At 40.5% G+C, this 72,089-nt stretch overlaps 1 protein-coding gene across 2 annotated transcripts; it reads left to right on the top strand.

The window, feature by feature from the left end:
- The first annotated feature begins 13,988 nt into the window (after positions 1 to 13,988).
- LOC121319516 (uncharacterized protein KIAA0930 homolog) lies at positions 13,989 to 68,761 on the top strand. 2 transcript variants are annotated; one of them, XM_041257018.1, is made up of 11 exons: positions 14,345 to 14,426; positions 37,989 to 38,243; positions 38,785 to 38,933; positions 50,100 to 50,204; positions 52,394 to 52,471; positions 54,498 to 54,599; positions 55,692 to 55,832; positions 59,160 to 59,348; positions 59,975 to 60,140; positions 63,445 to 63,600; positions 66,847 to 68,761. In XM_041257018.1, the coding sequence occupies exons 3-11, from the start codon at positions 38,823 to 38,825 to the stop codon at positions 66,885 to 66,887; spliced, it is 1,089 nt and encodes a 362-aa protein (XP_041112952.1). In that variant the 5' UTR covers positions 14,345 to 14,426; positions 37,989 to 38,243; positions 38,785 to 38,822; the 3' UTR covers positions 66,888 to 68,761. The 2 variants fall into 2 exon arrangements, with proteins under 2 accessions (XP_041112951.1, XP_041112952.1); XM_041257017.1 differs by lacking the exon at positions 37,989 to 38,243 and having other exon boundaries at positions 13,989 to 14,426.
- The last annotated feature ends 3,328 nt before the right edge of the window (positions 68,762 to 72,089 follow it).

Genomic DNA, 72,089 nt, shown 5'->3' with positions numbered 1-72,089 from the left:
GTTACCTTCTTTTGACTGGAAGTTTAATTGAAAAGCATTTTATAATAGAACCATTATGTGACATAAAGCTGTGCAGTGTTTATTGGTTAAATCTTTCCCTTAGAATTGTTAGAAATGGTTAAATAGGTGCTAATCAACTTTTAAAGAATGTTTTGCTTTTATGAATAAAATTAAGTCTGTTTTGATACAGGACTGTTCTGTTTTGAAAGAAACCAACAGCATTTTAAATGACTGTGAATATAATTGTGCAGGCAAGAACGCAGGCACACAGGCATGCAGGCGCTCAGTCAAGGCCAGCTTAAGTCGTATCAGCTGAGGTATAATTGCAGCTGCTACAGATACAGTAGTTAGCAAACAGCTGGCAGGTGATAGTACTGCAGTGTCCCACAACCCTCTTCAAGTCCATTTGAAATACACAGGTGATTAAAAAAAAAAAGAAGAAACACCTGCCATAGTTATCATATTTAAAAACTAGCTTAATTTCTGCAAGTAGCGAGTGACGGAAGGAAGATACTAAATGGCTGGCAGATTAGATAGCATGGCCTACCTTTGTGGTTTAACCAAACTGTGAAACTGGTATCACCACACCACACCTAAAAGTATTTGGAAGAATCTTTGTGCACACCAACTAATGCTTGGGGTAAATAACCCCAGACATGAAGCACAACTAAAGTCAAAGTAGTATAAGTACACTAGGCTTTGGACAGAACAAGCTCATTGATTTCCCTAGCTGAGTTCTAAATAGCAGTAGAGAAGAACTTATGTATTTGGGTGGTACAGAACGAGAACAGCCCCACCAGGAGAAAGACACTGGGGTTGCAACCATATTGTAATGTGAGTGGCATCTTTAAAAAACTTCAGTCTTCAGTAATTTTTTATCAGTATGAGAACAAGAATATGAGTCTGGATTAAAGTAGGGTCATTGCACATCAAATGGACCAGTGGTTCCCACTTCACCTTCTCAGGTTCTTCTGATATTGCATATGGATGACATGGAAGTGTTTTAGGAAGAATCCCAAAATATTAGCTCTCAATTCATAGTCTTTTTGAAGTTATGAGACTTTAATGGTGTGATGGATGAAAATGAGCACTGAAAAGAGGCCATGTGTGAGAGGTCAGATCTTTCAAAGTATTAAAGTTATCTTCTTGATACTTGCTGCACACACTGAACTGCTCTTCTAGTTTCAATAGTGGACTTCATGGATGGCAATGGGAAAAAAGCGCAGTACAGCACTTCTCTAGCTGTGAACAGAATAGGCATTGAGTGTAGAAAATGGTTTAGAAATACACTAGCAACCGCTGGGGTGGTGTGTTAAACCATTTTGTTCCATTTAATCCTTATCAAAGTGCCTCATAGTACAAGTATAACAAAGTGTAATAAAGCATGGGAAAGCATGGAAAAGCATAGGTAAGCACTGTAAAGCACAGTAAGGTATGGTCAAATATATTAAAAAACAAGCAATATTCAACTAACCTTTACAAGGGTTCCAAATAGTAAAAGTATAGCAAAGGGTAATAATAAACCACCTTGAAAGCATCGTAAAGCATTGATAAGTATTGTAAAGCCCATAGAGGTATGGTAAAGCATATTAATAGCACAACATATCATTTTAAACTATGAGAAAAGTATGAGGAAACTGCAAAATCGTTGTGTAAATTTAGTGTGGCAAACTTTTATAAGGGAAACACAACTAAACATTAGAGTTTCATTATAAAGGCAGTGACTGTCTGAGATAGCTTAGCCTTAATTTGGATGAGTCCACTCACTTTAGCCTGCTTCCTTGCATGTTTTAAACTGATCCAGTGATGTTTTCACTCCCAAAAGATGTAATCAGAGCTGAAATACTTCTGAAATTTATCAGTTTGATTCCCATTGATATAATTAGTTCTGATGAAATCTACTTCCTACGCCGAAATTAGACTCCCTCTAAAAGCTCAACTGCAGCTCTCCACCTTTTGGAATTATTTCGGTCCAAATATTGATTACTGACAAGTTATGGTTGCGCTCTGCATTATCATCTAGTTTCACACCTTCGATTAGCGTTAATCTTGGTCTGTTATACCAAAGGTAACATTATAGACCAAGACAAGAGCTAATCTGTGAAACCTGCTGTAATTGTCTCTTAAATTACTCAGTATTATCCTTAATTTAGCTGTGTGTCAAACTTTGATATTTCAGGAACTCTGACACTGTAGTTAACTTAGTATGTTTGAAGCCTGGGGCTTCACGAGACAATCAGAATAAAAAAAAAAAAAGCTTTAGTTTCAAAGCTTTGCTCCAGCTTGGCATTGAAAGTATGCGTTGCTGTCATGATTGTAAAACATTGCAGGTTTAAAATCTCCTCTCACATCCTTTCAGTTGCAGAAGTGAAGCTCACTCTGGATGATGGATTTGAAAAAGCACTTTTGGATCTGGTCTCAGGGGGGCAGCAGAAACGTGAAGATGATTTCCATTACATGAGAGTAGATGTTAAAACTTCATGCTGATTTGAACTCGGCTCTCGCCAAGATAAGCACCAACTAAGACGTAGCTTTGCATTAAACTAATGTGATCCATCTGCATCTCCATCCACTTGAGTTGTTTTCCATCTGATGATGTAGATATCTTTCTGTCTGGTGTTGTTTGCTGAAATGTAATGCTGGCTCCAGGGATCAGCTCATTTTGCCTCCCCAGCGCATCAACACACACAATGGCTGCGATGCTGGCTCCGAGGATCAACCCAGTGCGGTCTCCCCAGCTCATCAGCATTACAACCGTCTGGATTGAGTTAAGTAGGGTACATCTCTGGGGTCTTCAAGTGGGCACCTTCCATCCTCGGTGTTTCGTTGACTAGCCCACGACACCTCAAGAGGGCTCGGCAGTGATTCTGGCGTCCCAGCATCACCCCTCCATCCCCCACTCAGCTCAACCCAGCTTACTTACCTGTACATCAGCGTTGCTTTCTTTCTATTGTGCTTGAGATTCCATCCAGAATCTTTCTGTCTCAACCACAACCAGTTGCTGCTCCTTTCTGCTGCTTCAGATAAATTCTTTAATGTGCGACGCAACTCTTGGCCACTGAACCCAACATCTCTGAGAAACCAGGTTGTAGAGTGTGCCACAAATCCTCGACAACACACCTCCACTGGGTAAACTTGGACTCTCCATCCTCGCTGTTCCACTTCAGCAGCTAGTTGAGCATACCAAAGTTTCTTCCTCTCATACGCCTCAAGGTGAGTGAGGGTTAAATTGGATGTCTTATGATTCTAGTCTCTTATAGAACTTTGCAAAAGCATTAGCAAAGTACAGTGAAAGTATGGTAAAGCATAGAAAAAATATGCATATAAACTATGGAAAATGCATAGTATAACCACGGAAAAACTGCAAAATTACTGGTAAACTTTGATGACTATACCTGGTATTATTTAAATACACAAACTATATTAAACATTAAGGTGAGCAGACTGTTGGCGTAATGGCTTAATAAAATTCAGAACTGTTTTTCTTACCTCTAATTAGTATTACAAATGCAGCATGACTACCTGTTCTGTTTTGGAGTTGATCATTTTGTTTTTTACTTCAGAGCCAGTTTCACCTGCCACGAAAGTTAACACTTTGCAGGGGGGTTGCATTAGATTTTTTATTTTCGTATCCTATTGGCTTATTAAAACAAAATATAAAATCCGGATTTCACATCATAAGTTGTTAACGGGAAGCTGGTTTGGCCAGAGTTACTCTGGATGCAAGCTGCGTTTTTAGTTTATAGATATAAAAATTTAAAAAGCCAATACATTAGCAGTAGAAATTATTCCAATGATTGAAAACCTGTTTTTGTATATGCAAAATATCTACAGCTGCTTTTCAATGAAGCTGATAAAAGGCAGCTGTTTACATTTTCCCAGAGGGCATTTATGGTAATGGTACATTTACAATATAAAATTACGCTTTTGACCAATTTTTAAGTGCAGCTGCTATAAAGGCTTGGCTCATAATGGTGGGAGTAGGGAAAGCATTCATTCAGGTACAATGCATATATGGCAATTTTAAAATCAAGATTAAAAACCTATATGTTTGACAAGGCATTTCATTCTTCAAATCTTCAAATACTTCTATTGGACATTTCAAATTGGAGACAAAATCGGGAGTAAAATAATTGGCACACTATATTAAAATAATAAAAACAATATAATAATGATCATTGAACAAGTTTAAACATTTAAAAGTTGCCATATTAGGAACTATTGTAACCCATCAGAAAAAACATTATGAGAAGTCTTCCATCACTTACTGCGTCATGTATAAGAGTGTTTACAGCATTTCATTGTATATGGAAAGACTGGAAAAATATTGAATATGAAATAAACTTGTCTCATAGAGGTGGGAGGTAGGGAGGGCATTCAGGTACCATGTATATGTGGCAAATTTTAAATCAAGATTCAAAACCTATATGTTTGACAAGGCATTTCAGTATATTATCTGTACAGCGCTTTGAGGTGTTTCACGGCAGGCGCTTTATAAATCCCTATTGTATTGCAGTTGCTAGTAAGAGGATGTGAGTACTATTCATGAGTTAAACACTTTCAAGCGGCCCAGGCTGGAACAGCAGGCGCTCAGTGGAGTTGTAAACTGCACCTCTCACTTTAGCTGTGTGTTTTTTTATGATTTAACAGGCTTTGCAGATGACAGCGATGAAAGCCAGGGGAAGAAGAGAGAGTTGGGTGAGAAGCTAGACTCAAGCAGAGACCCTACTGCTACTAAAACCCTTCGCATCGGGGCGAAAATGAAGCTTTTGATGTTATACTCTGTTTAATGTGCTAGAGGATGACAGGATTCAAAACAGGCAGGTTAAAGTGAGTAAAAAACTATAGGTGTTCAAAGAAACATAAGCTTCTAAGAGTGGCTCACCTGGTGAAAGCAAAGCTGGGTTCTGTGCTGGGTGAGTTATACAGCACTGGTTTACATCCTGGCTATATAAAGTGGCCAGTCTTCGCTGGGGATTCCGAAGGGAGCGTCGCATTGACTAAGGAGCTTTAGTGGGTTAGGGAGGCAACCCTGCTGACCAGAAGCCCAGTGGACTCAAAAGCGGACACCCGCAGGGCTGGTCTTTGTCCTCCATAGGCCGATTGTTCACTGAAATTCACTCTCGAGTTCCTGGGTGTAAAAGAGCAAGCTGGCTCAGCCATGGGATTGGAGGACTCCCACTAAACCTTTAGTTCTGTGTGGGGAATTGCTGTGGTGAGGGGGAAAATTATTGGTCATTTCAAATTGGACACAAAATCAGAGGTAAAATAATTTGCACACTAAATAAAAATAATAAAAACATTATAAGTCTTCCATCACTTACTGCATTGTGTATAAGAGTGTTTACAGCATTTCATTGTATATGGAAAGACTGAAGAAATACTGAATATGAAATAAATTGGCCTACCGTACACTGTGTACTTATTATACCTATATTTGGCCTGTGTAATGAATTGGCATCTCAAACTAGTGAATTGCATAGTAAGACAAGGGCTGGATGCACACTGCAAAAAAGATGAACATCTTGCCGTTTAGCCACAGAGCAAGCTCTGTAGTGGATAGGTAAGTACGGGTCTTATGTTGATGTCAGTATTATTAACTGATCACCTGCTAGGAGGAGATTCATTACAAATGCATATATCTTTTTTAAACGTTTACACTTTAAATGTATTCAGTGTTTTCTTTTCCATAGATGAAAGTGATTTCCTGGGGGGAGGGGGTGAACTGGATGGACTGGTGGATGATCTAGAACAGAAGCGTGAAATGGGTGAGTGTCCAAGCCAATCCCACAGCCAGGAACAAGCAGGCTGTGAGAGTGAGGATCCTAAAGGCTCATTAAAACAAAATAGCAAATCTGGATTTGGCATCATAAGTTGTTAACAGGAAGTTGGTTTGGCCGGAGTTACTTTGAATGTAAGCTGCGGTTTTAAGGTACATGCAAAATATCTAAAGCTGTTTTTCAATAAAGTTGCACTGAAATAAAAAATTATAATTTTTTTGCTACACATATTCGGGTGGCACAGTAGGTAATTTCTGAAGACCTGCAGGTTTCAAAGTACAAAATAGAGCAGTCCTCTCTTCCATGTCTGTCTGCCGGTATAGGAGTCCCCCAAAGGGGGGACATTATTAAAGTTTTTCAGTTCTTAGAAGGAGTTGAAATAGTTAACTTAACCAATACTTCAAGCACAGTACAGAAATGAGAAATAGGATAAGCATGGCCATAACAGAGGACCTTTATGAGAAAGGACAAGCAATAGATCAAATTGTCTTTACTGCAAGGAATGCAGCTGTGAAACTTGAAATGTGTAGTACAATAATAATAAAAAAGCCATGTGAATGCCATGTGAATTGGTATTACACCAAACCATGCATCATAAAAAAAAAAATAATAATATAAAAAAAATGCTATGCAGAATAAAATGCAGATACGCAAACAACATACTTTTGTAAAATAGCACGTTTGTAAAATAGCGTAACAATGGACTTTATAAAAAAAGTGCTTATCAGCAAAACGGAAAACCGCAGTGTGGCAGGCTGGTGAGTGGATAGAGGCCCAGAGACAGACTGCAGTTCAAACAAATATACTTTTATTATAAATAAACACAAAATAAACGTGCACAAGGGCAAAATAAAGGGATTTAAACACAAATAAAGCAATACAAAAACAAAACTTGCAAAATTAAGGTTTCCAGGCTGGGCAATGCCTTCACTGGATTCACAAATACAAAACCCCACAAACACCAACCTGCTTCCTCAGCTCCCTCTTCCCAAATGAGAAGCAGAGCCCTCCTTTTATGTCAGGTGGCTGGGCGCTGATTGATCGTTAATTAACCTAATCAACTAATCAACCCCAGCCACCTGAACATAATAAACCCAGGCAGGTAGGGGAAATTAACCCCACCCCTGCCAATTTCTAAATGTCAGAGCTTTGCTCTGCCACACGCAGACTTTCACAAAAGAGAGAGTGTGCAGTTTTGTCATGTACCTACAAAAAAATGAGAAACCCAAACTGACTACAGGTCGAAGGACTTGCTACGGAACACAGGATACATATGGACACTGAACACATGCAAAATGGGCTCATTTTGTAAAGAGACTCAGAAAAGACGTAGAGGGAGAGACTTAGGCAGAGACGAGCATCCCTCCACGTGCTCATGGACGGGGGTCTCCATTCAAATAGGGAAAAGACTCATGAGCAAACACGCCATGAGTTCAATAGATTCATTTTCATTTTGGAGTGAATCTCACACACACACACAAACACACACACACACACACACACACACACACACACACACACACATAGGAAGGTACATTTTAAATAGGGATGCACACACAATCATGAATACAGACCATACATTTTAGGTAGCGACACACATACACATAGGTAGGTAACATACACAGATCCTGAGGGATCGACAGCGTGTTGAACCTCAGACTAAGAACTTTTCCTGGGAGAACTCGGCCATCTTCAAGCATCCTTGTCAATTCTTCTGATTTGTAAATACGGCCGAGCACTCCCATGTAGCTTGTTGTTATAATTAAATTGTAATGCTTTGTGTTGTTTCTCTTACTGTTCATTTAAAGAAGGCCTAGTAATTAATGCATTGGTATTTCTGAGAACGGTTTGAATGCAAATACATCTAAATGTGTGTAACTCTTTTATAAGGTTAAATTTTGAACAGGCAAATATTCTTATGTTTGTTATTTAATAATTGGGGACCAATCTAGTAACTTACTGGTCATTGTGATTCATTGTTCGCTTAAAAAGTATATTTGCATTTAATAAGTATTTTGGAATACAGTGTGATTATAAGAGAGGTTTGTCTAAGAATGATGCATTTTTGATCGCTATAATAATTTTTTGTAATCACTATAACCATTTTTAACTTATAATCGCATTATTATTACCACACTTGTAAACTTAACACAATTTAATAGCAAAGAATCTGATTTTAAACCAATACCTAGATTCGAGTCGTTCTTTTTGTAAATACTTTTTCCAAGAAGCAATCTCATCCCGTCTATCTAAACCAGCAGAAGCAGGTGAGATAAAACGTATAATTTCGCACCTCACATTTTACATCATTTACACATTTAAGCAGATTTGCTTCACATTGTTTTATGTTTTTCATTACTGTTAAGTTAAATTGATCTGTTTTGAACTGACATAGGCATAGATAAAATCCTTCCCCTCACTCTGACATTAGCCTGGCCCTGAGACTTTAAAGTGCCAGCACGCCTGGGTCAGTGAGAGTTTCATCATCCTAGCATTTTGCAAACAGACACGCTTGGTGTGACATCACGTCTACTGTACAAGTTGCGCCGTAGTACGTAAGCACAACCTAGCTATCAGTGGATTGCATATGTATTGGTTAGCATTTGGTTGCGTAGCAACACAAGAAAGTCACTGTCTGACAGGCTGACAAGTGAATAGAGGCCCAGAGACAGACTGCAGGTCAAAAATAATACTTTTATTAACAAATAAACACAAAATAAAAGGGCACAAGGGCCAAAACAAAGTTTTAAACACAAAAAACAAAAACACAAAGCAAAACTTACAAAATAAAGGTTTCCAGGCTGGGTGATGCCTTCACTAGACCAGAAAATACAAAAAACCAAAACAGCAAACCAAAAAGCAGCAAGCACAACTATCAGCTTGCGTCATCATCTCCCTCCTCTCTTTAGTGGGAAGCTGAGGCCTCCTTTTATGTCAGGTGGCTGGGTGCTGATTGATCGTTAATTACTTCAATCAATCCCCAGCCACCTGAGCACAATAAACCCAGGCAGGTAGAGGAATTTAACTCCATCCCTGCCAATCTATACAGGACAGAGCTCTGCTCTGCCACACACCTCCCCCACGTACAAAGTACAATCGGACAACTCCCCCCCTTCCACCAAGAGTTCCATTATGTCCATTGGGTGAGGTGTTTCGGTGGTAGTGGTGGGTGGGGTTGATGTCGGAGCCCCTAAGCCTACTTTGGTTGAGGGGGCCCTGGACCTCCAAAGAAGTAAAGCGACGCTGTCAGGGGACCTGGACCCTCCAGTAGATGCAGTGCTGGCGGGCAGGCAGCACCCCTGGATAGTGTGGGTGTGGCATCCTCGGACGGTGTGGGTCCCCTTAGCAGCATCTGACCCTCAGGCATCATCAGACCCTCCAGCAGCAGAGGTAGGAACGGACGGCCTCGGTCCCTCTGGTGGCAGCGGTGGGAACGACGGCCTGGCTCCCTCTGGTGGCGGCAGGGGGAACGGCGGCCCGGCTCCCTCTGGTGGTGGCGGCGGCAGCCCGAATCCCTCTGGTGGCGGAGGCGGGAACTGTGGCCCAGTTCCCTCTGCTGGCAGAGGTGGGAACGGCATCCCTGCTCCCTTGGAACAGCAGGCGGGACCAGCGGACCCTCTGGAACAGCAGACGAGGACTGCAGCCACTCTGGTAGTAGCAGTTCCAGCTCCTCCGGCGGCAAAGGCTGCAGCCCCTCCACCACCAGCGTTGGTGGCTGTGGCCATTCTAGTGGCCTCTGAGGCAGGGCTGGTACCTCCTGCCGTAAGGATCGGGTGCGCCTTCGCTGGGCTACTCTTAGCAGCACATGTAGAGGCTGCTGTGGAGCATCAGCCTTCTCCCCTTCTGGCTCCCTGGTCCATGGCTCCTCCCCTCTGGGCTCTGGTAGTGACTGCTCCTCCCCTCTAGACTCTGGCAGCAATGGCTCCTCCCGCTCTGGCTCTCGGGACGTCAAATTTCTCCCCTTTTGGCTCTCGGGACGGTATCTCCTCCCTCTCTGGCTCTCAGGACGGTAGCTCCTCCCTCTCTGGCTCTCGGGACGGCAGCTCCTCCCTCTCTGGCTCTCGGGACGGCAGCTCCTCCCTCTCTGGCTCTCGGGACGGCAGCTCCTCCCTCTCTGGCTCTCGGGACGGCAGCTCCTCCCTCTCTGGCTCTCGGGACGGCAGCTCCTCCCTCTCTGGCTCTCGGGACGGCAGCTCCTCCCTCTCTGGCTCTCGGGACGGCAGCTTCTCCCTCTCTGGCTCTTGGGACGGCAGCTACTCCCTCTCTGGCTCTTGGGATGGTAGCTCCTCCCTCTCTGGCTCTTGGGCCGGCAGCTCCTCCCTCTCTGGCTCTTGGGACGGCAGCTACTCCCTCTCTGGCTCTCGGGACGGCAGCTCCTCCCTCTCTGGCTCTTGGGACGGTAGATCCTCCCTCTCTGGCTCTCGGGACAGCAGCTTCTCCCTCTCTGGCTCTCGGGACGGCAGCTATTCCCTCTCTGGCTCTTGTAACGGCAGCTCCACCCTCTCTGTTTGAATGACTGGGGTCCCCCCCATGTCTACCGCCAGGTAATTGAGGACCATGCGGGCAACCTCTGGGAAGGATGCCGGGTGATGTTGTTGCTCCCATTCTTCCCACCTCCCCCATATCAACACTACAGAGTGTTGATAGCTACGGGGAGGTCGTGGAAGAGGTCCGCCTCAGGGTGCACCAGCCAGTCCCATATCTCCAGGGACAGTGGTGAAGGTGTTGGTGCTGGAGGCAGTGGCTCTAATCAATAATACTGACATGAGACTCAGGCAAGATCAATCTTAAGAGTGTAACTTACTGTGTGAATAAATTTGTAGGGTTGAAGAACCAAACAAATCAGCCAACTTCCAGAACAAAGACGCACGAGGGAATCTGTGACCTGTCTCAGTGAAGTGAAAGAGAAAATGGCGATATGCTACTGTGAGGAAAACCCTCTTCAGCAGGAGGTGGGAGGGACTTCCTTCTCACAGCAGGGCCCTAATACGGTAACTTTTTTATATATGCTCAGTGTTTGACAGTCAGAGAGGGCTCTTCCTATTCGGTAACGATTGTCATTCCAGTGAAAAGGAACTGCAAAATTACCATGCAAAAATACCATGGTAAACTTGTATAAGGGATTCATCACACATAACATTTAACAATTCCAATGAAATCTAAAGAAACTTCCAGAAAAACGAAAGGGCTTGATTCTCAGAGCTATTGCAACAGCCCCTTTTGAACCTTTATCATTTTTTTATTTTCTCAGAGCTCTTTCCTCCAAATCATCATTATCACATTTTCTTCAGAAACTAGAAACCCACCCAATAGTTTCACCAAACCACCATTAAATAGCTTAAACATTTAAATTTAGGGGCTTGTAGTGGTCTGACGGGATTTCTGAAGTGGCTTCATATTGTGCTGTTGAGAATTCAGAGTAAACAACATTTACAATCCAGCCCTAACTGGTCAATTTATCAGACATTATAGGACATGCCTAACCTTGGTTAGCGCATAAAAGTTTAGCATAACAAAAGCACAGCAAAGCTTGGTAAAGTATAGATAAATATAGGGGCCAGGGTAACGCTGATCTTCTCCTTCGTTTGGGTTAAACGAGTGGAGAGAGAGAAGGACTGAGAGAGGAGCTCTCAGAGTGGATTGTGTTGGTGTTTTGTATTGTTGTGTCTGTCCGTGTAACTGTCTGTTTTTGTATTCAGCACTAGACAGTTAACGCACGTCTCCGGAGCTGTCGAAAGGAGAGCACTATCCGGAGCACCACTGCACTGAGCACCTGCACGTTTTCGATCACCCAGGACTGGTGACCGTACCGTTGTTTTTGTTCAGGACTGCCCTTGTTTTCATTATCCCCGTGCTTTACACATTGTTGTGTATTGCCGGGGATTTATTATTTTTGATGGTCGCCAGACCTGGAAAAGAGCAATAAAGCACTTATTCACTGAATCACTGTTGTCTGTTCATCACTCCTGCACCGCATCACCGCGACATCTGTTCCCCTTACCAACCACTTTGCCACAAGTCTCCAGCAAAGAGTGTCAACTTTGTACATGCAAACCTGCACTCCTCTGATGTATGACCCCATCACACATTGTTTAACCATGTGAGCCCCTCAGGAAATGTTAAATTGTAGAAAACATATGCTTTGGTTGGTTTATACAGTATTTCCTATACAGGACATTTCAGCTACAGGTCCATACATTTCTTCCATCCTTAAAAAACCTTCCTCACATCACGGCCCTACTTATTATTTGTTTATTTAGCAGGCACCTTTATCCAAGGCGACTTGTTCGGATGGGAAAAAAACCCCAAAAAAGGTAATTTTTTTTTTTTTATAGGACTATAAGTAGGACCTCAAGTTTCTGAACTTCTGCAACATATTAATTTATATAATTACATGAATCACAAAAATACATCTTCTGATTAAATTAGTTATAAATGTAATGGTACTTTGTACCAATGTATATGAGCTTTACCAAGAGGTTAATATCTCTTACATGGAACTGTGATGGGCTACCAGTATTTAACTAATCTTCATACAGTAGCCAATTAAGTCTACAATTAACACCCTGCCACCCAACGTAACACAAAAACACATTTGTGTCTCCTGCAGTCAAAATCACCTCGACCTTCCCTTTACTCTGCACTTGTTATTTTGTATCTATGTGCCAAAAGAGTATGTTAAGTGTGTTCTATGCTTGAAAAATATGGTAACTATATTAATGAGCAGACATTTCAGAATTAGAATGATTGCGCCAAAATGTTCTATTTTCTAGGAAAGCAGCACAGCTGGGGATGGGGAGTTTGTTGCAGGATAACTTTACTCAGACTACTTGTTCAGTAAATACCTTGGTATCCCTCGATAGAAAATCGACTCCTCTTTAAAAATATGCAAGATATTTTAATGAACAGTCCCTCCCACAAGTGCTGATCCACTTACTACCAATGCGGAGTGACCAGGTATGACATTCTCTCTTCATTTTACCCTCATAGAAAGATGTCTGGCGAAGGACTGCCGAGGACCCCACTACATTGAATATTGTACCAATCACCACTTAGGAAAAACATTTTCTGGGTAAAATAGAGAACCAATGCTCCACCCAGTCATTCAGCATTGTTAGTAAATGAATCATATTTAGAGAACCACTGAACTTGTGAGACGGATTGCTCATTAAAATCAATAGCAATTTTAAAAGAGGAGTCCATTTTCTATTGAGGGATAGCAAGATATTTAGTAAGCAAGTAGTCTGAGTGAAGTTATCCGACAACAAACTCCCCATTCCCAGCTATGCTGCTTTCCTAGAAAAAGTAGGACATTTCAGGGTAGCATTCTACTTGTGGGATGTCCTGCTCATTAAAATATTTAGTACATTTTTAAAGAAGAGACAATTATATATTCAGAGATATTTAGTAAGTATTGGATCTGAGTAAGGAAAAATGGGCAATACAATCCTCACCACTAGTCTTGCTGTAAATCCTATTAAATCACATTAGAACTTTAAAATCATTCCTATATGTTTTTTTGTTGTTGTTGTTGTTTGTTTGTTTAAATCCAATTAAATCCTATATAAACCTTTGAAATCTAATAGTATTTAAAGCGAAGATATTATTTTTTGCACAGGGTAAAAAAATGTATTAAATGAACTCTTTTTAAACTTAACGCTTTCCCCTTTTCAGTAATAGAGAAACTATTGAATACAAGTAGGATGACAACTGTTTTCCCTGGAATTAAACAAAAACAGCATTAAAACCTTATAAAAAAATATCTTCGTTTAAACAATTGCGTATAAACTCATAAACCCTGCCTTTAAACAGATTGTAATTGTGTAATGAATTGCAAACATGACTACTAGCTTTTTTTTTTTTTTTATCATTTACCTTAATTGACCATACATGACAACTGTGTTGCTGTTTTTGTTTGTTTGTTTTGTTTTTAATGTCTTGCATTTACTGTGCTTAACATATTATACTCATAAGGACCCGCCTGAGGCAAACTTAGCAAGTCGTGGTAACGCAGGCTAGTTAAAAAAAAAAAAAAAGTCTATTTTATTAAACACTGGAATGTAAAGACCAAATTAATTATTATTAACAATATTAAGAATTTAATGACGCCTGGGGAGTCTTTTATTTAGACATCACGGCTCTGTCCCTTTAAATTTTAAGTTGTCAGGCTGTGTTGCAGGAAGTGTGAGGGGTGTTCCCGATTTTTTTCCCCCCTCAGATGATCTCATAGCAAAGTAGACGGAAGAGAGATCCTCGGTTACACGTTCTCGCCTTGGAAAAACCCGTAAGTAAGAACTGCCATCTCGTTTCAAGCGAGTGGCTGGGAGGAAGGTGAGTAAATAAAGGGAGCTTGACAAGCAAACGCAAAATACAAAACGACAGCCGACGGTCCGCGCACGGGGGAATCTCCTACCCCCCCATTCCTTCCCTTCCCCCAGTCTTTCCCAGTGGCAGAAGGGTGGGTTTTCTTAAAGCGGGACTGACATGAACTCAGTGTGGGGATGGCATCCGTTAAGAGTAAGACAAGTGCTGGAGCTGAACCCGAGGAGGAGAATGGAGAGTTGGACCAATCTTTGCATCAAATGCTCAGAGCGATAGCGGATGAGAAGAACAAGCTGAGTATCAGCCATGAGATCAGTGAATTAGGTAAGTCAAGTTTGGATTTGTATGTTTTAAATAAAACCACTAGTACTGCAACCTATAAAAAGCTACGGATTGCGTGAGACTGTCTAGCCTCTTACTAGGGTTTTGTGCTAATCTTTCGGACGAAACAGATGCCATAATGACTTAGTCGGTGTCATTTTTAAGCAGGGGACGTGTGTCGAATGTCCACAAAGACTTACCAGACAAGCATTTCAACAAACGTCCTTCCTACGGAGTTTAGTGTTCGTGACAATACTATTTATTTTAGGTAACGTGGTTAGTGTACGTTGTTATTTGTATGTAAATTTTTGTGTACATCACGGTCATACGACTACCTCACAACCGTAATGAAGAATACAGGACAGCTTTTCCCTGCTGTAGTCTGCTTGCCCCAAAGAGCCATATCGACTGGTACAGTCTGATAACCAAATTAGAGTGGGTGAAAATGCATACTATATTACTGTAAACTGCTGCTAAACGATCTAGCTCCTAGGTTTCTGCAGCATGTTATCAGAATGCTTTGTCTTTTACAAACATGTCAATAAAACAGTATCTGCATGTTGCTTGAATGCAATATTAGAAGTAACATATACAAGCAAAAAGTACTACTCTCTAAATACTACCTGTGCCTTGGAAGGTTAGAGCAGATTGAAACTGACTTAGCTAAGGCTACTGTGATGTCAAGATTTATTAAGGGTCATTTTGTATAGAGGCGTTGGACAAAAAAAAAGGAAACACCTTCTGTTGCACACACTGTTTATGTAGTGTTCATAGACATGGGTTAAATCATTATGCAAATAGTTCCAGCTGACCTGTAATTAATGCTGTAATATTTAAAAGGTGCATCTCCCTGCTGCACATCGGCATCCATTCCAGGTTTTACTGCAAGCTTGATTATCCAGTGTGTATAGGTAACAAGCTGAGGTGTGTCTTATTAAACTTGTAGTAAAACCAGTATTGGATCAAACTGCTATGTAATAACGACCGTCACCATTTCTTCCAGGCAATTTAAATGACCCCTAACATTCATCCCAGATTCTTATTGTAATTTGCTCTACAGTCTTTAATTGACAATCTGTGGTTCTTTCCATGAACAATCTAGCACAGTAGAAATAATAGTTTAGGGTATTAATCGTAGGCAAAGTCACAAGGCAGCCCTTGCAGTGCTGTATCAAAAGATAGAGGTTATGATATGTACAAAGAAAACTGGTTGTGATGGTGATGGGCTAATTTCAAATGATAAAATGATAATTTATGTGGAACTATTTTGTTAAAAGACAAAACTTTAAATGAGGTAGGAAGATTACATTCATACAAACTATAAATCGCATTCATGTATTAGTCAAGAACCATGAGGTGGACAACAATTAGCTATGATGTAGTGTTGGTCCTCTCTGACAATATGTTATATGATGCAAGTACATGATTCCCCCTCCCGTTAGTGGTGTAGCCAACGTGTTGCAGTCTGTTTGAGTGTGCTGTTCTTTTGTGGAGACAGGTCAGGAAGGTAGCTGCCTGATGTCTGAAGTGGAAGCTTCAGAAAGGGTTGTCGAGCACTGGTCTCTTATTCTCCGAGCTTCAAGAACAGACTTTCATTTTTCAAAGAGCATAGGCCCCAAAAACAGCTCCAAATTTCTGTGGTACTGTACAGCTTTGTACAAGATTCAGTTTACTACAAAAAGACATATTTATTTTGATATGCTTCTAATTGTAAGTTGACTGTAGTGGTTACTTCAGACAGGCTGATTTGCTGGCTGAGCCCAGAGCATTCAGGATAGCTTGATATGCTGGGCAGTTCCTCCTGAGGGTTCTTGAGTTGATCTTATCAACATCAAAGCTAGTATCATTTAGATATTTTTTTCACTGTATTCAGATCTTCCTCACAGACATCTTTGTTATGGCCAATGATGATTCTTTGCAAGCACAGTACAAACAGCTTTTTAAACACCATGTTTTGTTCAGGAAAATGTCCTCAAAGGATATCAGCTGGAAGAATCATTTTTGTAATTTTCAAATTTTTCAAATTTAAGTAATATTCTTTAATGTCGAATTAGTTGGAAAACAATTTGACATTATAACAAGTATAATTTGTACCTTATTTCTGTAATAAAAAAAAAAAAAAAAACTCTATACAGTAATAACCTATGAAAAGAAAGGTGAGAGTTTCTGTAGAAAGTGTGTTTTTATTTCAGATGTAATTTATGACCGCAAGATCTTTTTGATAGTCGTTTATATATTCTGTAATATGACTAAATATGAACAGGGTCATTTGTTGTCACTAAAGTGCTTCGCAACCAGTGCTTCTTCAAATATACTGTTACACATGTACTATGGTGCAATAATTGTGCCCACACTACTGTATCTGAGTCCTGGTTAATACTCAAGCAAGACACCTTGCTAAAGGTTCTCACCAGTGCCCTGTAGAAAACAATACAGTCATCTGACAGTTGAGCCAATTCAAATATCAACAACGTTACACTTTAGTGCCTTTTAAAGACCAGGTCCTCTCAAAACGCTAAACTAATTTCAGCAGAGCAAAATAAAACTAAAACTGATAGTTTTAAAATGAATAAGAATCGTCATTCGTTGTTGGTCAGATATTTATAATCAATTCACAACCTTAAGGCAGTGTACCAGGAAATGCCTTTTTCAAACAGATGTTTTTTAAAGGCGATTTAAAGACCGGGACAGGGGGCAGGGTGATTTCCTAGACTTAGTTAACACTCTTGCAGCAGCATTTTAAACACTCTGAACATGTGATAAAACTTTCAGGTAGGCCTGCAAAGAGCACACTGCAGTTATCGGACCTCGAAGAAACAAAAGTATGAATCAAGGCAACGATAGTTATTCAGCTCCAAGTCCCTTTTAACTGCTGACCTTCAACTCCATTGACCTTCAGAGCTACCATGGGGTCATACAGGCGCGGCTACTGTAATTCTGAATTAAAATCACTGCAGACATTCTGTGTTCTGTGTTTCCGAGGACAGTCTTTTAAGATCATGGCATATTGCAATTTCAGTATTGTAAAGTAATAAGTCATGTGTTTGTTAACCAGCACTCTTCAGTGGTGTATCTGGGCACTAAAAACTGGAAAATCCTCATAATGCCTGGCAAGGTCATGCTTTGTGACTAATTCACAGATTATACAGGTGAGTTACAATCTGACCCACTGTGCAATTCACTGGCTCAGGCCCTTGCTTAAAATGATGGTGTTGGGGGGGGTTACCCAATCACTGACCTGTTATCAGTGTTCGTATAGGACATGTACCTGCAATGTTTGCCCTGTTACCTAACAGTTTGAATAAAACCTTTTGATGTATCAGTTAAGCACTCTTATGGCTGGCTTCACAGACCCTGATTAGCATTAATCTTAGACTACCTAATCTTACTTTAGGTAAAGTAATCTAAGAGTAGGGATAATCAGGGTCTGGGAATCCAGCCATTGGTCTTTTAACAAGCACAATTTGTCATTATTGGTAATATTATGTGCATAATAAAGGCTTCAATACCATGAAGGGGTTAGGATAAACCACAAGAACCCCAAGATGAGATTACAACCTTAAATGTCCAGTTTTAAAATAGCAACAGATGGTAAGAAAAAAAAAACCTATAGAGATATATACTAGGCTAAATTCTAGTGCCTTTGTAGTATCTCCCTACCCTCCAGCCCGTGTGTGCTAGCCTGGTGAGCCACCACCCACAGCGCTGAAGACTGTGCTCTTGGCCAATGCAGAGTCACATGTTTCTTTGTATATCTCTTGTATCACATCTGTTCACACTCCAGTTTCAACGGCTGCCTCTGGTGCAGTAGGGCTAAAAACAAGCAACCAACAGTGCCTAAGTCAAAGACCACAAGACTGATGTCACAGTGGTGAAGTTCCCCATCCTTGTACCAAGCTGCTGCTGCTTCCTTTTTTTTTTTTTTTGTGTAGAGCAGTAGCCTAGTTTACTCTTTGCTGTCACCATTGTAGAAACACATTTTTGGGGGAGGATAAAATATCAAATGCAGTCATTCTGCATTAGTAGGAAATGGATCATTGAGGAAGAGGTTGTATATTAATGTATTTGAAGATTGCTGTTATTGGGCTGTTTTGCTTAAAGGTGAATCTTAAGCATACCCAGTGGCTCTTCCAGTAAAAGCTTGGAGTGCCAGGGGAATCATTCCAGTGTGGTTGCCGATCTTGACTGGGGGGACACATTTGTTCAGCTATGGATAGTTCACCAGAACAGGCTTCAGCAGCCCCAAGTGGTCAGGCACTGCACCTTCAAGCTGAGACTTCCCAGGCTGGTACTTAGGCTCCAGGGTTCAGTAGCTTGGTAACGGGCAGATCTTAAAGTGAAAGGGGAAACACATAGTTATACAGTATTGCAGAGCCCTTTATATGGCTGATTATAAGACAGTGTCGGTCACGGCTCCCATTTGCCTCATAATGCCATTCCACTAGTGCTTGCAATCTTGGAGAAACACAAATGGTAGTCTCTTAACTATGACTCCCAACAACAGCCCTATCCATGCTGACATTGCACAGTTCTGGTTCAGTTCCTGGTGTACTGCTGCAGTCTGCTGTTTATTTGGGTTGTAAGTGATATGTCCATCCCTTTGAGGTGCTGTGGGAGATAGCAGTGGGCTTATAGGAATGTGTTTCATTGTTGCATTCTCTAATACAACTCTGAAACCTGCTTCATGTTGAGATGCAATGAATCCAATCTCACTGCAAACATATTTAAATTAACACAGCAATCTGTTTGATCAAGGATTATACCTTTAGCAAAACTTACAGGTTTAGCATATCTGTATCTCTCACCACCGACTTGGATACAGACAGCTGACACGCCAGTGCATATTGCATATCACCATATTTTAGATCTTGAACCTCCCATTGTGATGAAACCTGGTAGAGACACGCTTTAGCACAAGCTGGTGTATCAAGAGTCTGCTGTATGTTTTTATGTGCATAATGTATGTCTGTGTCACAGTTACATTTTAATAATAGAGTCAACTCAAAGTTAAGTAGCTTTGCCATCCTTACTGAAGTACAGTATAACAGTTTTTATTACATTTCACATATACATATATTTGTATTTTTTTTTTTTTAAGAGTATATTCACCATGGTAGAAACCTGCAGTGTTAATTTTTTTTGTGTGTATGTGCCCTGCAGATGTCAAAGCATCCACATTACGGGGTTAATGTCACAGGACAGGGTTGCTTTCATCTTCAAAAAGAACAGCTAATTTACTGCAGAGCTTGCAAAGAAAATAAAACCCACACAGCCAGAAGCCATTAACTCACAAAACCGATGAACACAATAATTTTGTTGCAGATCAAAAAAAAAAAAAAAAAAAAAAAGAGCAGACTTACGAAAAGATTAACCGCAGCAGATTTACAACATTTGTGCTCAAAATGTTGTTTTTTTTTCACTTGTTTTGATTTCGTTTTTTGATTTAGTATATATAGATTTTCAAGTACCACTGCTGCTTTCTTGTACCTTGTCATGCCAGATCCTGTATTTGACCTTCAGCACAGGAAGTGACAGGGTACCAGGAAGCAGGGGTTTGCATGTTTGAACCACTGTTTTAAAGTTAGAGCAGCATGGTACTTTTGCACATCCCCCAAATATAAGTAAACAACAAGGATTTTCATTACAATAAGGGAGGGTGTTTATAATGTTGCTAATGACAATAATGTAAGAGACACAAACTGGTATTTGGTTACCACTTCATTAACTTTGTTTTAAAATATATCGGGAATGCCAAGAGGACTGGACAACCATCTTTTTTTTTTTTTTTTTTTTTTTTAAATTAATTTCAGTCGAAAAGCTGTGGGACCTGAAGTATTTTTTTCTGAGAGGAGTACAAATTGAAATGTTATAAAACGAACAAGAAACAACTTAGCTGCAGCAGAAAGAAGCAATTGAATTTTGAAAAACATTATTCTTCTCTAAAGAGAGTGAGGATCGTAAAGATATTTTTCTGTCCCACGGCTGACTTTCTGCAAAACATGTTTCCCTCAATTGATGGCTGACATCCTGCCCTGCAAATAAAAATCCATAATTTGATGCTTGTCTCCAACTTCTTTCTCTAACACTGTACTAGAAAGTTGGCTGGGCAGCTTTAACAGTGGTTCTATGGGGGAGAAAACCAGACTCACTGGGCTGAGGTTTCAGGAGGTCCTCTGTGAATAACAGAACTGGAGAATGTAGCAAACAGATGCAAGGAGTTTCACTTAAGTGTCAAATTGGAACTAATTGTGAGAAATATCTTCTTTAATAATTGCTAGTGCTGAAGACGCGCCGATTGCTTACATAGCTTTTTCTGACTACGCTACCCTGGCAGTTATTACAGCACATTAAACCCGTCACAGCAAGCACATCTGACCCGTGAGGGCTCGGTACGGTACTGGTATGAGTGGTTCTCCAGTGGCTATTTGTCGAGCCGAGCAAGAACCAAAACGTGAAACTCCAGCCTCAAAAGACATCTGAATCCGGCAGCAAGCCAAGCCGAACCAGGGGCGGGGTTAAGAATTGTCGTCATTACGTTGCATCAGTCAGTACACTCCAGAAAGAAAAACAACAAGCATGGTGGGCAGCGAGTGTGATGAGAGAAAAGTACAGCCTTGGGGTGTTGAGGAAGTGCAGGCTCTAGTTTCTCTGTGGGCAGACAGAAGTGTTCAAGAAGATCTGGAGTCGTGCGTCAGAAATTAGAAAGTTTATGGACATAAACCGCGAGAACAGTACACTTAACGCACACTCAAAAACACAAAATTCTACTAAATTTCTCATCCTTGACATTTATTATATTAATTTAAAGAAACAAAAATGCAAAAATAAAACAATTCTAAACTTATTTACAAAAATATAGTCAAACAAAATACTGTACAGCTGTACCATACTTACAACTACGCCTCTCGTTGCACTCGCAGTTATCCTTAAACTGGATATCTTTGGCAAATCATATTTTTAAAATCTTTTTTCCCCTTCAACAGAACTAATTGAACTTTAGTAAGTTGATATTATCAGTAAAATTTGTGTATTTTAAAGACATTCCTAATATTAATAATTAACGTTTCTAACTGATCTGTTTCGATTGAGGCACTTTGTAAATTACAGATTAACGCAAATTCACGAGGTCTTAAAGTAAGCAGTAACACTTGACACATATGCAGTAGTTATGGAATTACCACACACCCTGGAAGCGTTGTGAGGCTCAGGCATTGCCAAATTTGCCCATGACATTTTATAAAGTTACTTGCAAATTCCTGTATCCAGGAGCCACTATTTATCTTTGTCAGTACGGCTCAAAACTGTGAGGGGAGGTAAGGTATTCCGGTACCACAGTCCCTGTTTATGGAATTCTCTGTAAAAACATATCGGGGTCTTTTAAATTAAGATTAAAAACCTATATGTTTTAAGGTGTTTCTTGGAAGGTGCTTTATAAATCCCTATTGTATTGTATATTGTGCTGTAGTGTGCTGACATCATTCCATTCAATACACATCCACTCACACACACTTTCATTTGTAGATCTAGGGAAGTGCTTATCAAACTATGACAAAATCTGATTAGAATGTTCTTTAGCGCAGGTTATTGAGAGTCAATCTGGAGGGATATCGATGCATTTAATTTTTTTTGTATGCGCACATAATGGACCTACTGTAGGTCTTGGAGATCCACCTTGTAGTGTTACTGAGGCCTCTAATTTTGTACTAACAGCCATAGCAGGGGATGTGTGTCCACATACAGTTTTTTTTTTTTATTGTGGAAATCCGATTAGCAAGTTGGCATCCTTGAGATACATTGTCTCCGTCTCGCTGGGTAAATTAACAGGTCTGAAAATGTGTTTTTTTTTCTCTCTCTCGCTCTCTCTGTCTGTCAGTGTTAGATTTGCAAGAAGTGTCTGATCCAGTCATGGACAGGTAACAAAGCTTCAGGCTGGAGGGGAAGTCCTACAAAATATCCACCAAAGCCAGTCTCAACCTAGCAGGATAATTAAAAGACGTACTGGCATCCCACATACAGTATGCTTTAAGTGCTCATCTGGGTCTGTTGTCTACAGTCACTGGTGATTAGGGATGTGTTTTTTGTACTCTGAAACTTACAGTACTTGAAATATGGCCATGATTAGCTTTTAGAGTAGGTCGCCACAGATTTATAGCCCCAAAGGAGCCCTCCAAGAGAAAGGGTGGCCTCTCCAGTCTAGGGCAGGCTTGAGGCATTGATACTGAACTGCTCTCTCACCCCCTAAGTGAAAGGGTGGTCCTTCCAGTCCAGGGCAGATTTGAAACATGGAGACCTAATCTGTTCCATCACCCCTTAAGGATGGTCCTTCAAATTCAGCGCAGGCTTGAGATATCTACTCACAGGGCAATGTGGGGACACTGTGACTGTCCTGTAAATAATTCAAGAGAACTTCCCGTCTTCAGAACTTACAAGAAAATAATAACAGCAATGGAGTGTGATCAAAGCAGAAGCATTGTTACATAGCAAGGGGTTGCTTTTCTTGTTGATGTAAATGAACAGTACAATGGGCTCTCTAGCGGGAGAGAAGATGAATTGTGCTGCTACTGACTATTCAGTTATTCACTGGAGGCTGTGGAGCTATATGAATCAGAGGTGCAGTAGGTGCTGCCGTGAGGGGGACCCTGCCCCCACCCCATTGTGTGAGGGCAGCTGCAGCTCCATCAGCAGGTAATGATTACCAAGCACAGAGATAAAGGGTGTCGGAGCTTGAAATGCATTCACCTTAAAGGGAACAGACCCTCAACGGATTACAATTCTGTATCTGGTGGGAAGTGACTTGGCAAGCCCTCCTTGACAGGCATTTTGCATTTGGCAGTCTGTGCTGTGCAGACGTGTCCATCAGAAAGACCGCATCCCGCTAGAAATCAGCTGAAGTGCTGCAGGACTATGGGCTTTGTCAGCATCGTTGATACCAGGCTTGTGGGGGCAATTCTTGAAGCCAGTTTAATTCACTAACAGTGATTTCAATTGAAGTCAGTTGTTGCCACTGTGAGAAGCTGCTTTGAATACAGTACTTTCAATTGCAGTGTGATCAAGGATGGGATGGAACTGAATAAAAGGGAATGGGAATTTAATTTTAAAAAGGAATTGGAAATGGTATTGGGATTGACCCCGACCCTGATTACTGCAGTAGCATCGATTTTTTTTGTGTGCTTTCTTAATCCATGTGTGCCAGTAGCTGGTTACCGCCGTTAGAGTTGTATAGTCTGCAAGCATCACTGCGTCACAGGTTTACGTGGAGTTGCACATGAAGCGTCTCTTTGCTGCAGTGACGAGTGGTTTCTGTTTGAGGCAAAGTAGAATGTGGAAAAATATGCTGTAATGTTCTAAGGTGCAACCGTGTAAAATTAGAAGCTTTATTTTCCTCTCTTAAAAGTACTAACTTTGCCTCTTTTATGAAAGGGATAACAAAAAAAAATGCTATTAACCTAGCAATAAACAACTCAAAACCATCTTTTTTTAGATGGTTTCTTTTTTTTTTTTTTAATAATATTGCTGATGTATATTTCCTTTCCTAAAAGGGATGCACAGGGCTCATTGAAATTGGAAAGCTGTAATACCCTGTGATGTAGAGTGCAGATACTACAAGTTTACCCTCAGTTCAGGTTCATATATACCTGTATAAATAACAAGAATATGTACTAACAGTGCTAGCACATACCCGATTTATAAATATGTTTGATTTTGTAGAAAAAAAAACACCACCACATTTTGTTTAAAGTGCATTTACAAATAGGGATGTCAGTATTCGCTGAGATGCAGTGTAAGTCGTTACTGACTGCAGATAGATAACATTGTTTTCATTGTTTTGTTGTGCTGATAAGAAGTGAATATTGTCTGTAGGTATGATGCACTGCAGGGTCAGTTGTAGAACCCTGCGGTCTAATTCCAGAACACACTGTACTGTTCTTTCCATCTGTGCGGTCTATTTCCAGAACACACTGTGTTGTTCTTTCCATCTACTCGACATCAACATCAGCGTGTGTTTTATATTGATAAACAACAGCATCATCTTTATTTAGTTTCTTTTGGTATATTCATTTATTGCAACAGACTTTATAGTTCTCTAATAATAATCAGAACTTCTCTTTTTAAAGTTTGGTAGCTAAACTGCCAAGACGGCAGTTGCTTTTTTTCTCTTCCCGATTTTTATGTTTTTAGTTACTATTGTAGTATTTTTATTAAACTCTGTTGATTTTGATTATATATATTATATATATATATATATATATATATATATATATTATATTAGTATTTTTTATATATATATATTATATATATATATATATATATATATATATATATATATATATATATATATATATATTTTTTTTTTTACTTGCAATATTTGTAGGTTCTCTGCTTTTAAAACAAATATCACCCTCTAACTACAAAATGCTCAATTGTGCTAAAATAAGAAATACTAAGATCGATGACAAACTAGAAATCTTTTCAAGGTTAAGGATAAATGTAAAATGCAAGCCTGTTCCTTATTTTAGGGAACTGTTCCACATTTGAACAATGGTTTTAGTGTTCCTCAGGTGTTTTTCTCCATTCAGATCCCAGAGAAAGCGCTCAACTCCTCATCCCTGTAGCTGGTTACAGCATCCCCCAAAACAATATATTTAATATAAACAATATTCATGACAATTACACAGAGCTAGGAAACCGCTACTCCTGTGATGTTCTGAGATAGTGTGACTCGGTGATTGACTGAGCTGGAAAAGGTTAGGGGGTGAAACCAAAACCAATTACAGTAAAACCTCCTTTTTCCGAACATCTATTTTCTGAATGTCTCCATTTAAAGACCACCTGGCCCCAATTAGTTTGGAACAGAGGTTTTACTGTATTATGGAAAGTGTTCACCTCTAAGCACACACTCAGGGTTTAGAAACAGGACAAGAAACAGGAACACAGGTTTCTGGGATAGGATTGGCAAAAGTGGAGGGACTTTCCTCGGTTGCAGTAAGGGGAATACCCACAGTCATTTTCTTTTGGGGATTTCACACACTGTAAAACCTGCTGTGTCAGTTTACTGTTTTTTTTCATTTAGGCTTGTTGTTCTGGAATTCGTGCTATATTGGGTAAATAAATGTCCTTAAAGAGCATAAACTGGTCATTGACTGAAATTGTGTTAGTTATCTGAATAACTGAAGCAATGATGGATTGATTTTAAATTGACAAGATTGGTAATCGTTTCATCAGCTCAACAGTACAACACAAACAGATACAGCGTTTCAACACCTTACACACGTTTTGAGGTGCGCAGTATGTATTTTGTGTAGGTATGTGTTAATGCTCCGTGAACTGGTTATTTAGACTGAGCTCTCCACAGAAATCAGGCACTGACAATCAGGTGAGAGTCATTGGTGTTGATTGGGTTATTTGAGATGATTGCTGCTGTTAGACTGTGGATAAAACAATCCACGCAAATCCAAGCAGCTGTTTCTTCACTCTGAATGACACTCACCTGTGGAGAGCTTGATCCAAGTAATCAAACAATTGGTTTGTGCAGCAGTTCTCGTCTGTACGGAGGCTTGTACCTTCCTGATGTGGTCAACTACCAGATTGTAACGCTGTTTAATCACGGTTCAAATGCTTTAGTAGGAATGTAACTGAAGTGACAGTGTGGCATGTGACTGAACATATACAGTATAGCTACCTCCATCTCTGCCATTCTCTTTCATTGAATCACCGATTCATCATATGCTCTCCATCTCAAATTTGATGCACTCTGCATCCTAACATCCCCCTTCTTTTGCTGTATTCACTGCAGTGGTGGTGGGGGGGATGTCAGTTGCTTGGTAGCCTACATGTTAGACTTGCCTCCGATCCTGAAATGTCACCTCACTGACTCCTACAGTCTCTTGGCCCATCATGTCCAGAGCTAACCCAAGTCCCAGCCTCTGCCTTTAGAGTAGGGTTTCCTGTGCCTGGGCTTCACTTCAAACAGTTCTGGTTCCCTTTGAAGTGCTGTGCCCTTCATGTCATCATCCCTTTACTGTAGACAAGAGATAACTGAGTCAGTGTATGTATTAAAGTTATTGAATGTACACTTATTAGGACCTGTCTGCCTGATTGGATTGGGCCTCGCCCTGATAATCAGTGTTTGGGATGAACTTGAACAATGCATTCGTCAGCACGATCCTCTGCATACCTCTGCACCAATTGCATGAAATATTAATGACTGACTGGATGAAGATCCCTTGAGGCACCTTCCAACACCTTGTGGAGTCTATGCCATGTTGTATCAAGGCTGTCTGCCAGGGTGAAAGGGTCTGAACATTGCCATCCACCCCAGAATAGACAAGCAGGCAGAGGCAGGCCCAGCGGCAGGGGACGACTGCAGGCCAGAGGTAACTGGTTCTCTGGCTGGAGACCGAGACCAGGGCCTAAGAAAGACCCACCCCCTCCCAAGCCCAAGGGAGACTGCCCCAGAGGGGCCCCGGCTGCCACCAAACCCCCCCCCCCCCACAACCGGACTGACCAACGGCAACGACCCATGGCAAGGCTGCACCCAGGACTCCTGGGTGCTATGGACAATGAGACACGGATACGCTTTACAATTCTCAGAGGCTTCGTCCTCTCATGAAAAGTATGGTCCCCAAGTGGGATCTAGAATTGGTACTGCGGGCCCTTATGGGTCCCCCATTTGAGCCCATGGCGTCAGCAGAACTGCGCCCTGTTTCGTTAAGTGGCGTTTTTAATAGCCATTATGTTTGCCAGACGAGTAAGTGAGCTTCGTGCGTTGTCCATTTATGACACATGCCTGGCTTCCACTAGAAGTGACTGATGGGTAATTGTCACAAAGATGGCCGGAGTCTGTGGTGTCGGACCAGAAACAGGAAAATAAACAGAGAGGTGGAGTCTGGGGGAGCTGAGCGAATGGTTTCGCTCAGCATTTAATAAATAAACAGAACAGACAGAAAAGAAACGGTTGTAACAATACAAAAACAGGACATGGCACATTCGCCAAAATAAATAGACAAACAAAACGGACTAAACAAAACACGGTGAGCAGATATTTTACAATTATTATTATTATTATTATTATTATTATTATTATTATTATTATTTTTACCTCCGTCTCCAATCCTGTTCTCCACTCACCGAACACCCAACCCCAAGTGGGTGAAAACCTGCTGCTTTTATGCAGCTGTACCGTGACTCGACTGCTAATCAATCATTCAGTTGGAGTCTCAGTACAACTGCACGTGAATTAATAAAGTGCAATTCCCCGTGCTCACATATTACATTTTACTTGCATGTGAAGTGCTGTGCAATCCTCGTGCCTAAATACAAATATACATTTTAAGCACTCGTGTTACACAGACCCGTTTATATCCCGTGTACCAATGACTATACACCAACATTTACCACACTACACGCAACATATAACAGACAATATACACAGGGGCGGGCACTTTGTCAAAGTAACATTAAGAACAAATCCATCCTTTTTGCCAAAGGTGGAATCTCCGTTCCATATTAACCAACCAGACTTTCAGACCTCCCCCACACGAGTCAGAGGAGGACCGTAGACAACACATGCTATGTCCAGTTTTGGGCTCTGCTCTGTTATTTGGATAGGACAGCGTCCTGGAGACAGTCCAACTGCTCTAGAGGTCAGGCCCTATCGAAGCAACATCTAGCGCACTGGGTGACAGATGCGATATACCTGCCGTATGAACAGACGGACTCCCCGTTACCGGGGGACATTACAGCCCATTCTACCAGGGGCCAGGCAACTTCGTGGGCTTTCCTTCATGGCGCCTTCTTAGATGAGTTATGCAATGCTGCTACATGGACAGGTAGTCAGACATTTGTGCGTTTTTACTGCCTTGATGTTGCGAACCGAGCAAGACCCTCTCTGGGCTCTAGAGTTTTGCAGGCGGCATGCCCTTAGGCATCATGTGGGCTCTGTTGCTATCGCCAATGGGCTGACTGTCAGTAATCTGGAGCCACAACAGCTTTGGTACAGCTTTCCCCATTCGGTAATGGTTGTCATTCGAATTGAAAGGGTTCCCTAAAAGAGAATGACAACTATTACCCTTCGATGTCGTGTCCCCAGCTGACCTCTGATTTTGAAAGAAAATGGTGATGTGCTACTGTGAGGATGTCCCTCTTCAGCAGGAGGTGGGAGGGACTTCCCCCTCACAGCAGGGCCCTGATAGGGCAGCTTTTATATATTTGCTCAGAGATTGAAGGTCAGAGAGGCTCTTCCCATTTGGTAATGGTTGTCATTCTCTTTCAGGGAACCAGGTTTATGGTAATAACCTAACGTTACACATATAAGCATCTTGTCTGAATCAAAACTGAATAAACAATAAAAATAAAACATTTGCCTTTTCTGTACAGTACGAAATGTCCCTGACTCAGGTTTTTAAAGAGATCTGGAGAAAACGTACTGTAGGGCCAAAGGGCCATTTTTGATTTTGGTTGAAAATGCTTTGTGAATATGGACCATACTGAAACAAAAACTCATTAAAATGTACATTTTCTATAGGATTACTTTACCATTCCATATTCAGATAAGCTTTGTTGCAAGATACATTTTCATTCCATACATGTAATATAGCACTGATTTTGTTAGATTAATTTTGATTAAAGAAATTGCTGTTTTTTTACGCTCTTCATTTTTCCATTCAAGCAGAGAATGGGTGAAATCGACCTTTATTCTTAAAAAACACACAAAAAACCCCCCCAAAAAAACAGACTTTTTATGCCATTGAGAAATTTAGCTCATTTAGCGAAACCCCTTTATCATGTTCAACATTTAACAAAACCATGGTTACCAGCATTCTAATTGAAGTAACATTTGATCACAGTGGAGCTATACGTGTAGATAAAGGTCTTTAAAAACTGTCTCAAATAAACTGGAGGAACCGCAGCATATAAAAGTGTATTACACAGGCTTTTATAGCACACATTTACAGGTAAAAATAATATGCACAGAACAAAACATTAGATAGTTAAACTAGCAGTTATTATTCGGAGTCTGAGCTCTCCCTCTCCTGCTTCAGCACAGCTGGACTCACTGGAAGGCAAGGCAGACAGGCCCGCTTCATCCTGCCTCGGAGACTTCAGCCGTCGGTCAGGATATTGTGCACAATATTCATTAACTGTTTTCCTCTTGTGCCCCATTTTAATATTAAACTAGTAACTGTCACCGTATACCTATAGCAAAAGCTTGCCTACACCTTAACCCACTAATTAGGTAGGCGCTTTGAATGACAGGCGCTGTAGCTGGCAAATGAAAGTGCACAAGTGCAGGTCTTGATGATTGACAGTCATTTAAACAAATGAGAGCATTCTAGCACTGCTTCAGTCAACAAAATCTGTCAAAACAGGATGAAATGACTGACGGTGAAACTACTGTAGTCTATTAAGGGACCACTGAGTTACCTGACAGCGACATCTAGCCATTCAGAGTGCAACAGAGACGGGACAGACAGCAAGTATAAAAATTACACAAACTAGGGATGATTTCTAAATGATTATTTTTTACAGATGTTTACCCTATATAAATGTATTTCAGTCAAACTCGTATTTTTGGGGAATTTGACATTTAACAACACATAACGACATCTAACTATAACAAAATGTTTTTTTTTTTTTTTTTTTTTGGTTATTATTTTGTTATCGTTTTACATTATTTTTTAGTTATAGTTACTATTAACGGGTATGATTTATGTTTGTTAGTAGACATTTTCATTATCGTTATACTAAAAAAACACTGACTGGAAGGGAAGGAGTGTGTCCTAGTTGTTAGAGGTGAGGGACTGGGAAGGAAGGCAGTGTGGTCTTGTTGTTAGAGCTGAAGTTTCTTTCACTGTCAGGTTGTGCTTGCCAGGGAGGTCTGATTGATAACTGCAAACCATGTAGAAAAACTCATTATCAAGGCAGTCTGTAAGCTGCTTAGACGGGATTAATTAGGTCACCCTCACAGGAAAGACTAAAGATGTTAATGTAATGTAGCTCTGTAATATATCATCAATAACATTGTTGGGGGAGGCGCGGACGTGACGTTAGACTCCACTCTAAGTGGGTAGGTAATATAGTAGTTTAACAGTATCTCAATGGGATTTAAAAAGTGTTCTGTAAGGTCCTTTCTGTATTAATTTAAGAATGGAAGTGGATTTCTTTAGTCATTGAATGTACTATTTTTTCTTTATCCAACACCTCCCCTGCCTGACTTACTGAATCAGAAAGACCTGTAGCAACTCTGTCCCTCTGATTCATTAGTTTATATTAGAATTGAAAATGATTTTGGAATGACTCCTGCAGTAAGTCAAATTGCTTCTCATTTTTCTGATTAAATGGGGTTCACATCCAACTGTCTGGCGATCCCTGGCCGACCTACTCATGAACAGCATGTCGAGAAATGGGAGGATCATGCACACCAAGCGGACCAGCAACTTGAGGGAGAGGATTATGTGCTCAGTGAACTATGTTAAGAAGGTAAAAATATCAAGTGGAAAGTGTTCAAAGACATGGTTCAGACACATGTTTTATATGAAGGTTTGGCAAGAAAATATACATGCACTGATCTATAGTTAACCTGTGGTCTATCATAAGGTGATATCTGGGTGATAAGCGTAATGAGCTGTGAATAGTGAAGGGGCCCCATCTTATTTTAAACGGTAAGTTTTCAGTATAAATGGAATGGTAGTTATAGACAACCCCACCTCCTGAAGGAGTGATATACAGACGCCTCCCAGTAGAAACAGGTAACTTGACCATTGTCTTAAATCTGCTGTTTGATGCTGGTGACCGCCTCACATAACTCAATGTAATGGAAGTTTAATACATGTAAATTTGTGCTTTGGGGTCAAATAAATATAATGTGGTTAAGTCGTAATCATGAGTCATTGGAGTCTTAATTCTACTGTATTGATAATCATTGATAGTGACAATAACAGAACGAATGTTGTAATTATAAGAGACTGAACCACAACCTTACTAGCTTTTAATGCATCTGCTAGAAAACAAGTTGAATGTTTTGTCACTTTGTACCATATCCACAGCAGCCAGTTTCATGATGTTTCAATGAAACACTTGAGTCCCGATCAAGACCAATGCATTACTTTCCGAAGCGTACTGAGTTTATAAGGGCTATGCTATGAGTATACTTTTAATTAGACAAGCCTGTGCTAAGGTTTGTTCACCCAAGTTCAGTAGCTGCACTTCAGTTCTAGTGCCATAAATCTATGCAATACAGGCTAGGTCATCCAGTTCCAGTTTGTTTTGCGGTGCACTATGGTGGGGTTGGCACTTAATAATATACAGGAAAGACACTGCAGCTGGTCTAGCTAAGAAAACACATGTCTATGGCAGACAACTGAACTGAAGAGCAGCTCCAGAATTCATATACAAAACATGAAAAGTATTGCAAAAAGAGCCACTCAGATTGATTGCAAATATCATAGAAACTTAAAACAGTGTGTTTTCTGTTAATATTGCAGTATATTTCACTGGAAGGTTAAGTCCAGTTTAGCTCAAAAAATATGGAGTATCAGCCCCTGGGGGATAGACAGTAGGGAGTCCCATGTCCTTACTAATGGGTTTAATTTTGTATTGACAGCGGATGCTGGGGTTGTAAGTCACCGGCATATCTGTCTTGGATCTACTGCACGGATGGAAATACGACTCCTGTTGCATAGCAGTTTCATCATTTCCAGATTTTACTAGGAACTTGATTTGTGTATTGATAACAAGGTGAGGGGTGTATTATTAAACTCATACCAAAACCAGGATTAAGTCAAACCACTATGCAATGGGAGCCTTATTTTCATCCCTGTATTGAGTTGAATTTGCAATACAAATGCTGATTTCTGTACAGTTACCTTGGCCTGTCCTTGACCATGCTTCCGTGTGTCTGTGTCCAATCACCGGAGCAGCCTGTCTTCTCTGTAGGGGGTTTGTAGTGCTGCCAGACACATTATGATGACTGTGCATTAGAACCCTGCCTGTCTCAGTCAATGACAGCCGCAGCTCCTGGCTGTCTACTGTGGATAGTCTGACACAAAGTGACAGGCCTGCCTGTTGAATAATACAGCCCGGTTAGGGTGCAGGAAGAAATAAGTGTTGTTACAAAACAAATACTGTAAGTCAGTGAGGTACACCCCCCTACCGTGGCAATACAAATAGAGCTAACGGTATCATGTCAAAGTAAATCTTTGTACAGATGGGGAGAGAGGCTGGGGAGGATGGTTAATGGAGATTGATTGCGTTCATGTATTCGTTGTTAGATGTATAAATCGGTTTTCCTTTTGTATTTCTGTTATTTTTTTTCTTCTTTTTATTATTTTTTTCTTTATTCTTTAAAGCAGCCTTATTACATTTTTTTCATAAGATTTACTGAATGCATTAAGCTTATCCTTGGACACATATTTCTGGAGTGTAAAGGTCTCTATATTGGGTACCACTGAAGCATTGTATTGATTTTAAAACGTTCCTCCTCAGTTAGAAAGCTATCTATGGTTCTGGCCCTGTCTGTTTGAGTTATGGATCCCTTGCAAAAGCAGCCCGACCTCCGAGATCCACCACTAACTGCCTCTTAGTAATGGAGTCAATCAATATTTTTAAATCAAATCTTAAAACCATTTTTTGTATTTGTCCTTTTAATAGCCAGCAGTTAAGAGCTCTGTTAGTTTAATTCAAGTGTATGTCTGTAAAGTACCCTGGGCTGCTTGTACATGAAGGTGGCTATATAAATTAAATTGATATGTTATTGTATTACTTTAGACATGGAATTCATTGGATAGGTTTACTCGCCTGTCGCAAACAAGTTGGAAGTCTTGGGTGAAATGTACTGAAGAGGCGCAATACTGTTTGCGACTTTTTTTAGGGAATGCTTTGCGGCAGCATATTCCCAGTCCACCTTTTCTCATGCATTGGCAGTTGTGCTCAGTGCATTTTTGAGGCGAACAGCGAAATACTGCTAATTCTGAGCTCATCCAGCTCATTCTGAGCATCTGTATAGGAATAGGAAACACACCTGTTCTATTAATGTGCAGGTGGATTGTAACTGAGCACAGCTTAGCACTGCACCACTGACTACCTTAAATCCAAACAGACAGTATACATTTGGCATATAGGCTGCTGCATATTAATGAGAATTGATTGTCCTCCTGTAAGTATCATAACTTGTCAGTGTGGCACTATGTTAATTGTCTAGGCTGCCAAGTTGTTGATGATGAATAATAATAATAATAATAATAATAATAATAATAATAATAATAATAATAATAATAATAATAAATAATAATAAACCGCTGAAATAATTTAGTCTCATTATAAAATAGTTTTTTATTCGTATTGTACACCAATGTGTGCAATGCAGCAGCATGATTTATTTTGTGTTACCATAGAGGTAGCCTACTACTGTACTGTATACTGTGTAGACATACTGTACAGATTTTTATTTATTTATTTATTTTAAACCCGACACCTCCTAATGCAAGACAAACATTTGTTTTAGCAAGGGACTACTCCTGTATGATTACGAAAAGCTTTTGATAGAAACACATTTTTATTTGGGGGTGAAGGTGGGGGCCTGTGACGGAAAGATGAGTTCTGGTGATGAATCTTCCTCCCGACCTGTGAGGGCGCTAAAGAACGAGAGGAGAAGTATCTGGAAGGGCTGGCCTGACAGTTCGTTTCCGGGTCAGGGAAGTGGGTCAGCCTGGAAAGAAGCGAGACTCTGTTGTAAGACCGTATTGATTTGAAAGGTAAACGAGAGGCAGCTGCAAGTAATAAGGCAGCTGCAACAGTTTACCTTGATGTCATGCAGGATGTCATACATATAGGGGCCAGGGTAACGCTGATCTTTTTCTTCGTTTGGGTAAACGTTCGGAGAGAGAAGGAGCGAGAGAGGAGCTCTCGTTGTTGCAGAGAATTACGTGTTGTGTTTTGTTGTGTTTGTTTTGTAATTGTCTGCGTTTTGCACCACCAGACAGTTAACTCACCGGTCCGGAGCTGTCGACCAGGGTCAGCACAATCCGGATCACCACTGCACGGAACCGTCACGAAATACAGTGTCTTCACCCACCACAAGCACGTCTGCACTCACCCAGGACTGGTGACCTTGTGATCGTTTTGTACGGGACTGTGCTCTATTATTGCTATCCCTGCGCTTTACACATTGTTGTGTATAGCCGGGGATTTATTATTTAACGGTCATCAGACGTGGATTATAAATAAAAGCACCTTTTCCACTGGAAACTGTTGTCTGCCTGTCACTCCTGCATCGCATCACCACTACACCTGTTCCCCTCCACTAGCCACTTTGCCACAGGGGGATGCATACTATAGATATCGCATGGAATATTAAACCCTAATTTGACGGAAAACAAATATATATATATAATTCTATATATATATATATATATATATAATATATATATATATATATATTATATATCTAATATAATATATATAGAATTATACATCTTATTTCTAAAATATATATACATCATAGTTTTACATCTGGTCTCCCCGACTCCGACTACATCCCTCAGAATGCCACAGGAGGGAGCCAAGATGAGGTTCATCTGGCTCAAATTATGAATGAAAGCCACCTGCCTGCAATTAACAGGCTGGTATTTAAACAGGACAAAAAGTTTGTTCTATGCAGTCTCCAGTCTGTGTGAAAAGAGAGGCTGTCACTGTAATTAATAAAATCACACGAAAACGCTTAAAACACTTCAAATTTTGTGTCTGGGTCTGTTTTTAAGGGGCTACAAAATCTTTCATATATATATATATATATATATATATATATATAACAGTATTAAAATAGTTAAAATGAAGAAGGAACAGAATGCATTGACAGGTGATATTTACACAAAAACAATCTTATTTTGATTCTTGCACTCTCTGTTGCATCTAAACAACTCAGCTCCTACTAATTATTTTAACAATGTTGCAAGACTCTGAAAATGTATAATGCTATAGATCTCACCAAGAAGACACAATAAATATTGGACCCTGTGGCAACGTGGCTGCTGATTGTGAACAGACGCAGAGGTGATGCAGTGCAAGAATAATCACAGACAATTGTAATCCGGTTTGGAAAAGGTTTTATTTTTAATCCGGGTCTTGTGACCAAAAGAATAAACCCCGGGAATACACAACAGTGTGAAATGCATGGAGCTAATAATAACAACGGGTTGCAGCCCATAACAATAAACACTTTATCCGTCCCACAATAATACTAAACATGCTCTTCAGTCCTGGGTTGCGTGCAATAGTGCTCGTACTGGGTGATAACAGGTTATTTTCTGTGACTGTAGTGCAGTGTTGATCCTGTTTTGTGCTTTCCCGTGGCGACAGCTCCGGATTCGTGTTTAGCCGTCTAGTGGTATACAAACACAGACAGTTACTTAAACAGACACGAACAAACAAACAAAACACTCACGAATATTTCTAGCACGCTTTTCTCTGCATCTCACACGGTCCTTCCAGTTTATAACAAAAACTCAAGCAAAGGAAAAGTTTTACGATTCTCCATCCCTTTTATGCTATCACACATGACCTTGGTAAACGAGTGCAGCTGTCTCTATTGCCTGCAGCTGCTACCTCGTTTACCTTCCGGGTCAATACGTTCCTGCAACGGAGTCTCGCCTTCTTCCAGGCTGACCGACTTCCGGACCCTGGAAATAAACTATCAGGCCAGCCCGTCCAAAGACTTCCCCTTTCGCTACTTTGCGCTCTCACAAGTTGGGAGGGAGATTTACAACCAGAACTCATTATACTTGTGCCACAGACGCTTATGCACTGATCATGTCTGAACGTCTTTCTGTCTGTTCAACCTTCACACTCTAAATGGAACACGATAACTGCCTTGATCTTCCCCAAACTGTTATCACACAGTCCTAGCCTCCTGTTGATGTTTCGGGATTGCAATCTGATAAACTCTTGACCTTGTTTTATTTGTAACCTTTTACTCATGCTTATTATGCAGTCATGAGGACATACACTGCATACACTGGTTTATTCATGTATTGCCAAGCAAGTTATTATCAATAATAGTATACCATCCTACATGATATGTATGTTACCATAATACTTTAGTGGGGGATACTGTATGTACAGGGTGAACAATTCTCTTGTCAATTGCCCTTTTTTGGCAGTGTAGGCAGCAACAGTATTTCAGACAAGATAAACCATCAAGCTGCCGTCCAACATTTTGGCAAAGCAACTGGAACCTTTCCCAATTTCCTCAGTTTAATTTATGCTTCCAGTTAAATTGCTTGTTGTTCAGCAAGTGTGACCTATCATGCATAAAGACTATCCATTACTCTGAAAATGAAAAAGAGCCGTGCATGTGTTTCCAAGGGACTGTGATCAACTGGGCTTTTTAGTAGAGCCTGTCCTAAAATTGTGAAGCACGGTATTGGTTTTCATTCACGCACTGTTCTTGTATAGAAGATTCATATGAAACTCTGGTGCTTTTGTGTTTTTACATTAGTAACTATGCATTGCAATTTCATATTTTCTATAGAAAATGTTGAATACATGTGGTCTAGTATTATAAATCTGGTTTTAATTAACCCTTTAAGGTACAAGGGACATAGGTGTCCCACAAATAACATAACACTTGTCATGAGTTATTGCTTTCGTCAGATATACTGGAACGTTATGAAACCATTTTCATAAACCGAGAGTGGCTTTGTGATTTATAAGATCAAATAGAAAGAAACTGCACTGTAACTGAGGGCTTCTTGTGGTGATTTACTTGAGACCAGTTATCAAGCTTATCCTTGTCCACACTGTGTCGTCATACTCCCCTAGTTTTAAGGTCAGTGCGTTGGCTTCCAGTGAAGCATCAGTTTGAATTTTAAAATCCCTCCGACTCATTTCTAAGACTGTCCATAACTTTGGTCCTGCTTATTGGTGTGAGGTCCCTAATCCTTATAAACCAGCCCGTCCTTGTGAGGTCAGTTTGTATGTGTGTCACAATGCCTGTCCTTTTCCATATCTAGAAAATGGCTTGTGCAGTTGTGTTGAAACATTCCCATGTTATTGAGAGCTTCGCAGCGGGTTGATGACGGTCATGGTGACTCCTCTGCTGACAGCTCTCATTTCATAATATGTGGCAGGGAATGTGTGAGCAGCTGGCATGCTCGTCCTGCATTAGGGCAGCCAGGACAAGCACTCGTATTAGACAGAGGCACTTGTGGTTGTTCTAAGGTAATCAGTTCATTACAAATGGAGGTCATTCCAAGAACAAAAGGGCTATTGCCATGGAACTGGAATAGAAAACAGACAAGCAGGCCCAGCCTCTGTGTGTGTCTTAATGTACACTTTGAAGGGATTGTATCGAGGTCGGGGGTTATTTTTTGCCCAGATTATTCTAAATACATAACATGTAAACAAACAAACACTTTCCTTTTCCATGAATCGAATGGCAAAAGTGTACTGTAATTAAATATTTTAGAATGTGACGGGTAAGAAAATTACTAGTTTTTTACACCCAAAATGTCAAAATGTCAAAACACTAGCGCTCGAAATAACAACAGTTTCATCTCTCCTGTTCCTCAGATTAGTCGGCCCGCTACTGGCATTGTTCAAACAATCAAGCACGAAAGCCAGGTCCACAAGCTGGGGAGAATTTAAAGTATACATGGAAGCTACTGGAAATCAAGAACCCCATTCACACTGGCACTTCTACCCGGGTCGCACTCCCACACATTGTGAAACCACGTACCTGGGTCGTACCCGGGTCAACACGCTTTGACCTGGGTTCAGTGAGACAAAATGCATGATGGCCAATGAAATAACAAGCCATACCTGCATGTAGGTTTCACTTCTTCAAGGAATATTTTTGTTTATTCTGTTTAGCCATATTTTTGTTGCTTGAGACGCACTATGAGCCAGATTGCAGCAGGGATGAAGAAACATTTGCTCTAATCAGCATTTGGTTGTCAATCCAGAGAAGCTTAGATGGACTGTAACAAGCTGCTTCTGGAGCATTGATTCGCGTATTGTTTACTTGCACCTGTCACCCAGGTCAACCCTGCTTTATCAAAGGAAGTGTGAAATTGCATAGCCGACCACAGGTGACCAGGGCCTGACCCGGGTAGGTTCCAACCCGGGTAGTGTGAAAGGGGCTAAGGTTATTACATTAGGTCAAAAATGCTATACCCCATTCCTTAATTATAAGATCCAGCACCTTTTCATTTTCAAATGAACCCCTGATTGGAACCCACTTAACAATCAGGAGGACTGAAGAACTGGCAACCTCCATTACTGTCGTCAAGCCAATCAGCCCTGTTCACCTGTTGAAACCGCTAGTAAGCGAGTGAGTCTAATAAGTGTTGCTGCTGTTGTTTTCTAGGGAGTTTTAAGGACGACCGGATAGTGTTCTGGACCTGGATGTTCTCCACCTATTTCATGGAGAGATGGGCCCCCCGACAGGATGACATGCTCTTCTATGTGCGGAGAAAGCTCTCCTACGTCAGTGAGGACAACGCAGAGGACAAAAAGGTAGGCTTTTCATAGGAACACTACTTCAGGGTTAGAAACTCACAGTAGCCCTGCACCCAGTCTTAGGTTTCAGAACCCCCCCCCCCCCCCCCCACCTCACCCCCTATTTTTATTGAAATGAACAGGTTGCCAGGAGTTTGAACAATCCACCAATCACAGGATGGATAAGTCGCCCCTGAGTGTGCTGGTTTACTGTTAGGAGCAGGAGGCTGAATATACACACTCCTGGCTCCAGATCATATACCTGAAAGGTAATACATTGTGCATGGGGTTATTGTACAACAGATGTCATCTCCTGCAGTTTGAGCGAGAGGCATGCAATGCGAAGCATTGTGAACAGACATCTCTTAGAATAAAACACAAAGTAAAACCTTATTATAAATCACAAAGACAAAGATTGTATTCAGGAAGTACAATTAAACAGACATGTCGTATTTTAGAAATGTGTTGCATTTTCTATGCACGGAATGACCCTACAATACACACAGAATACGATGTACAGTTCAGTGGTGATTGGTTGATTATTAGGACTGTATTGTTTTACAATAGACAATGGCTTATTTCACGGTATGTTTTTCAAGATATTTCACGAATAAACATATTTATCTAAGCGTTGTCACATTCAATATTGATTATTTTCTCTAGCTTTATTATACAACAAATGTCCCTAAATATTTTAAATGCTCATCTGAATGTTTTTATGTTCACCTTTTTAAATACGTTCTATTTGCAACATCAGTGAATTGTCAAGCTAAATAAAAACATATAATAAAAGTAAAAACAACAACAGACACGTGAAATGTCCCCTTCTTGTACTGGACAGAGTGATCTTCAGCAGAAATATTTCCCATCTTCGATGCAGCTGTTTTTGGTTGAAGACATTTTAAAGTGTGCATTCAAACTAAACCGGCTGCCAGGTTCTAAATGCAGTGTAACAGGTAGTGCGTCAATATGGCAAACATGTGCTGTTTATTTTCAAGTGATAAAAAATATGGCTATTTCTACTATTCTATAAGAAAATTGAATTTTCATGGGGAAGTACATATTACATGGCCACAATTTTAAATAATGTACCTAATTTGACGTTAGTTCAAAACCCAGGACTGGGTTCCGGATCTTTTTTGAACTGGAAATGTCAGACAGTAGCCGATCCCAGCTGGATTCGTCTGGAAGCACATGCCCTACACCAGAGCGATGACACAAAATAGTCAGGGCCTAATAAAGTGACCAGGCAGGGCTTTTGCAGCAAACCCTTCCTCTTATTTCACAGCCTGCAGTCTACAGTTCTACAGACAATTCCTGTGAGTATTGCACAGCCTGCACTGCACAGTTCTACAAACAAATGGCACATAAATGGTTGTTGGGGTCTTTGTAATGATCTAAACTAGTACCATTCCACTACAGGATTAGCAGATTTACTGTGTATAATGATTGGAGCAAAGACCTGGTCCGGAGTGTGCCTACTCCAGTTCTAACGAGTTTCCAATGTGAAAATAACGTCCATGAAAGGGAGGAGTGTGTGGCTTTCTGATTTAAACTTGAGAGAAGCTGTCAGCGGAAAATCTAACCTTTTAAACATCAGGTTTTGGTGATGCTCCCAGGGAAGTTTTTGATCTGCAGACCCTCTATGAACTTCTAATACAGAGCTGGAATTCTACTCCAGGTGCACAGAAAAAGACAGCTGTGGGGTAGATCTACTAAAGTGTTGCGTCTGTCACAGTCGTTGCAAACCAGAGTATAGCGTGAAAATGTATTAAACCAGCGCACGCTGTTAGCATCATTTTAACATTTTAACAATGCTTTGCAGCCGCAGTTCTTATTTGCGCTTTAGCTTAAATGAATATGTAATTCTGGGTGTTCCTGCAGAAATTCACAGAAACAGGGTGGAGACAGTGCAAGTGAGGGATCAAAAATATTGTAATGAGCTGTACTAAAGCTGTGGGCAATTGTGATACTTACAATTGAATCAATTTGATAAGAACTTTTGAAAGCATGTTTTAAACAGTCACAATTGTTGCTGGCATTTCCCAGTCTGCTTTTTCTTGTGTGTTGCCAGTTGTGCTCAGTGTATTTGAGACGATCACACAAGTACCTAATTTTCACTAAAGTCAGTGTGTACTTATAAGCCTTGAAAACAAATTTCTATGACATTCCTGGTTTTCCCAGCATGTTGGGGGGAAAAATAGACTGCACATGTGTGCCATCTGTATAGGACCATGATCTGTTGTGTGTTAATTGTCTAGGCTACTAAGTAGACCAAGTTAAAAATAATAATTATTATTAATTTAAAAACCCTAAAATCATTTAGTTTCAATTAAAGTAATCTTTTGTTCACATTTTACACCAGTGCATACATTGCAACAGCGGTATTTCAGGTTAGATTTCGTAAGTATATGGAAAACTGCAAACCAGCATTTAACTCAATATGTGAATGTAACATTATTCAGCAGGCATCATTCAACTTTATGAAGCAGAATAGTTAATCCTATAAGGTGATGCAAAACTTTTGTCCAGAGCCATACACCTGCACCCTCGATCATAGTTTTGTACTTAAGGTGATTTTGTTAGGGATAATTGCTTTAAATGATGTCTGTTACACCTCGTTTGGAAGGAGGAGAGCTCTACGTCACTTTCTCGGTGCTACCCCACTTCCCACTGGGAGTACAATCATACTATTGCAGTTTGCATCACCATCCGTCCACCTCCCCCTTCCCTGCCTCTACAACAGCCCCTAGGCTGATGCGGGGGTCTTCGATTGGTACGCTAAGCCCAGCGGACAAAAGGCCATATTCTGTACAAATACACTTGTTGTTTATGTGTATTCCATTGTCTGTTGTATTTAGAAGTCTGTTCATTTCAGAAAGTCCAACGAAATATTTAGGAAGTTTGTCTTTAACCTCCTGTGAACTAATCATTTTAGCATGATGTTTAAAAACATAAATGGAATAAATTACAGTGACTTATCTGTCATAAACTTGTGGCTTACCGCCACTTACAGAGAAGCAGTGTTACCCGCCTATCCGGTGCCATGCAATGTAACTGGAATCAGTGCCGAACATGGAGTTTTTATATATATATATATATAATCTGTAATACAAAATGAATCTGTAGCACGTGTCAAAACAGATGAGAGAAAGGAGCTTCATACCCTGGCTGGTCTTCCCTAGGGACTAAGCAAAGGTTAAATGTGCCATTTATTTTTGGGAAATGTATTTAATTGCAAAGGTCAGTATGTGCTGGAGTTGCAAGCTAATTCACAAGCCTTTCACCTCCGGGAGCCTGGGTTTGAGTCTGACTCCTAGCAAATGAGTTTGGGAGTCTTGTTATCCATGTCCAGACATCTTAATTTTTGAGGTATGTCTAGAGAAACGCTTATCTAATTTAACCAATTGTTTGAATCTGAGCTCCATCTATAAACAAAATAATATTTTAATATTTATCACATCTCGTTCTGCTAAGAACACGGTTATAATAAAAACGAAATAAAGCCTATGTTTCAACATTTGTCTTCATCAGAGCACAATATGTCGAAATGCGTAAGCCAAGACCATCAAACGATTTGAAGAAACTGGCACTCATGAGGACCGAACTAGGTCAGGCAGGCCAAGGGTGACCTCAGAATCAGAGAACAAGTTCATTCGAGTCACAAGTCTGCGAAACTGGTGATTAACTGCTCCTGAAATACAAGCTCAGCTAAATGCTACTAGAAGTACAGATGTTTCAACATCAACTGTTCAGAGGAGATTGCATGAAGCTGTCCTAACTGGAAGAATTGCTGCAAAGAAACCATTGTTAAGAGTGCAGAATAAAAGGAAGAGATTTGCCTGGGCCAAAAAACACAGAAACTGGACGTTTTGAGGAGTGGAAGTTGGTCGTATGGACCGATGAGTCAAAATTTGAAATATTTGGGTCCAACCGCCAAGTATTTGTAAGATGCAGAGAGGGTGAGCGCATGAGTTCTGCATGTGTGGTTCCCACTGTCAAGCATGGAGGATGCAGTGTCATGGTCTGGGGTTGCTTTGCTGGTGACAGAGTTGGTGATCTTTACCAAGTCCATGGTAACCTTAAGCAGAATGGCTATCATAGCATACTTCAGAGGCATGCCATTCCATCAGGATTACGGCTAGTTGGGCAGTCCTCCATTCTTCAGCAAGATAATGACCCGAAACACTCCTCAAAGTTCAATCTAATGACCTGGCCTGCCCAGTCTCCAGACCTCAATTCCATAGAACTTGTATGGGACGAACTGGACAGAAGAGTCAAAGCAAAACTACCCACAAGTGTCCTACATCTCTGGGAATTGCTACAGAAGAGCTGGGGAGACATATCGGGTGATTTCCCGCTGAAACTTGTTAACCGAATGCTTCGTGTTTGTGAGGCTGTTATTAAGGCAAAGGGTGGCTATTTTGAGGAGTCCAAGATTTAGAGACAATTTTCAATTTTCTTGAACATTGCTTTGATACTCCTTATGTTTTGTTTTGTATATTGTAACATGTGTTTTCATTTTCAAGTATTTACAGAAACGTATACGACGTAAAACATTGTCAATTATGAAAAAAAACCAAGTTTCCAGCAAGTGTAATAAAACTTTTGACTGGTATTGTATATAATATATACACACACTCCCTTCTGCCTGGTATTGAAGGATATCTACATCATCAGATGGAAAGAAACGCAAATGGATGGAGATGCAGATGGATCTCATTAGTTTACTGTAAAGATACGTCTTAGTTGGTGCTTACCTTGGCAAGAGTCGAGTTCAAATCAGTATGAAGTTTTAACATCTACTCTCATGTAATGGAAATCAATTTATATATATATATATATATATATATATATATATATATATATTATTAAATATATATATGTATGTGTGTGTGTGTGTGTATATATATATATATATATATATATATATATATATATATATGTGAGATAGCAGGGAGGGGGTTAAAATCCTTCCCTGCTAAAAACCTTGTGAGAATGCACATTTGGGTGTTATGGGGTTTAATTGGGTAATTGTTTTATTGTTTAGTAATCCCTTGCACCTGGTGGTAATTGTAAATTAGAGCCAGGTGCAGGGTATTTAAGAGAGGCAGCCAGTCTGTTCCAGGCTGCTGCTGAGAGAAGAGCCCGACTGTGTGAGTGAGCAGTCGTATTGAGGTATTGTGTAAGGGTGTGTTTTTGAATGTTTGGGGCAGGTAAACGGTTTAGCCGTCCTGCGTGATAGTTAGGTTCCTGTTTATGTTTAGTGAGTGCTCCAAATAGGAGCTAGGTGTTTGTTTTGTGTTTATTTCATTTGGTGTTTATTAAAAGTGCGCGTGAGCGCTGTTTCAGTAGAATCCTGTGTGTTGGGTCGTGATTCAGAAGGGAGAAGAACCCGTGAGAGCCTGTGTGGCAAGCAAAAAGGTGACATATGGTACCAGAAGTGCCCTTCTGACTCAACACGCAACAATGGATTTGCAGGAGCTCATAGCTCAAATAAAGAGAAACACTGCTGCTCTAAATGAGCAAAATAAAAAGTGGGAAGTGGAACTGGGACTTCCAGAGCCGGAACCAACGGCGCTGGTGTCAATGTTTAAGAGGTGGGTGAGCTCAACACTGGAGCCGCCGCTCCCAGAGCCCAGAGGGGAGGAGGTGCCGCTCCCAGAGCCCAGAGGGGAGGAGGTGCCGCTCCCAGAGCCCAGAGGGGAGGAGGTGCCGCTCCCAGAGCCCAGAGGGCAGGAGGAGGAGGAGGAGGAAGTGAGGTGCCCACCTCCATCACCCCAGCGAACCAGTCCGGCACTGCTAGGTGCGGTTCCTTGCCCCTTGCTCCTGGACACCCTGCCGGTCTTCCTAGACCTTCCTGCGCTGGACCTGGAGCCCAGGAATCTGCAACATTGGCCACAGCTTTTCCCCTGGTTCCCTGCTCCGCTCTTCCCGAGCACCCAGACGTCGCTGGGCTGCTGCCAGACGTCGCTGGTGCTCCCCCTGTTCGCTGCTTCGCTCCCCCTGGGTGATCGGACATCGCTGCGCTGGTCCCCAGTGGAAGATCTCTGTCCACTGCTGCATCCTCCTGTTCCCCGGTCATCGCTTCGGTCGGCCATGTCATCCCGGTGGGGTCCCTTGTCGCCGGTTCAAGCTCCCTTCCCGGAGGTGCCGGAAGGTTCGACCCACCCTCAAGCCCGCCCGTGGAAGAGGGCGGAAATGGACATTTCTGGACTTGAGGGTGGGTGGTTGTGTTTTAGGGGAGGGGGTGGCCTTGGTATGGCCTATCAGTGTTTCACACTTGGGGGGGAGGATGTGTGAGATAGCAGGGAGGGGGTTAAAATCCTTCCCTGCTAAAAACCTTGTGAGACTGCACATTTGGGTGTTATGGGGTTTAATTGGGTAATTGTTTTATTGTTTAGTAATCCCCTGCACCTGGTGGTAATTGTAAATTAGAGCCAGGTGCAGGGTATTTAAGAGAGGCAGCCAGTCTGTTCCAGGCTGCTGCTGAGAGAAGAGCCCGACTGTGTGAGTGAGCAGTCGTATTGAGGTATTGTGTAAGGGTGTGTTTTTGAATGTTTGTGGCAGGTAAACGGTTTAGCCGTCCTGCGTGATAGTTAGGTTCCTGTTTATGTTTAGTGAGTGCTCCAAACAGGAGCTAGGTGTTTGTTTTGTGTTTATTTCATTTTGTGTTTATTAAAAGTGCGCGTGAGCGCTGTTTCAGTAGAATCCTGTGTGTTGGGTCGTGATTCAGAAGGGAGAAGAACCCGTGAGAGCCTGTGTGGCAAGCAAAAAGGTGACATAAATATATATATATATATATATATATATATATATATATATATATATATATATATATATATATATATATATATATATATATATATAAAGGGGTGAAATAGAACAAGGTGATTGGGCCTCTTGAATTGACTGGAGCACAGAGGAGGTATGAGGCAAGCACTTTCAATTGCTTCTGTCTCACAAGGTGCTTCTGTCTCACAAGGTGCTGATCTGTATTCCGGGCAGTATTGGTGCTTTTATTAAACCTGCTAAAAGGGGACAGCAGGCTTACAGGGCGATGACATCATCTCTGCAATGTGCGGCTGAGCAAGGATGTGTCAGAGAGCCGCAGTCTCCTACAATTATCTTCAGCTTATTCTAAAACATGATTCACTCAGCTCCCTCTAGAACGCTCCTTGTTCAGGCATATTATTAAATGGCCAAGTGCCAGGAGTTTGAGCAATCAGGACCCTGTGAAATCAACTCTGACAAGTGTCGGGGTCAATTCCTGTTCTTCAATTCCAATTCCTTTTTAAAATCAATTCCCAATTCAAATTCCTATGTACAAATTCTAACACATAATTGATCAAAATTGCAATTAGCAGTATTCTGTTATAATGAGCTTCTCACTGTGGCAACAACTTACTTCATTTCCAGACAATTAAATTAGCTTCAAATGAGAGCAATGACAATCATAACAATTTTTATGTCTGTAAAATATCAATTCAGATTCCAGTTCCTTCGAAAGTTAAGCATGTATAATAACTACAGAAATGATTCATTTTGAATGTGACAACGCTAGTATTGTTTAATTGTGAAATATCTTGAAATACTTATTTTTAGCCGTGAAGTGCAGTGAAAAGCCATTTTTTACTGTGAAAAAAATACAGTTCTAACCATGAGTTTTTCATCCATTCAGCATCAAACACTAAGATATTTGTGAGGAACTGTAGAAGTGCTGTCACTGGTGAAGGTATTGACTAACATTTTTCACTTTGTTTCTCAAACCTTGACTCATTTTATAACAGTTTTATTTCTCCTCCCATGAAGATGATCCATCAGGCAATCTGCTGGCTCAATGAGTGCACCAGTTAAAATTGCTTACCCTTCCTGTCTGCAAGGCCGCCAGCTTATAGACAGGATAGATTGCTATTGAGGCTTTTCTGTGTGTTAGTTCCCTTCCAGCGACACATCTAGCAGTCAAGACAGTGAGTAATTCATTACATTTAGACCTGACCCCAGGGCGACACTTCTAGGAAGGAGGCTGAAGCAAAGGGGCACGATTTAACATCCTGAACTCGCTCTCAAATCCAAATCTGTGCAGACCCCCCCTCTTAAATTACACACAGATTTTATTTTGCGCACTCAGTTACTCAGTTACTCAGTTACCCCTAGTATCTGCATGCACCCCAACCCACATGCCTGAAGACTAGTGCAAGGCATGACTAATATGTTTAGACACTAGCATTACTGTACAACATGGGTTTGTAATGTGTCCCTTGCTCCCTGTATACATATAGTGATTGAACAATATGTTTAAAATTCAGTTCTGACGCTTGTACAATATATAGCAAGTCACTACAGCAGTACTTCAGCAGGCTATTATGTGATATGGAACTGAAACCAGCGATGTTGTGTAAAATGTGTAAAAGCAAAGTGACCCTTGTGTGGCTTCAATAACAAGGGTTAAAACATGGCCATGGCGGGCATTTCTTAAAAGACAGGTGAAATTGAAATTCTGTGAAAACTTGTCAAGGTTCTAAAAAGGGTTTCTGGGCCTTTTCATTAACAGCATTTGCAAAAGTCCCTTTTTAACATATTCAGTGCCATTGGCCCTATTTTCAGGGCAGGCTTTATTGGAGCGTTTTTAACTGGCATCCTACCTGCTATTTAATTGTTCTCTTTTAACTATGTTGTTATGATAAAGTATTTGTGTTGTGTTAACTGCAAAAGTTAAGTCAAGTGTAATGTTTCAAATTACGTAACTGTAGCTTGTGTTCTGATTTTCAAAGAAAAATGTATTTGGCACTTAATGGTTTAAAGTTGAAAAGTACCAGGTCTCCTTTCCCGCTCCACTTTTGTAGATCAACTTGGATATGAAACCTTTATTCAAAAAGAAAAATCCTATTGAGATTAAAATCTCTTTTTCAGAGACACTTGGTCAAAAAGGTGACATATCATATTAAAAAAAAACCCACGCACATTCATTCTTATAAGCAGAACCTTCCTCCTAGCGACTCCTTCTCCCAACTCTCTGTAGACTCTGCTACTTCCACCCTCTTCTCTATCGACTCCCTCTGTCCCTTCGCCTTTCGACCTGTCCGCCCCTCCCCTCCCTAACCCTGGCTCAACTCTGTGCTCCGCTCAGCAAGAACCAAACTGCTCTGCTGAAAAGAAATGGAGGAGAACCAAACTCCCTGCTGCCCTTGACCTCTACCGCTCCCTCCTCTCCTCCTTCTCTACTCTCTCCTCTGCTAAACACTCTTTATTCCAATCTATTATCCAAACCTCCACTAACAACCCACAGAAACTGTTATACCTTCTCCTCTCTCCTCAACCACCCCTCTTCTCCTCCCTCATCTTTCTCCTCTGACAACTTTGCCTCTTTCTTCTCCTCTAAAATCTCTGATATCCGCAAATTCTTTAAGACCTCTCCCTCCAACGTCAACACTCTGTCTCCCCTATTAACTCACCCTCCTTCTCCTCTTTCTCTCCCCTCTCAGACTCTGACCTCTCCTCCTTCCTCTAGGGCCACAAACCCACCACGTGCACCCTGGACTCCATCCCCACTCGCCTCTTTCAAGCTGCTGCTCCTGCTCTACTCCCCTTCAACACCTCCGTCCTCTCTAGTCTCTTTCCCTCTGCCTTAAAAAGCCTCTAGCACCCTCCTCAAAAAAAGACCTACCCTCGACCCCACCACCCTCCAGAACTACCGTCCTTTCTCCCTCTTACTTTTCCTCTCTAAAACGTTCGAGCGGGCAGTACACCGCCAGCTCTCTAACTCACTAAACTCTGCCCATGCTGCCTCTCTCTGCTCTGTCTTAATTCTCCTTGATCTCTCTGCTGCCACACCTCACCCTCTCTCAACAGGAGTCCCCCCAAGGATCAGTCTTTGGTCCTTTTCTGTTCTCTTTCTACACCCGCTCCCTTGGCCCCCTCGTTGCATCCTATCGTTTCTCATACCATTTCTATGCTGATGATACTCAGATCTTCCTCTTCCTCCCGCCTGACCCAACTATCCCCTCCTGTATTTCTACCTGTCTGTCTGCTATCTCCTCCTGGATGTACTCGCATCACCTCAAACTCAACTTCACTAAATCTAACCTCTTTTCTTTCCCTCCTCATCTGATCTCTCTATCTCTGTTCCTCTGGAATCTACCACACGCTCTCCCTCCTCCTCAGCCAAGAACCTTGTAGTAACCCTAGACCCCTACCTCTTTACTCCCAGCACATCTCCACTCTCGCACGCACCTGCCGGTTCTTCTTGAGCAACATATGAAGAATCCGACCCTTCCTGACCATCTACTCCACGCAGCTCCTCGTCCAGGCCCTGTTACTCTCCTGCCTAGACTATTGCAACTCTCTCCTGGCCAGCCTCCCTGCGTCCGCTACCCGTCTGCTCCAGCTCATCCAGAACTCCACTGCTCACCTGGCATTCTCTCTTGTCAACGCTGTTATCCACTCTTGAACTGCCCCAATATCAGATGCTTTGTATTTGCTCTTATTAGGACTGAAGTCATTGTATTTTGTGTCTTGCCCTTAATTGTACTGTAATTCTTGATATGTATTTTTTTTTGTATACAACTGTAAGTCGTACTGGGTAAGGGCATCTGCTAATAATAATAATAATAATAATAATAATAATAATAATAACCAATACAAACAAGTTAATCAAATTACAAAAAAAAAAACACTTTAGGAGTACCAGCAAAAACGAAGCATGTCTCAGCTACGTAGATGTTTAAACTCCTTTAAAGATATCAAGACAGTAAGGTTCAGTTCTCCCTGAACTTTATTCCACTTTAGACCATGGAGTAAGAAAACTGAAGTTCTATACAAACATTAGAACTGCGAAACTTAGAACAGTCTGAGATCTGTGATTATAATTACTAGAGAGGTAATTAGCTGTTTATTAAGGTAACTCTGGATTTTGCCAAGGATAGCCTCATTGACAGTTCTGTTCCAGTGTTTCAGTCTTGGCAAAGATAAAGAAGTCAGACCAGTGAACTTGAGTGAACCTGAGACCAGGGACCCCCTCTTGTCCCACGGCCTCGTTCATTAAGCTGTGCTAGTGAGCCTGAGACCGGGGACCCCCTCTCATCCCACAGCCTCGTTCAGTAAGCTGTGCCAGTGACCCTGAGACCCGGGACCCCCTCTCATCCCACAGCCTCATTCATTAAGCTGTGCTTATTTTCCCGGCAGGTTGAAGTTGAGGTTTATCGGAGGGATTCCAAAAAGCTTCCTGGACTGGGAGACCCAGACATCGACTGGGAGGAAAGTGTCTACCTGAACCTCATTCTGCAGAAGGTAGGAGAGGGACTACGGCTGTCCACTTTCTACTGAGATTTAACCCATTCAGTGTCCTCATTTCAGCATTTTTAACTGGCATCTACCAGTTGTTTTAATTTTCTCTAATTATGAGAACGTAAGAAAGTTTACAAATGAGAGGAGGCTATTTGGCCTATCTTGCTCATTTGGTTGTTAGTAGCTTATTGTTCCTAGAATCTCATCAAGCAGCTTCTTGAAGGATCACAGGGTGTCAGCTTCAACAACATTACTGGGGAGTTGGTTCCAGACCCTCACAATTCTCTATGTAAAAAAAGTGGCTTCTATTTTGTGTTTTGAATGCCCCTGTGTCTAATCTCCATTTGTTACCTCTGGTCCTTCTTTCTTTTTTCAGGTCAAAAAAGTCCCTTGGGTTGACTTTGTCAATACCTTTTAGAATTTTAAATGCTTGAATTAGGTCGCCACGTAGTCTTCTTTGATCAACACTGAATAGATTCAATTATTTTAGCCTGTCTGCATATGACATGCCTTTTAAACCAGGAATAATTCTGGTCATTCTTCTTTGCACTCTTTCTAGAGCAGCAATATCTTTTTTGTAGCGAGGTGACCAGAACTGAACACAATATTCAAGATGAGGTCTTACTAATGCATTGTACAGTTTTAACATTTCAACACTTTTCACAATGTATCTAAGCATTTTGTTGGCTTTTTTTATAGCTTCCCCACATTGTCTAGATGAAGACATTTCTGAGTCAACAAAAACTCCTAGGTCTTTTTCATAGAGTCCTTCTTTAATTTCAGTATCTCCCATATGATATTTATAATGCACATTTGTATTTCCTGCGTGCAGTACCTTACACTTTTCTCTATTAAATGTCATTTGCCATGTGTCTGTCCAGTTCTGAATCTTGTCTAGATATTTTTGAATGACTTTTGCTGCTGCAACAGTGTTTGCCACTCCTCCTATTTTTGTGTCACTGGAAATTAAAAAAGTTTGCTTACTATACCAGAATCTAAATCATTAATGTAGATTAGGAACAGCAAAGCACCTGTGATACTCCACTGGTTACCACACTCCATTCTGCGGTTTCTCCTCTAATCAGTACTTTCTGTTTTCTACTTGTTAACCACTCCCTAATCCATGTACCTGTGTTTCCTTGAATCCCTACTGCGTTCAGTTTGAGAATTAATCTTTTATGCAGGACTTTGTCAAAAGCTTTCTGGAAATCTAAATAAAGCATGTCATATGCTTTGCAGTTATCCATTATCGATGTTGCATCCTCAAAAAAATCAAACAGGTTAGTTAGACATGATCTCCCTTTGCTAAAACCATGTTGACTGTCTCCCAGCATAGTTCAACCAGGAATAGATTAAAATGCTATGCAATGGAAGGCTTATTTCCATCCTTAAAACAGCCTTTATTAGCCAATCAGAAGTTCTTTCCTTGTTTCAACCAGCCTAAAATTTTCCTTTAAATATTCCCCAAACACGGCATTTATACTGGGCCAACAATAAAACCACAAAGTAACCTACACTTCCTTTGGTTGTGTTTTATGTACTGCTTCAGATCTCAAAATAAATCTACATTTTGTAACACGATGAAGGCACTAGCTGAAAAGTTTATTTGCTCGGCTGAAGTTTTATAGTGTAATCTGTAACTGAGTGTTTTGCAAGTTAAGGAAAATCACTAAACTGCTGTTTCCTCTTGCTGTTAATACCATTCTGTAAAGACTAAAGACACCGGGGAAAAGTTGAATTTTAGAACTTCTTTTTACATGGAATACAAACTAGGTTTTTACTGCAGTATGTAAGTGGTGACCTGTATTTTTCTCTCTTAATTATTAAACTTTTTCAAAAATATAATTTGTTTGATTACAAAAAGTAATAGCTAAAAATAATTAAATTCATATTTTTTAAATAATTTGACATAAGATTGAAATTGACATGGAATAAGGAAGTTTTAAAAAGTAATATAAAACCAAAATCTTTACTGTTGTTGAAGAGCTCCTAGCGCTGCACCCCGTATTTAAAAAGCAGTTCAGTCTGCCAGCATCACTCTGCAGCAAGAAGAATATATTTCCATTGAGAAATTGACTCCCATTTCCCCTTCCCAATATTTAAGGAATAATTTCTTCAGTGTTATTGATGAATAGCTCAATATAACGTTGAATTCATGCTTAGTGAAAGGGGGGCCTTTTCTCTTTTTCTAGTTGGACTATGTTGTCACGTGTGCCGTGTGCACGAGGTCGGACGGAGGGGACATCCATATTCACAAAAAGAAGTCACAGGTGAGAGGTCATGAGTTTTATACCTGTACTGAGATCATAGAGTGAGGTCTTTTGTAAAATGGATCCTCCTATTAACTTCCCTCTTTCTTTAAATTTTGATAAACTTGACACTAGTGTATCTGAAGAAAGTATTGCCGAAATCACTACAAACTTTTTAAAAACAAATGTTTTTCCGGCTGCGCTTTTGTTTTTAGTAAACAGTCTCAGCGCGACACAGCACCTGCGGGCCTACAAGCATTATTCAGGGACTGTGGCAGTTGATTTTTGACTGAACCATTTCACCTCTTGTGATATACAAAAATAACTCTGTTTTTAGTTTGAAAGCTGTTCTTGACTGCAATATTCATTTGTGTGGTCTATAATAAGTGAATGTGTTGTGTTTAAGGTGTCTTATTGTTTAAGAAACATAATTTTCACAACATTTGTGCTGCCAAAATTGCTCAGGTTCACTTCGCTGCCCTCTCGCCCAAACTGCACAAGATGACGTCTCTTACACAATAAGAGACACCCCACACACAACGTATTCACCTGTAAACACAATAGACAAAAGCACTTTATCCATATTCAGTTTGCCTATTTTATGACCTTTATCCTGGAGGTCAAAGATTTCCCGCAGTCCTTGCATGTGGCCTTGTTTACCTGTGTGACAATGACCTTCACGATCAGGGTCATAAATTACATGTTAAACTGTTTTCAGTCTTTTCAGCTTATTTATGTTTTACCATAGAAATATGCTTTGGTGACTCATGTTTGAGGGGGCATTGCTGTGCACATTATACAGTTACCAGTAATATCAGTTTACTAGATACTTAAATAAATCAATCCTCTAACTCATGAGTAGCCATGACATGGCACTGAGACTCTTAGCACAATGAGGTGATATACCAGTGAAGGAAACTCGGATATGATATCCTCCTACAGAGAACACAAAGGTACTAGTCAGCCATTTACGATCAGACCCTCTTCAAAATCAGATTGACAAACCATTATGTTAAAGGGCAAAATCCAGCTGAGACAGTCGTAAAGAGAGAAATGTTAGAATCCCCTGCTGAGGGTCCTGGAGTGGGTCACACAGTCAGAGGAGCGCAGGTTCAAGTCGTGGCTGTGCGAGGTCGGCGGTCTTCACTGGGGATTACAGAGGGAGTGTTGCATTGACTCCCAATACAATACAACAGAGATACAGCAACAACCAACAAACTGATATGAATCGCAGTGATGATGCACTAATCAGCTGTTTACAGCATCTAGCGACGAACTAAAGCAGAGGTCTCATTGAACAGAATATGGATTATGTACATCAGTTGCTGAATTACCTTCCAAGCTGCAGTGCTCTCTCTTTCTGTCTGTCTCTCTCTCATGCTGTGACTTGTACCTCCCTTCCCTCTTCTCCCTAGGTGACTTTGCACCATCCTTGTCTGCTGTCTTCCTTTTACTCCCTCCTTTGTTTGAATCACACAGCAGTCAGCATCAAAAGAGAGTTTGAAATGATGCTGTGGCTAAATGAAATAAGGAAATCAAGAATATTTTGAGCAAACAAAGCAGTGCGTCAGGCAGGCAGCTCAAACATTTCAGTAAACCTCAATAAAAATAAACTGCTCTTTGTTAGTCCCGGGTGCCCAGTGAGCATTTGTACAATAGGAAAAAATACCATTTAAAAAAAACATGTCTGGGTCCTGGCCCTTTATAAAGGTTTCCCAAAGTAAAAGCACAGTAAAGTGTAATAAAATACAATGAAAACATGGCAAAGCATAGATAAACATTGTAAAGAATAATAAGGTATAGTAAAGCATATTAATAAACGTGGCAAACCAGGGTCAACTGCATAAAAAGTATAGCCATGGGATATGTTTTTTAAGGGAGGTGGAACCTGTTTGACCCAGTTTGGGACAGTTGGGGGAACAAGGGGGCATTATTAACTCCTGACAAAACTGCTGGAAAGAGGCCCATGACTGCGTGGCAGGCAGGGGGATTCAGGTCAGGACTGAGGTGGTGTCTGAACCAGGCCTTTTCTGTCTCTCATTCACAGCAAGTATTTGCCTCGCCCAGTAAGAACCCCATGGATAGCAAGGGCGAGGAGTCCAAAATGAGCTTCCCAAACATATTCTTCATGATCGACAGCTTTGAGGAGGTACGTTCATGGTCGTGGTAAAGCACCTTCAATTCCAGTTACAAAGAAAACATTTAATATCAGGACATGACAGGCAGTCGTTTTGTAATGTTTTTGAGTATGTACAGTAGACTCAGTGTTGCACACAATTAAGTTTGAAAGATTAAGTAAAATTTACAAATCAGAACCGTGGTAACTGAAGCCATGGTTTTGAAGGCTGTTGAACTGCAGTGTTGTCTGTGTTTGAGATTACAAAAATGCACAAAGCGAAATTTTAAGAAGGTTTTTCCATAAAAAATAATTCATATGTAATTAAATATGTCAACGTAACAGTATTCGGCAGGTTTCATTCAAATTTATGAAGCAAAATGTGTTGATTCTATAGGGATATGCAAAACTTTTGTCCATAGCTGTGCTTGTCTGTTTCATGCTGCTCACGAGTACTCTCTGCAACAATTGCACTTGGCCAGCACATGCACTGATGCTGGCCGTGTGTAAACCAGTGGCGTGACTGTTCCTTATGGAATTATTTCACCAATGAGGATGACCAAATAACCAACGGGAGGCTTGTTTATGGCCATTCTTCTGAGTGAAATAAACACAGCACAGCATAAACGTTCTGGAGTTTTTATAACAAGCACAGGGATGGGAATAAGATTCCGTTACACAGCAGTTTGATCCATTCCTGGTTTTACTATGAGTTTAAAGTTACCTATACGATGTGACTGATCAAGTGGAACCTGGAAAGGGGGAAATTGTTATGCAATAGGAGTTATGCTTATTTCCATCCCTGAAGTACAAAATTAAATACGTTGAACTAAATTTAAACAGCTGAATTTGGAGAATGACTTTCCTTAGATCAAGCTCCACATCTGCTTGGCAACGTTATGTGTAATTTGGAGTCATTTTGTCCTTCTGATTTGAACGATTGATTCCAAAATGAGATTGAGTAAAAACCAATATTAATTCAACCGCATTAGATATGAAACATTTATTCAGCAATTGATGTTGTCAACGTATAACACACTGTTCTATAACTTCGAGCTCATCAATAACCCTGTTTCCCTCGTTGGTGTGGGAGACTGCGCTGTGTAAGGTGTCTGTTCTGTGCAGGTGTTTGGAGACATGACTGTGGGAGAGGGGGAGATGGTCTGTGTGGAGCTGGTGGCCAGTGACAAGAACAACACCTTCCAGGGGGTCATCTTCCAGGGGTCCATCCGATATGAAGCTCTCAAGAAGGTCTATGACAACCGGGTGAGTGGCTGGAATTCACATAGCCTTGGGGTGGTTTATACAGGAGCACAGTTAACCCAAACCATTACTTTAAACACAATACAGAAACCAGGACCAGAGGACACAGTTGAAAATGGTCAGGACAGAGGGTAGGAGACACTTCTTCACACAGTGGTGAGGGAATAGAATGGGTTACCTAGTTATATTGTTGAGGCAGAATCACTTGGATCCTTTAAGATCCAACTTGACAAAGTTCTGAGATCAATCTGCTGCTAGGATCAGAACTATTGTATACAGCCTACAATGTAGATGGTGAAGTAAAACAAAAATTGTGTTTTCTCTAGTGTTTCCCTATCTTCCTATAAAACACTGTCATTGAGTCATGTATGATGAATCAGTAGTCACAGTGAAGAATTCTCAGTACCTCTTAACCTGTGTACTGATGTCACCCTGTGCATAGAACACACGGCATAGTTTTGAGTTTTTTGAAAACAAAAAAAAAAGGGGGGGGGGGGGGGGGGGGGTTTTGAGTTTTTTAATAAAAAGTTAATACATCCTGTATACTGTGTCTCTTATTATTTCAAAGCACTACCTCCAGTCTTTAATTAACTCTTTTGATAAGGTGAAACATATAGAACCAAACAATGAAGTGATATATTCCAAGCACACTCAGTGTGCTTTGTATCTCAGGTTGTAACACTGGCATGATTTTTTCATGAGTTAATTAAAAAGAATAGAGGAAACACTTTGAAAATACTGCCACAGTTTAAGGAAAAAGCTCTGGCTTAAACTGCACTCGATGTCATCTGTTAAAATACAAGAGGCTCCCTACACACAACGCATTCACATATTTAAATGAGCACATACACAGTACAAAGAAACTCAATGCAAAAACAATGTCTGAAATAAACAGAGCCCTGTATTGTATGGAGGAGCGTTTCTCCTCTTTAGTTTACAAAGCATGTTCCTTACATTGGTTACCAGCGAATTACCAAATTGATTTTAAAATTGCTGTAATAACTCATAAGGTCCTTCATGGATTAGGGCCAGCCTGTCTCCAAGAATTACTAACTCTGTATATTTGTAGTCGTTCCTTGAGATCACAAAATGCTGAAATCTTAGTTGTTCTTAATCTGCTGGAGCCAGAGTTTTTTGCTGTTGTGCTTCTTGTTTGTGGAACTCTATTCAGGTTGACATCAGGCAGGTTGAAACACTGGATTCTAAATTGAAAACATGCTTTTTTGAATGTGTTTTTCTATAATTGGCTGTAGCTGGAGTGTATTGTACATGCAAGCTGTCTTGTTGCGTTTTTAACTTTGTACAGCGCTCTGGGGTGCCATGGTATGAGGGGTGCTATATAAAAATACACTTGTATTGAATTGTTGATAAGGTGTCAGGTTTGTTTTACTCTTAAATCTTATATGATGCAGTATGATATACATGTATTCATCAATTAAACATGAATGAATATTTGAATATATCTTCAAATTTTGAATTTGTAAAAAAAAAAAATATTGCTGTGAGTAGTAAATGGAGCCCTTAGACCCTTAAACTTTAAATGTGACCTGCAGCATTTAAATTCCGTAAAGTGTTCAAAATGGATATTATTGCAATACCTCAATACTGTGTTGTAGTTTTTTTAGACTAGTTTGTGGTAAAGATCCAGCATCACAGTTTCCCTGCTGTGTTTTGCTGTCCAGCCATCAAAGTGTTATTTAAAAATAAGAACGATTTGTTTTCAAAAGACTACAGGGATCAATATTGACCAGCTCAATGCAATAGAAGTAGCCTGACATTCATGATACTGACACTCGGGCAAGCTTTTAAAATAAAAAAAGAAGGGAGTAGATGTACTTAGTAAATTAAGATCAGTTAAAACAAGGCAATGGTCAGATACAGCAGTGTCATTGACATGGAAGTCAAGAACTTGAAGACCAGAGGTTAGATGTTAAATATGGCCACGGTTACGAGATGGGAGTCGAACACTGATAAAGTACATCTGCTCCCTTTGATAAAATCCAAAACAATCGGTGACAATGAGGAAAGAAGCTACAGGTGGATAAGTGGGGGAGTCCATACGAAGACTGTAGTCACCCATGATGACAAGTCTAACGGTAAGCAGATAAAGCACAGTTTAAAAAATTGAGAATTCAGGATAAAAAGGTAGATAAAGTACCACAAGAATAAAACATAATGGATAGGCACATTTTACTACAAGATATTCAGAGGAAGAGTAGTTGTTAAAAGATAGGGCAGTAGCAGTGTGGCAGAATTTAAAAATGACAGCAGTTCCACCACCCCTTCCTGAATTACGGGCTTGTCGAGAAAAGAGTAGTTAGGTGTAGCCAGATGCAAGGAGGAGAGATCTCCAGGAGAGTGCCAAGTTTCAGTGAAAGCAGCAAAGTCAAACCCATTTTCCAAGATATATTGGTTACGAAAGCTTGCCTTGTTATTTAGGGAACGAGTATTTAAAAGAGCCATTTTAAATCCACTAGATTGTGCACTGATGTTACTAGCAGCAAGAGAGGTCGACACAGGAATAAGCACTCAAGATGGGCGGAATCCATTTCTCCCCCTTCCCTGAGGTGTTAGAATAGATCAGTTAGGGCAAGGGATCCATGCATTAGGTGCAGACTTAGTGGAAAGGAATCTGGAAAAATGCATCACTAACTATTAGTCTATAATAGCTGTGTAATACACAGTGGTGAAGTAAAGAGCAGTGCAGACAGCAGCAAGGTAGTTGCTATTTGAGCAATCTTATAATAGAGATGCTATTACTTCAGGAGCAGTTAAAGGTAACAGTGTGATTAAAAGCATTCTGTAATAACAATCAGAGTGAAAGAGATTGCACAGGCAACAAAAGCAGCCAAACCAGCCCCAAAACAATAAAGTAATGAATAACTGAACAAATATCCTGTGCAACATGCTGGAATGACAGGGGAATGACTAGGCTGCTGGCCCCTGCCCACAACCAGAGTGGTCTAGGTATTTAATTCACTGTATACAATTACAGTGGGCATTTTTTTTTTTTTTTTTTACGAAAATTAAAAAAATGACCTTTTATTGCTGTTTAAAAAATACAAAAATAAAACATGTCTAAAACAGATAGGCCATTGAGTTCATTCATCCCAGAAGACACTGCTGCACATGACGCCAGGCAGACCGTATCCTAGCAACCGGAGCAGCTACTGTCTGTAAAAGTCAGCTCGAGGGAACGGTGTGCTTCTAATAGCTTCTTGAGAATCCCTGCTGCTACCAGACCGGGAAGAATGCTTGGGGGCGGGGGGGTGGAGAAGAACCAAAGCTACTTACTCTTGAGCATGTATGTAATATGTGTTCCCTGCGCAGGTTAGCGTAGCAGCGAAAATGGCTCAGCGGATGTCCTTCGGGTTTTACAAGTACAACAACATGGAGTTTGTGCGCATGAAGGGGCCCCAGGGGAAGGGCCACGCGGAGATGGCAGTGAGTCGAGTGCCAACCGGCGACACATCTCCCTACGGCACTGAGGAGGACCCAGACTCGCCTGTACACGAGCAGGTCAGTGTGGCAACAGCAAACCACAATTGTAAGGCTGTACGTTGACATTTAAACGCATTTCTTACCTAGACCCACATCGAAATTGGAGTGCTACAGGAATTGCTTTTCAAAAGGCATGGCTTTTTAATTTCCTAAATACTGGAGATTGTTTCTTTTGTTTTGAGTTAGATTTTTTTTTTTTACATTTATCTAGTGAAGGTTTTTTAAATTGTAAATCAACTTAATCAGGCTATTCTTTTGCACTAGTTCGAGAGTATTCGTCAGTTTGCATATATAGTGTCATCCGCCTGTACAGTAAAACCTTGAATATCCAGACACCTCTTGTATCGGAATAGCCCCTTATTAACAGTCTTGTTGTGTCCTGTGCTCTTCTACCCTGATTGCAAAGAAAATGTGCGATTCAGCCCTCAATCTCTGGTATTTACAGAGTAGAGCAGTACTGTGAGTTACATATTTACACATAAAGGGGTTGAATTATATATTTTCATGTAAAAAACAAATGGCACTGTCATAATTCAGTTATCAGAACAATTTGCTTATCCGAACAGCCCCTTAGCCCAGTGAGTTTGGATAATAGAAGTTTTACTGTGTATCAATCTTGCATTATTCTCTCTCTTTAATTCCAGGTGACTTCCTTCAGTACCCCTCCCACTCCAGAGAGGAATAACCGTCCGTCCTTCTTCTCTCCGTCCCTGAGACGCAAGATTCCCCACAACAGGATCGCCGAGATGAAGAAATCCCACTCCGCCAACGACAGCGAGGAGTTCTTCAGAGAAAACGAAGCCAGCGGAGGTCAGTGCCAGGCAGGAACACGAGATAGACTAGCGCTGGGGGAAATATTCAAGAGCAGGTGAACAGGGAACTTCCCTTTCCATGGTGTTTCTTATCATTCTATTCTCATAACAATTACTTCTCATCACAAGTACTCAAATGCTGTGGTGCTTTCATTCGAGATTTTCCTGTTCCAGTTACCTGCCATAGATACAAGTAACACAGTCTGATTAGCCCGTGCCTTTAAAGAAGTGCCAGCGCCATCTAGTGATGTGACACTTTGGATCAGTTTCTAACACTGAACTCAATATATATGAATTAGTATAACCTTAATCATGTGAACCACCAGGTTATAGTGGTAATAACATTAACAGACAGTTGAAATGAATTAGCCCCCTATTGAACTGCACAGAAGAGAGTCTTTGTTTCAGTAAAGTGATGGCATTCTGGATTTCATTTCCTGCTGTAACACAGTACTGACTAGCAGTTTTTTCCAGCTAAATAAAATTGAAAGAATATTCAAATATCCATCATTATGAAGCGTGACACGGTGTGACAGTAATACAATGAATCTTGGTTGTAAATCTCCCTGCCGACCTGTGAGGGCACTAAGCAGCGAGAACAGAGTTCTTTGGACGGGCTGGCCTGACCCAGTTCTTTCCCACGGTCGGGTAGTTGGTCAGTCTGGAAGGCGAGATTCTCTTGCAAGAACGTATTGACCCGGAAGGGAAACGACGTAGCAGCCGCAGATTGCAAAGGCAGCTGCACTCGTTTACCAAGGGGTCATGCGTGACAGCATAAAAGGGGACAGAATCGCAATCTGTTCTTTTGCTTGGTTTTGTAATTATAAACTAGAAGGACTGTGAGAGACCCCACTAAAAACTGAAATTGTATTCATTTTGTTTGTTTGTTGTTAGTAATTGTCTTTGTTTGTGAATCACCAGACGGCTAACACATATCCAGAGCTGTCGCCTTGGGCCAGCACAATGCCGGAACAACACTTCACCACAGTCACAAAGATAACCTGTTATCACCCACCACGAGCACTACTGCACACACCCTGGACTGGTGACCGTGTTAGATATTATTGTGGGGCCTATAAATTCTGTTTATTGTTTGGACTGCAACCCGTTATTATTTCCTCTGTGCACTACACATTGTTCTGAAATGCCGGGTTTGGTATCACTCGTGTTAAACAGACCCATTTATGTCCCGTGTACCAATGACTATATACCAAAATTAACACAAGCACGCGACATATAACACACAAATAAACACAGGGGCCGGGCACATTGCCACACTGTTTCATTCCTGCACTGCATCACCTCTGCACCTGTAGCCACTCAGCTACCTTGTCACACATGGGAAGTGACTTTGGTAGCAGGTAAAGGCACCACTTGTCTTAAAGATCGGTTTCAGTGTCAAAATAACATTTAAAAACAGCAGAGTGCTGCTGCATTTCTTCAGAGACACACACAGCAACAGCTTTTAACAGATGGTAAACTTCAGAAACCAGCTGCTTCTGACACAGCTTGCAGCTTCAGAGAAGAGTTGGGTACCCTATTCATTTGAATAATTTGGTTTGTTTTCTATTTGTGTTTAAATAATAATTATGCATAAAAACTGAATAGCTCAGTGGCCTCAGTTTCCAGCTGTCATTGAAAACTATTTAATCTGCCTTTTCCAGTTTCCCCCTTTCTTCCTCTGCAAGCTTCCCCTCCCATGTGTACCTAAATGCAAATATACATTTTCTTCACTGATGTTACACAGACCCCCCTATGTCCCGTGTACCAATGACTATACACCAAAATTAACACAAATCCCTTTCAGCTAACACACAAATAAACACAGGGGCCGGGCACATTGCCACACTGTTTTCATTCCTGCACTGCATCACCTCTGCACCTGTAGCCACTCAGCTACCTTGTCACACATGGGAAGTGACTTTGGTAGCAGGTAAAGGCACCACTTGTCTTAAAGATCGGTTTCAGTGTCAAAATAACATTTAAAAACAGCAGAGTGCTGCTGCATTTCTTCAGAGACACACACAGCAACAGCTTTTAACAGATGGTAAACTTCAGAAACCAGCTGCTTCTGACACAGCTTGCAGCTTCAGAGAAGAGTTGGGTACCCTATTCATTTGAATAATTTGGTTTGTTTTCTATTTGTGTTTAAATAATAATTATGCATAAAAACTGAATAGCTCAGTGGCCTCAGTTTCCAGCTGTCATTGAAAACTATTTAATCTGCCTTCCCTTCCAGTTTCCCCCTTTCTTCCTCTGATCCCTTTCAGCTTCCCCTCCCATGTGTACCTCAGTGCGCTGCCCCCTTTCTTCCTCTGATCCCTTTCAGCTTCCCCTCCCATGTGTACCTCAGTGCCCTGCCCCTTTTCTTCCTGATCTCTTCCAGCTTCCCCTCTCATGTGTACCTCAGTGCACTGCCCCCCTTCATTTGTTCTAATCCCTTTCAGCTTCCCCTCCCATGTGTACCTCAGTGCCCTGCCCCCTTTCTTCCTCTGATCCCTTTCAGCTTCCCCTCCCATGTGTACCTCAGTGCCCTGCCCCCTTTCTTCCTCTGATCCCTTTCAGCTTCCCCTCCCATGTGTACCTCAGTGCCCTGCCCCTTTTCTTCCTCTGATCCCTTTCAGCTTCCCCTCTCGTGTACCTCAGTGCGCTGCCCCCTTTGTTCCTCTGATCCCTTTCAGCTTCCCCTCCCATGTGTACCTCAGTGCCCTGCCCCCTTTCTTCCTCTGATCCCTTTCAGCTTCCCCTCTCGTGTACCTCAGTGCGCTGCCCCCTTTGTTCCTCTGATCCCTTTCAGCTTCCCCTCTCGTGTACCTCAGTGCGCTGCCCCCTTTGTTCCTCTGATCCCTTTCAGCTTCCCCTCTCGTGTACCTCAGTGCGCTGCCCCCTTTTTTCCTCTGATCCCTTTCAGCTTCCCCTCCCATGTATACCTCAGCGTGCTGCACCCTTTCTTCCTGATCCCTTTCAGCTTCCCTTCCTATGTGTACCTCAGTGCCCTGCCCTCTTTCTTCCTCTGATCCCTTTCAGCTTATCCTCTCGTGTACCTCAGTGCGCTGCCCCTTTTGTTCCTCTGATCCCTTTCAGCTTCCCCTCTCGTGTACCTCAGTGCGCTGCCCCCTTTGTTCCTCTGATCCCTTTCAGCTTCCCCTCCCATGTATACCTCAGCGTGCTGCACCCTTTCTTCCTGATCCCTTTCAGCTTCACTTCCTATGTGTACTTCGGTGCACTGCCCCCTTTCTTCCTCTGATCTTTTCCAGCTTCCCCTCTAGTATGTCCTAAGACGCCTCCCTTATCGTTCCCAGATCTCAACAACGCCACTAACCTGCGGTCGCGCTCTCTGTCAGGCACGGGCCGCTCTCTGGTGGGCTCCTGGCTGAAGCTCAACAGGACGGAGGAGTACTTCCTGCTCTTTGCACACCTCACGTACGTCACGCTGCCTCTGCATCGCATCACAGCAGGTAAGAGGCCCTCGGTATCCCACCAGCCTCCTCTTCATATCAATCAATCAAAGCCTTTATCCAGAAAATATTCTTATTTACAGTGACGACATGGCAAGAGGCTCAACACCAGAGCAAACATTATAAAATGCAATAAATAACCAGTAAAAAAAACACATTATCAAACATAAAACTTAACAGCAACTTGGTGGGTACAGATGTCAGTCGACTCAACTTAAAGCAACCTCAGCTAAGAACCTTTCTTATTTGAACTTGTGTTGAAACTCATTCCAGTCATTAGCTGCTGCAAACCGACATGAGTGACGACCAGAAACTGTTGACCCCTGGGAACAAGCAGTTTAATAAAATGACTGGATCTTAAGTTGTGCAATGCACAACTTAAGCTCCAGGGAACTACACAAGTAAGCAGGCGTTTTCCCAGTGAAGGTTCAGTAGATTAACTTATAGCAGTGTTTCAGTTGCCAGTTAATCAGGTTGTAAAGGTTGTGATGGCGAGTTCTGTAAGGGGCACCAGTGACACATCTTCTAGCAGAATGGTATAAACATCTAGTTTCATCAATAGGCTTTTAGAGACCATGTTACAAATAGCATCACCATGCTGTAAAATAGGGAGTGAAGACATTGGTAAGAACATATATTTGGTGGATTATGTAAAACAGGAAACAAGATTCAGTTTATGGTTACGCAGCGTTCACATAAAGTTCTGCATTAGACTGGACACAATGCAACATTTCAAGTCATTCCCTACCACTGAACGGCCGCTAGTGCAGAGTTGTAACGAGTCACCAAAATTGGGAGTCGAGTCACTAAACTGCTCAAGTCGAGTTGAATCACCAATCTTGCTCGAGTCAGTTTGAGTCATTTAGTTCTGACCAGTGCTTAATTTGTAAAGAAAGAGGTGCGGGGTGCAAAGCAATGACAGTAATACCATCCTTAAGAATCTCACATTCAAAATCATAATACGTTTATTTGAAAGAGTATTGCACGTACTAGTGTTAGATGTTTACATTCACGGATTCTACATCATATACAAAGTAGTAATACATGCAGAAAAATTTATTAAAAGGCAACCGCAGGGCAAATAATAAATAAGAAAAAAAGTCTGTATACATGTTTTATTATGGTTTTGCATTTAAATGGTTTAAAAAACAAACAAATTAAAGATTCCAAAAGGACGACATTGATTAAAAAACAAATACGCACACCAACACAAACATTGGTTTCACCCACGATCTACACTATTATCAGCGATGTGTGTGCAACAGAAGCTGCTGGTAGATTACAAAAACAATTAATTAAACTTAGGCTAGGTAGTTGTTATCTCTATTACTTAAATTATATTCATTGAAAAAAGCAAGAGAGAACCAGATCATTATGTTTTATTGTTTTGGTTTTATTTTTATTGAAGTAGGCTACAATATATTGTTTTAATTAAAAAGTTGTTGTTCTTTGTTGAAATTAATGTTCAGCTTTCATATTTTGTTGTCTACTGCTCATTTAATCAAACCAAGAAGTGTAAGAAGTTGCTTGTATTTTTCATGACGTTTTTCAAATCAAGTGAGCTTATTTGTGTACAAAAAAACGACAATAGAGTTGCAGCCAGTATCATCTTACTTAAAGGCACTCAAGTTGAAATCATAAAGTAATTTCAAGTAGGCTACAAACGTGGCAGTGGACTGTCTCTTTATTGTGCATGCAAGAACTTGCAGCCGTTGAGAATTTAAAAAGAAAGCATTTTATGAGATTTTTAACTAGAGGTACCGGGAATATGACTCTGCATGCCCTGAGGTTCCACAACTTCTGCTTTGTTTTCATCTTTCCATTTTAGTGAATTTGATCCCTTGATCTATTTATAAGCACATTTTGCCACGACTGTATAAAGACCCCTTTCTCTGTGCTCAATTGGGTTGGGTGTTTAGTAATGAATGATGCCACAAAACAAAGAACATATCTAAATATTTTCTTACTTATCAACACTGACACTCCCCCTTATAGTTTTGTTTCCGGTACATTAACTAAATGAAAGGAAATTTGGTGGCATTTAATTTCATGTTGAGATATTACTTTTTTTTAAATATAAAAAATATATATATATATATATATATATATATAATATTTATATATATTATATATATATATATATATATATATATATATATATATTTTTTTAACGTTAAAATTTTTTCGTTTTAACACATAGGAGACAAATAGAAAAGTAAAGAAACTGAGGCAAAATGTTATATAATTCACAGGTAACATAAAATCTGTACTGCATGTCTCTCCTCTTAGTGTAAGCTGAGATATGAAGTGTCTTTTTCCATTAAATGTCAACTTCCAAATATTTGTAGTTTGCATTAGCTTAACAAATGTGTACTGTAAACAAGAATCAGAGTTGGATTTTAGGGAAATTAAAAAATAGCTACAAAGCACCAAATCCCTTAAGAGATATGGTGTCCATATATAAATAGATAAAATACATACAATCATACATACTTACATTAAATAAAGAGAACAGTGAGCACCAAATGCTTCCCAAATTATTTACTTTTCAAGCTTTCACTAAGCAACGTTTTACTGACTAGAAATGTTTTAGACACATTCATTACCTTTATTTGTGTGCTAACAAAACCTGAAAAATAACTCCTAATCAGTGCTTTTTCTGCCGTGTTGTTTAATTTGCACTGGCATTATCTTGTTTTATTTTTTAAAAGTCGAATATTGACAATTAAATACAGTATAATATTAATTAAATATTAAATACAGTATAATCGTAAATCTCGAAAAACTACTCACTTCTAAATCTTTTATAGTCATTTTTGTATTACTTTAGTATAAATACATGTTAATTTGGATTCCTATGTTGTTTTTTTCTGACTTTATGTGAACGAAAAGACACACATTTGCCCGTTTTCCATTTGGAAATAGTGATATTTTGAAATATCACTGTCCTGGTCACAAAAGCAAAGTTTGTGGGGAATAATAGCCATTTTCTATACTTTTGAGGCATAAGCAATTAGGAAATAACACTTACTACCCAGGAACAAAAAAAAACAAAAAAAAAAATTGTTACATGGTGTTATCAATGAAACTACTGAGAGTACAAACCCAACAATAAATAAGTAAATACAATTGTGAAGGCCAACATGCTTAATGCCCTGCAATTTGTGCTTTAAAATGACTGTATGTATATATACACAGCTAATTATTAAAAGTCTTCAAAATCTTTTTCTTGTCCTGTCTCTTCAGATATTCTAGAAGTGCGACAGAAACCGATCTTGATGATCTAGCAAAAAAGAAGGCCCCGCCTTGGAACCTCACTGCCAAGTGCCTCCCAGAGACAGACAACACTACCACCTAGTGTCAGGAAAGAGAACTACAAAGGGAAAGAACAAAACAAAAACAAACCAGCCAAATCAAAAAGTGCCTCTTTCTTCCTTCTTCAGTCCCATGTCCCGATGGGTGTGCAAACGAGAGATGCTTTCTCTCCGGGCTCAAAAGAGGTCGTCTTCTTAGAAGAGGCAGCTTCAGAAATCAAAACTATAAGGCTTTACGAACAACATCAAACTGTATTTACTTGATTCAATATACTGAACAGTATGTGCTAAACTATGTTAATAAAGGGTTCCCAGACTGGCCCTGAGGAGACCAAGGGTTCTCCTGCTTTGGCAGAACCTCTGTTTCCACCTCGGCTTTTAATAAAATCTCATGTTTGTTTTTTCAATTCAGTCATGTAGGTGTAAGATGTGGTGAAAGGGGAGGCCAGTTCAAATCGTCTCGTGTATGAAGAGAATGGTAAAGGTCTTCAGGTCCTTTGCTTGTCCTATGAGAAGGAATTAATACAAAAAGTGAAACTTCCAGAATGACTTGGCTTCCGTTTTTCGTTATTTCTAAACTGAATTTACAATTGAAAGGCAGAGTATGAAAGTTGGGTATTAAAACCGGCAGGGACTGTGTACTCCAGTGGGCGGTAGCTCGCACCCACATGGAGCTCCTGTGTAAAGAGGGATTGCAGGACTCCTATTGACTCTGTTGTGGGGATTTCTGTGGTGAAGATAATTAGACATTTTAAATAGGGGAGTGGGGTCAAATAATTAAGCACTCTGTTTTTTTTTTTTTTTTATTGTATAGCCTTGGCATTTGGAACTTTGTCATATTAAGACATTTTAGGACTGCAGAATACAGATATCCATTTTTATAGTCTGCCTTCCAATTCAGTTGTATGAAAAACGACAGAATCATACCAGTGAAGGGCGTTAGAAAAAAAAGCACTCAACACTATTGTTTGGCCCACACCATACAGCAGGTTCACTTCCTGTGCAGCAGTTATTTGGACCCCCACCTGTGCTTCACAAAGAACTTTACATGTAGGGCCTAAATCTTGGTGCACAAGAAGTGAATAGTTGCCAAAAAAAGGAACTTTGTTACTTATTGCTACCATTATATTTCAGTGAGTTTTGTGGTGTAATGTGGACAAAATAACAACTGACAATGATAATGAGAAGAAGACAGACAGTACTAACCAGATGACTTCAGTCAACAGAAAATGCAAAACAAGCAGCATATAGGACCATTGTCAACTATGTGTTCTGTGTTCAGGAACATTTCATTTTGGTCCAGAAAACACAACACAGCTCGCTCTAGAATCTGCTACAGAACGTTTGTGCTCTTTTAAGTATTTTGTCACTTAATTTTTTTTTTTTTAAGCAAACGCCTGCTTTGAACAAAAATAAAAGGGACATTTTTAAAATGAGAACCGTGCGCTGTGTTAGACATGATTCAAATGCTTTAATAGTGAGATGAGTATTGCGTTTACATTCATCACAAATAATAAAATTGTAAGTGCATGTTAGATCCATTCATTATTTTCTACCATGTATGTCTTATTTTGTGTACTTGTTTAGAAAATACACAAGAAAAAAATTAATCAATTGTTGAGCTGATTTTTTTGTTTGTTTGTTTAAGTCACTGTTCAAGGGCATTAATGTGTTTTCTGTTTTTGTCAAATCTGTACAAAACTTTTCATTAAGGATCAAATTTAAATTAGCTGGGGAAAAAAAAATGTTTTTGCAAAATAGAAATTCACTCAATAAAAAATTGCTTTGGGGACATTTTTATTTTAAAGTCTTTGTTAACTGAATCAAAATAAAAAATCGTTGCTTTCTTTCTGTTTATTGCATGTATTTATACATTGCTTTTTCCAAGCTAAACCTACATTGAAATGGGCCCCAAAGTGTGTACATGGCCTAATAACACACACGTTTACATTTAAATTGAAAGTGGTCGTTAAGAAAACTTAAAAAAAACAAAGATCCATTTCTCAGTATGTCACTTTAGCATGTTTGAAGCAACCCTTCTCACAACACTGTCAATAGGGTGAGAGGGCACTACGGGCCATGCGCATTCCACTGCACCACTCTGAAGGTGGTTACATTGTTGGCAATCCCTTAATGATTACCAGCTGTATATCTGGATGCCATAACTTGAATCAGTAGTCTTGGATACAGAAGTGTAAGGGTTGATTTCTTCTTAAAAATAATAAGCCACAGGGCTTCCCAAGTGGTGCATCCAGTAAAGGCGCTCTGCCCAGAGTGTAGGATGCACTTTACAGGTTGGAGATTGCCAGTTCAAATCCAAGCTATGCCACTGCTGACTGTGGACAGGAGTTCCCAGGGAGAGGTGCACAATTGACCAAATGCTGCCCAGACAGGGTAGGGGTTAGGTCAGGTAGGGAGTCCTTAGCTCACCACACACCAGCAACCCCTGTGACAGGCTGGGCATCTGCAGGCTGGCCTGTACATAGTTCCAAACTGCATGGTCCTCCAACTCTGTAAGTTCTGAATATGGCTGCACAGTGCACTCAGAGAGTGCAAAAAAGCAGACAGCTGACAGCACTTGTTTCAGAGGACATAAGTGCTCATCTTCATCTGTCCCAAATTAGTTCAGGGGTTGCAGCAGTGAGCCAGGTTGAATAATAATTGGAAATTCCAAAATTGGGAGAAATATGAATACAAATAATTGTTAATAAATAAAGAATTCTTCCATTCAGTTTTAATCAAAGTAGTTTTATTCAGTAAATCAAAGGTAATACAACAGTAATCACAGGCACAGACCTTAGCTGCCCTGGTACAGAGGTGGTATCTCTTAGCTGGCATCAGTGTAAAGTTACTTTCTGAGCTGAGCCTATAAATTATTTCATACAGCACAGGTATACAGCTAGTTAACATAATTTCCTTGACCAAATTTGGTCTTATTTCCCTAGCATGATACAAAGCACATTAACAGCTAACATATGTGTTTCTTTTTCACTTCACCAAGATCAGCAGAAACCCAGATAACAAGAAGTTAAATTTAAGATCAACTTGATATGATGTTTTGCTAAATTCACACAGGCAGCAAAGCACTATACCTGCGCATCACAAGGTCAAATGATAAGGCTGGTGATTGCAAACTGCTGATGTAAACCAGTTACGTACGGCTTAATTTTAAGCGTTCAATAACCCTGCAGTGGTTCAGAGCTTACATTAAACACAGGAAATCACATAATGTTTACTGACAGAGTTTCCCACAAAGGAAATAATTTAAAAGGGGCACATAAGCAAAGGTTGCATAACGTAAAGTATCAAACGGCAGATGCTTGTGACTGTTAAATGGAACAAAAAAGTTTATCAGAAAAAGCCTATGTGTTCGATTTGCATAGTGTGTGACTTTTAGCAAAAGTAAGTGGGTTTAGAACCAGTTTAAATTGGTTTGATTAAGCAGAAACAAATGTTTTATCATCCATCCAAGGTCAGAGCTGCACGCTGAGTTATGACAAGCCAGTCACTCCCTGGCATGGGTGTCTTTCGGGCCACGTGCCAAGTGAAAGAGCTACATGGTCAGGGAAGCAAGAGTTTCAAAGGCCTTACAGAAGTCTGCTGGCTATCTTACCCATCATGTCTGAAACAGGGAGATGCAGATTGTATATAATACAGGAAGCATGTCAAGGGTGCATTTAGCATGACATGTTCATGCTGTGAGAAGGACTGCTCATTTACGCAAACATTGTTTTTAGATTGATGTGAAAATGTTCCCTGTTATACTACACTGGCTGGCCATGCTGTATTAGATATTACTGTATTTGAAGATGTAGATTGAGTGTAGCGGTTATTTTCTAGGGACACTTGTGAACATGTATAATGGACCCAGGGTGCTAGCATTGTCCATATATCTCACACACTAATGGTATTGCAATAGTATTCTCCAGTAATCCATTGCAGTACTACCCAGGGTGCTAGCATTGTCCATATATCTCACACACTAATGGTATTGCAATAGTATTCTCCAGTAATCCATTGCAGTACTATCATGCCATATTGGTCTGGAACCGCTGAAGAAATCCACACTGTTCATTCTGTTACCATTGCAAGGAGATTGGTCAACCTGTTCTGTAAAATAACTTGTTTCTGCAGCTGCAATAATACAAAAACAGCCATATTAGAATAAATAGACACACACATATAATATGTATATTCTATATATATATATATATATATATATATATATATATATATATATATATATATATATATATATATATATATATATATTAGTCTTCATATTCTACAAAAGGGGCCAAACTCTAAAAATGATGGTGCTAAATTATTGCCCTCCCCTCTAGAAGTTCTTGTTTTTGCAAAAGGAACTGCTGGTAACATGACTACAAGCAGAATGCAGAGGACTTTGTTTCTTCACTGGGGTCACACTGCCCTCATGTGGCCACTAACAAGCACTGCAACATTTATGATTGTATGTTTTATGAGTATCAGAATGCAGACTATCAGGATGTGCTTGTCCAGCCAAGCGTCACACTTACATATATCTGAAGAAACTCCAAAAACTGGTAAGGATATATTTTTTAGCACTTTAGTTCTGCTAATAGCTTCCATTTAATTATAAGAGCGGCCTCTCCCTTTTACTATCATTTGAATTCCGTGCTGTAAATGCAGTTTTGTCACCTGGCTATAGAACAGTATACTTGACTTTTCTACTTGCAGAGGTCAATAAGGATTCTCAGAATTGTTATACTTAACTAAAGTCATACTGGCCTCTAGTGGCCATGCTCCATATTACACTTATCTTTTACCGCACTGGAAGCCAGTTAAGACGAGGACTATTTTTAAACTTCTACTCCTTCCATTCAGACCAGCTGTCCTCCTCCTGTGTTCCTGTTCATCAACTCCAGTTCTGAGAGGACGCTCTGTCCTGCAATGGGACGATGTTTCAGCTGATGTAAAATCACCGTTAATGTAACGAAGCTCCCTGCTTTTAACCATTCGCTATACTTGGTAGCTCAGAAACAGTATTCCAGTACAGAGCGGTGTATGCACAAAGCAGCTCGTCTGCAGTCAGTAGTTTAAATTCTTTATAGTAGAGAACTGAGACAATGACAAGGCTAACATTCTGCTTGCCTCAATTCAACAGTCATTGGTCTCTGATGTTTGCTCTTTGTG

Source organism: Polyodon spathula, chromosome 8 (assembly GCF_017654505.1).
Source record: "Polyodon spathula isolate WHYD16114869_AA chromosome 8, ASM1765450v1, whole genome shotgun sequence".
NCBI classification, from domain to species: domain Eukaryota; kingdom Metazoa; phylum Chordata; class Actinopteri; order Acipenseriformes; family Polyodontidae; genus Polyodon; species Polyodon spathula.
Note: the sequence above shows the minus strand (reverse complement) of the source record. Positions and strands in the feature narration are given on the sequence as shown.

What these genes read in the sequence shown, in the direction of transcription:
- LOC121319516 (XM_041257017.1), top strand. Translation starts at nt 14,282, where the DNA reads ATGGCATCCGTTAAGAGTAAGACAAGTGCTGGAGCTGAACCCGAGGAG. An exon ending in CCATGAGATCAGTGAATTAG is followed by an intron (nt 14,427 to 38,784) that starts GTAAGTCAAGTT and finishes GTTGTTTTCTAG; the next exon opens with GGAGTTTTAAGGACGACCGG. An exon ending in AGAAAACGAAGCCAGCGGAG is followed by an intron (nt 60,141 to 63,444) that starts GTCAGTGCCAGG and finishes TATCGTTCCCAG; the next exon opens with ATCTCAACAACGCCACTAAC.